Source organism: Leptonotus elevatus, chromosome 1, assembly GCF_054856555.1.
Source record: "Leptonotus elevatus isolate MCC_2025b chromosome 1, RoL_Lele_1.0, whole genome shotgun sequence".
Taxonomy (NCBI): domain Eukaryota; kingdom Metazoa; phylum Chordata; class Actinopteri; order Syngnathiformes; family Syngnathidae; genus Leptonotus; species Leptonotus elevatus.
Window position 1 is genome coordinate 19428713 of NC_141239.1, and position 60948 is coordinate 19489660.

A 60948-nucleotide genomic window follows, 5' to 3' on the forward strand; every position below is an offset into this window, starting at 1 on the left:
GGTTTGCTGGCTGGGACGCGGTGTGTCACTCAGTGGGGGGAAAAAAAGCACAACAGAAGAATTTAGAAGGGTGAAGAGGAAGGAAAAACAAAAAACAAACGTTCATCATCTCTCAAGCGCATTTTGGTGAAAAAGCAACGTCACCTGTCTTGGTTTTGTATTCTGACACCACTTTTCTCAAATAGTGACATTGTGTGTGCATTTTTGCCTAGATTGTTTGAAATCTGCACTTGTCTGCAAGCTACCAGGGAGCCTGGAAAACAATATGAATGGATTTTTTAAAATTGCCCATGCCTGGCAAAAGTCACACTTGAAATGATAGAAGGGCTCAGATTCAGCAACACCCCCCATTTTATTTATTTATTTATTTTACATCTTGACAGTTTGTTTTTATTTTTTATTTTTTTTTATGTGCTACCTTTTCCTCTAGTAGTAAGTATGAGGCTTCCATTCCCAGCTATGATTTACATGTTGACAGTCACAACAAAGCTAACTATAGTAACATTAGTCGGAACGTTAATTAAAGTAACAATGGTTAATTATTTGCAATTTTTCTAGAGCTGTCAAACGATTAAAATTTTTAATCAGATTAATCACATGTTAAAATTTTGATTAATCACAATTAATTAATTAATTTTTTATCAACATTTTTTGCCCGCCAAATTTAAAGAGCACCTGTTATGTGTTGATTTTTTCGACTATTAATGTTATGACGACGTCTTCATCATGTTTTGATCCACTGCGCACGCTCATCCTCCTCTTTTTCTAATCAGTTAATTACTTGCATAATTTTAAATGGGAAAAAAAATGACCCCAATATTTTGAGATGGAACAAATATTCTGAATGTCATATTCAAGCATTTATTAAATGCTTAATTAAAAAATTAATAATGTGATTAATCTGCGTTAATACAAGATTAATGCGATCCTTTTTTGTGAATTAATCAGTTAACGCTTTAACTTTGACAGCCCTAATTTTTTCACAATTCACATCAGGGCACAGTCCTTTTCCAATAGCATAAATCACAGGCTAGGTTGCTCAAGATATGCTTTCAGCACCATTCAATATTTAAAAGAACATTTCTCATATTTGGCCTGATAATAGTCATGATAAGGCAGAATTAACATTTCAAGTGAATGAAATAATGGTGTCTATTTCAAATGACACAAGCCATAAGAAAACAAATATGAAATCTTAGAAGGTCTTTTTTTTTCCCTGGCCAGAATTTATTGCAAGCTTAATTTTTAGGGACAGAATCCTATCCTTGTGTTGTGCTTACGTTAAATATATTTTCTTTCACTTGAGTGTCCTGCAAGCACAAAACTGATAGAAACTTGCTAATTTATGTAACAGAAGGAAATATTTACAGCGAACACATTTCATTCACCACCATCAAAATGATTGATTAAAAAAAAAAGAAGATTGATTGATTTTGGAAGGATCGTATGTCTACGCTACACAAATGCCGCTGTGAGTCTTAGGTTTCCTATTGATTATTCAATACACCCACTCAGTTGAATCAGATTTCTACTGGCATCTATCACTCGACTGCCAATATTGTGGGAAAACAATCCAAGTGTGCTCGCTGGGGACTTGGCTTGGCGCAAGCGCACGTTTTTCAGTGCCAGCTGCATGACATACAGAGGGTCAAAGCCTCTGTTTTCCACAGCACATATTGTCATTTGCAGTCTATTTGTGTACTGACGGCTGCATTGTGAAGTGCTCAACCTCCTGATAGGGGAGCGCTGAGCCAAGACTGGCGGAAAATCAATACATTTTATATCCCCGAGAGACCCGAACCTCGGTCTTAGAACCTTGAAAGGAATCCGGATTTGAACCTTTGCATCTAAACAACAATGTGGTCACAGGTCCATGTCAGGAATTGGTAGCCATGCGATATTTTAGATGCCATAATTCATATACCAGAACATTTTGGGGAATTGTGGATGTCGTGTCCTCGTGCTGTGGTACTGCCAATGGCTCAGGATAGGCAAGGTAGGCACTGCCTACCCCAGGATGAAATGAAAGTTGAAACCGTTTGGCATTTTTCTATTTATTTTAATTATTTATTTCATTTCAGAAAGCGGCGGCACGGTGGCTGACTGGTTAGCACGTCCGCCTCCCAGTGCAGAGGACATGAGATTGAGTCCGGGCTTCAGCCTTCCTGGGTGGAGTTTGCATGTTCTCCCCGTGCCTGTGTGGGTTTTCTCCGGGTACTCTGGTTTCCTCCCACATTCCAAAGACTTGTATGGCAGGTTAATTGAACACTCTAAAATTGTCCCTAGGTGTGATTGTGAGTATGATTGGTTGTTCGTCTCTGTGTGCCCTGTGATTGGCTGGCAACCAGTTCAGGGTGTGCCCCGCCTACTGCCCGAAGCCAGCTGGGATAGGCTCCAGCACCCCCGCGACCCTAGTGAGGAATAAGCGGTTAAGAAAATGGATGGATTTCAGAAAGCCTACACTACCTATAGGTTTAAAAGTAACAACATTTGGTTATTTTCTTACCTCAATGATCATTACTTCGTCTGGCCTGCAGGCAAAAATGCTGCAAAAATTATCCTCCTGAAGGCACACCGCTACTGTGCTTTTCCCAGCCCTGTCCGCGTAGTGACGTGGGTTTGCGCATGCGTAGTCAGTTTCCCAGTAGAAAAGTCCTTTACGCAAATAGGCAGATGGCTACGCAGCCTTTTTACGTCGCTGTATTATTCCTATGCGAACAAACATTCGTGAATTCAAAACACACTTAGTGGCAAAGCGGTAAGATGACGCCACTCTGGAGAATATAAAACAATTTTCACGCCTTTCTTTTGAGGGAAAAACGTCATCTTTTGAAGGATGGGAGACCGACGCCTTAGCTAGCGGATCTTCAGCAAAGTAAGGGACAAAGAATTATTTGTACTTTTTACAAAAAAATGGCGCAAAAGGAAAGATTGGCTTTGTGGATGTGCTTCGATTAACTGGCTGTTTCACTTTTCATGGTGTTTGGCGTTGCTATTGCTATTGCTAGCTTGATTTTGTGAGGAATTAGGCTGTTTTACAGGGAGATATTCACTTTATTACATTCTTTCCGAGCGTCCGGGCGGGTTTGAAATTGTCCTTTTTTCATTGTGCACTGCAACGTTTACCGTGGCTGGCAGACCGCGCACTGGCTGACGGTGGCCCATAACTTTAGCTTAGTGGCAAGTGTTGAGCTGCCGCACCAGAGGCAATGGGTACGAACCCCGCTCAAAGTAAAATTTAAAATTTAAAAAAAGATTGCGGAGCAAAAAATTTAAGACTTCAATAGAGAGTAATGTTTTTGGGGGGGGGGGGGTTCTACCCATACAGAGGAGGCATGTGTTAAAATAGTTTGAATGTATGGCATCTTGTATCTGAGTATCAGGTATCTCGAGGTCGGCTGAGTGTCCTCTTTTTTTGGAAATGAAAATATGGTCACCCTAGGATACGTTGTACACTCGCCTGCCGACACACAAATTTGGAATTGGTGTGTGCGTCTCAATTTGCGACTGCCTGCCTACCCAAACCTAGAGCTCACTGCACGTCAGTGATGGGTAACTTACACATCTATTAAAACACCATTAATGCTGAAAGGTACATACCGGTTTTGGAGAAAAATATGCTGCCATCCAAACAACGTCTTTTTAATGGATTCTGCATATTTGGCTTTGTAGTAAAAGAGTGCGGGTTCTAGAGTGGCCTGCCTGCAGTCCAGACCTGTCTCTCATTGAAAATGTGTGGCGCATTATGAAGTGTAAAATACAACAATGGAGGAGATTGAGGCAGAATCAATCAGAAACAATCAAGGCTTTGGCCACCAGGGGGGGTTGTGTGCACATGAAGCTTCACGAGCTGAACCTTGTGAACCAGTTGAATGGAAAGCGTCAAGGGTTCAACAGGATTCATCTACCCATCACTAGATACTATATTTTATGTTACGAAACTAACTAAAACTGCAAACTACTATTTATAATTATACCAAGAATATCCTTCACTTTCGTCTTTGGTAATTGCCGGTAAATTAATACATGAACCTTCGAGGTTGGTTTTAAATGTTTTTATGACAACATTAACCGGAAAAAGGACGTTCAAAAGTGTCATTCAAAAGTGATGTCATCGAGAAGCAGTCAATAAAAAAGCACCTCCAGATGATGTTGTTCCTAGGCGACGGTTTTGTGTGTTTGACTTTTGGCCCTGCCGTTGTCATTTAAGAAGCGTGTTCCGTTTTTGGTTCATATATTAATTTTTTTTTATACATTACAGCATATTAAAAGAAGAAAATTGTATACTGTAGGTTTAGTACTTCTCAACAGGAATTCAAGTCACAAATCCCCTTTAGAAGTTGGCAACTCATCATTTTTTAATTGTTTTAAATTAAAAATAAAATAAAATTAAAAAATTAATAAAAAAATAAATATAAAATATAAAATATAAAATAAAAACAATAATAATAATAATAATAATAATAATAATAATAATAATAATAATAATAATAATAATAATATACTAAGCTGCCCTGAAAACAAATTCAAGCTATCTAAATGTTCAAATCAAAACTAAATTTGTAGTGTTTAAAAAAATAAAATAAAATGTATCATTATTATTATTATTATTCAAAACAAAATACAAACAAACTTTGGTCTGAACTGTAGTCTTTTCACTCTTCTCTCCGGCTGCATTGTCATTTACTTGTTAGTCTGGTTACGGATGGGATTGTTCGCCCAATCACCTTCCGAGTTATTTTCAGCACCTACCCTATTTTTTTTCTTGTTTTTATCAGCTCTTTCCCAGATGGATTTGTAAAACAAACCCCCAATCTGTGAAACCAACCATCTGGTGCGTCGTGTTACTGAATCGTGGCCTTTTTGTATCTTTTGTGCTGGCAGTCAGGGCCAGGATCTAGACCTCTGCTTCCACCTTCAGCATCATCCATTATTTTAGCCTCGACTAAGTGGGGAAAAACCTTGAATTTTAAATGTGCAACCGGCCAATTAAACCCCACACATAGTCCGTGTGGTTATTCGGCCGCGACCGCCGTGTGAGACGACAGGTTGTCGTTTCTCAGCCTCAAAGTGCTGCCAGAGAAGGCAAAGCAGCAAGTCGCACAGAAGGTGGTCTATAGATCCTCTCGGCAGGGGGAACACGCTGAGGCCGCAAGACTCGAAAGCTGACATCAAGCTCCGGATTCACTTCACAAGCCCACAAACACCTTTTTTTTTTTGCCCGTTCTTGTTCAGCAGGTTGAAGAAACCTTTCATTGAGAGCAAAATATTGGATCTGTTCTTCTGATTCTGACAAGGCAAACTGTGAGGCGTTTAGTCTTCGCGCTGCCCTTCCGACATGTCTGTTATTGCCTCTAATCTTTTTGTCAGCTGCGCTTTTTGGTTTGAAGTTTGTTTTATAATCCTTCCGGTGCTCTTTTTGAAGTAATTTGAAGTCTTAAGTGCAGTGGAACAGTTTACACCAGGGATGGGCAACTGAAACGATGCAGGGAGACCAACATTTTCATCAGCACTACTGGGGGTGCCACAGAACGTCAATATGGAAAAAATACATGTCTACCTGAGAATAGAAAATTCCATGTGCAATTGACGGTCATTGGAATAAGAAGAATGAGGGGAAAAAAATGATATGCAAACCCAAAAAGTTTTTTTTAAAAAGGCTGAAAAAAAACTCAATATGCATTTAATAGGCACCCCAGAACCCCCCCCCCCCCCCCTTCCCAAACACACTTTTTTTAAATACTTTATTTACAGTTTTGTTCCTTCATAGTTTGGTACGCCACTCTTGGAGAAGAAATTCCAGGAAAACACTGAACAAAAAGGGAGAGTGCAATCTAGGGTTTCTAGTGTGTAGCCCACCTAAGTGGTCGGTGCCTCACCTTTCATTTTTCTTATGTTAAAACAGCACTGGGTCCAATCATGCTGCGCTGGACTTTAATCGTATCCCCCATAACATTGCTCCGAGCTGTGGGATCTAAAGTGTACGCCAGCTACAGGGTGGACAGTAATGAACAGGAAGTGCACCCTGTTGCGCTTTTATAGGAACAAACGGCTAAAAAGGCAGGTTTTGGTGTGAACATAGAGATGAATAGCCACAGGACCACAGACCTTTACACCTAATCGTAATGAATGTGCGACATTTACTGTGGTGTGCACTCCATAGTGAAACGTGTTTGATGGATCGTGCAGTTTGATCCATGTTAGATCCTCATTAGGAGAAACAACATGAAAGTTGGGCTTTCATCCCACTCTTTTTTGTCATTTGCTGCGTGGAGAGAAAACCGGTCAATAAAAGACATCTCTTTTGGTTGGTTCAGTCTCTTGTTTTGCAGTCTATTACTCTTTATTTGTGATTTATTCATATAGCAACCGCCCACTCTGTACCTGCCTGGCAGTGTTTGTAACTTTGGTATAATTCCAATTGCAGCGATAGAGAAAATGAAAATGAGATCCCTCTTACAAATATATATATATTTTTTTTAATTTATTTATTTATTTATTTATTTATTTATTTATTTATTTATTTATTTTTTGCACATTATTGAAATTAATAGTTTTTATAAATGAGCAATGAAAAATCCCAAATTTCTACACACTGTTTAAAATTGCATGAAGCTACCAGAAATGTTCTATTCTTCTCATATCTCATTTCTAGTTCCTGACTCCTGATCATAACACGGCCACAAGATACCAGTTGCGACCGCCATCGCAAACACGATACCTTGAAAAAATGCCTGATGATACCTGGTATCAGTACTCGCCCATTCTTAATCTGGATTTTCAGTCATATCAAGACGATTGACAGCTCTCGGTCAAACCACTGGTTTGTATTAGGTATGGCCATAAAATGTAATGTGTTCCAATACGTCGCTGCCTACATCTGGCCAAAACCTTGTACCGCCAAAAAGTTTCTTGTCAATTGTTAATTGTCAACAAAATGGCCATCATTGACGGATTGATGGACTTTCCATCAATATTGACGGAATGCCCGCCCCCGCCATTACATCATCAAAGAAAGCAAGCCATTTTCAACACTTCAGATTGAACAATAATGTGTAATAATAATAATAATAAGAAGAAGAAGATTTTTTTTGATTTTGAAAAAATACATTTATTTGCCGCTCTTATTTACATTATTTTCCTAACATACAGCTCGGCAAGAGCAATTAAATAAATAGATAAAAAAATAAAAAAGCTTTTACATCAAAACATCACTAAAACATAGCGCCTCCTCATTCACGTCGCACAGTGCCCCGTTAACAGTCCACATGTCACAAAACCTATCCAAATCTCCTGCTCTCTTGTAAAAACTAAAATCAATAAAGAGTCTGGACTTTATCAACTTTTTACACAGAACCGTGGGATCGACTTTTGCCCCATCTTCAACTTTCCTTTTTCGGGACAACCACACACCCATCTTAGCCTGGCTCAAAACAAAGTTTAAAACCCGGCTTTCCTTCTTGATCTGACCCTTATGGTTAAAACCATAAATAAAAGAGTGCTTGTGAAAAGCTACTTTACATTGATTAAAAACCCTATCAACTAAATCAAAAACAGATTGCAAACGCTCGCACTGATAGAAACAGTGAAATACTGTTTCCCTGTGTCCACAGAAGGGGCAGGTATCCGCAACGGCTGAATTTATCGCGGATATATAGGAGTTCACGGCCACGATGCCGTGGAGGATCCGCCACTGAACATCGCCGTGTTTCTTGACCACTGGGGCCTTGTATAAGCTGCCCCAAGATGGCTTCAGTTTATCGTCTATAACTCTCCTCCATGGAGTGTCCAAGCGTCCGTTAAGTTTGTTTTTGTGTAAGGTCTTGACCATTGTTCGGTAAAAGTGTTTTCCGGACGCGGTTCCCAACGGAACTGCTGGAATGTTCTCCAGCAGGGGACCGCCACAGTCACCCAATTCTGGGAGCAGGCCGATGTGGGGGAAGCCGTCCTCCGGGTTTGGAGTTAGGGAACCACTGCCATACAGACTGAGGAGGGAGCGCTCATGTCCAGCCAGTCTTCTTTTCCAGTGGTTCAGCAGCTGGTTGACGACCCTCAAGGAATGTAGCCCCAGAATGGAGGCCAGCGGAGCGGGGTCTTCGAGACTGGGACCGGTCAGCTCCACCACTCTGCCAAGCGTTGCGACCCCTGCAGCTTGAAGGGTTTTGGACAGAGTCGCTCCCCCCCAGCTAGGGTAGTCCAGCAGGGTTCCCTGCTGGACAGGTTCTTGCATGAGCCAGTACAGTGAGTCAGCCTGCTCCGCCTGATGTTTTTTCAGGAAGTTCCAGACTTTGAAAGCACTCCGATAAAAACAAGGCAGAGAAGCTGTGCTCATGCGAGACAAGTCCATTAAAAACAAACTAAAATCCAGCCCATATAAACCTAAAACCTGCAGGATGCATCGGGCTAATGGTCTCCACAGAACATCCTTGGGGCCAGTCAGGAGCCTTTGTATAAGCTGGAGTCTAAAAGCAGCGCCCCTGCTGGCCAAATGCACCAAGCCCTGCCCCCCCCCCCTCTTCTTTAGGGAGGAAAAGGACGCTCTGTGGAACCCAGTGCCTCCTGCCCCCCCAAAAGAAATCAATTAAAATGCGCTGCAACTCTTCCAGGAGAGAGGCTGGAGGGTCCAAGACCATTAGTTTGTGCCACAAGGAAGACGAAACTGAGTTGTTGACGATGAGGGTTCTGCCCCTATAAGAGATTTTTGGCAGCAACCATTTCCCCCGTTTTAACCTCCCCCTCACCGTTTCCAACACATTATCCCAGTTTTTCTTTTTGTAGGTCTCATCCCCCAAAAAGATACCCAGATATTTAAAACCCCCAATTTTCCATTCTCGTTCGCCCGGCAATTTGAGCTTGTCCTTCAGCCCCTCTCCCACCATGAGAGCCTCGCTCTTCCCCCAGTTCACTCGCGAAGATGAAATAAAACCAAACTCTGTCACAATTTTTCTTAACGTATCAATGTCCTCTTGCGACTTAGTTAAAACCACTACATCGTCGGCATAGGCAGACAGTTTGAAAGACATACAACACTGGGGGATGTACACACCGTTTAAAGTTTCCCTTAACTTGTGGAGCAGAGGCTCTATGGACAGAGAATTAAGCATCCCAGAGAGAGAGCAGCCCTTCCTCACCCCTCTCCGGACGTCGAAGGGGGCACTCAGACCACCATTTATTTTAAGAACACTCTCAATATCACAATAAAACATCCGGATCATGGCTATGAAGTCAGGGCCGAAACCAAAGGCACCCATGGTTTGCCACAGGTACTGGTGTTCAACCCTGTCAAAAGCCTTTTCCTGGTCTATGGAAATGAGACCAGTCCCAATAGCCAAGGAATTGCAGAGTTCCAAATAATCCCGAATTAGATTGACATTATCGCTAATGAGCCTGCCCGGCACGCAATAGGTCTGATCAGGGTGGATGATGGACGACATCACCCCTCGCAGCCTAAGGGCCAGCGCTTTGGACAAGATCTTGTAATCAGAGCACAGCAAGGACACAGGCCTCCAGTTCTTAATGTCCTGCAGGTCTCCCTTCTTTGGTAGCAGGGTGATGATGGCCCTCCTGCAGCTCAACGGGAGTTTCCCATTTTTGATGCCGTCGTTCATCACGGCAAGCAAGTCTGGTCCGACAATCGGCCAGAAGGACTTGTAAAAATCCACCGAAAGGCCGTCAATGACAGGAGCCTTGCCACACTGCAGGCTCCCCAGGGCAGCTTCCAGCTCCTCGAGCCTCACCGGTGCCCCCAACTGGGGGGTTTGCTCCTGGCTCACCTGAGGGAGACCGCTTAAAAATGTACTGTGTGTCTCTGAATTACTTGACCACTCATTCCTATAAAGGTCTCTGTAGAAACCGGCAGCATATTTCCTAATCCCAGAAGAATCTGAGACTTCAGAACGGCTACCCGTGCGTAAGCAATGAATGATCTTCCTTTGTCCATTTTTCTTCTCAAGCCCAAAGAAAAACTGAGAAGGGGCATCCATCTGCGAGATGTTCATAAAACGCGACCTGACCAGCGCCCCTTGTGCAGACAACCCGAGCAGGCTGGCCAGCGCCGACTGTTTGGACTTGAGGGAGTCTAAAAGCCCTCTATTTCCAGTAGAAGCAGCTAAAGACTGTAACTCCTCTACCTGTCTCTCCAGACCCCTTACAGTCCGGGTTAACTCACCCGTGGCAAAGCGAGTGAAATTCTGGCACAGTTGTCTGGTCTGAGTTTTTCCGTAATCCCACCATTGCTGGATGGTGGGAAAATTGGGTCTGCTCTCTCTGTGGGATAACCAAAAAAACTTAAAAGCTGTTTTAAAAGCCTGATTATTCAAAACAGCTGTGTTAAAATGCCAATAGGCGCTACGTAAGCGAATGTTCTGAATAAAAACGGAACAAGACACAAGAAAATGATCGCTAAAACCAACAGGCCGAATCGAGCACCTTTTAAAAATATTTAAAAGGTGACTAAAACAGTAAAAGCGATCAAGTCTGGCGAGGGATAAATAATTCTCATAGCTATGGCTCCATGTGTACTGTCGTGTGTCATGATGAAAAACTCTCCATAGGTCAGACAGCTCGTGGTCTTTAATGAGCTGTCTGAGTCTGTGAGACGACCCAGGGTGTGGCTCAGGGCGATTCCTGTCCAGAGCGGGATTTTCAGTGCAATAAAAATCACCGCCTAAAAACACGAAATCACCACGACACGCTTTAAGAGCATCACCTAACTTATCCAAAAATGTGATCCTCTCCACCCCTCTGGTTGGAGCATAGGCGTTTAAAAATACTAACTTAACATTTTCATAGAAAGCTATAACTTTTAGTAAAAAACCTGGAATAATTTCTTCTACACTAAAAGAAGCCGGCAAAAAATTCTGAGCTAATAAAATACCAACTCCACCACTGGCACTGGAACCATGGCTCAGAATTACCTCCCCCTTAAAATCTATTTTCCATTCACAGACATTGTTGTCAGTGCTGTGCGTTTCTTGAAGAAACAACACATTCAGTCCATTCAATTCCATCATCTTAAAAAGAGCAGCTCTTTTGAAATCAGCCCGGGCACCATTCACGTTCAGAGTTCCCATATTAAAATCACACATTAATGGGAAAATAAATAGCGACCCATTAGGACAACACAGCAATGACAAAAAAAAACAATAAAAGGAGATTAATTGCCCATTTCATCATTGTGTAATTCATCTTTGGCTTTCGCTATGCTCTTTCTGAGCCGATAAATTTCTTGGTCGGTGAGCACTTCCCCAAACCTTCGTGAAAGAGGCTTTGCGGACTTAATAAAAAGCCTGAGATCGGGAAAATGCTCGGATACGGCTGTTTGTCGTACCCCTTTTGTATCTTCAAGAAACCTCTTAATCATTTCGACAGAGTAGGGTACATCGTTGTCATCCTGTGTAAAATCACATTCACTTTCAGTCGTTTTTCTATTTTTAACAATACCTTTCACAAGAACATTAAGTTTTCTCTTTTGCGACACTTTCAGTGTGTCATCATCAGACATTGCCTCATCGCCCACATCTGCCATGTTTTCATTCACAAAGACATTTTCACACGGTCGTAGAATGACGGCGTTTGCTCCCCTTTTTTCTTTTATCGATTCCTGTATTATGTCATCGGTTTGTGGCAGTGGCGGGCCACCGCCGGCTCCTGTCGACCCCTCCGCGGCCCCACCCACCACTAGCAACGTATCAACCAAATCCGCCAACCCCACCGTCACCGGGGCGACCGGAGCCGACGGACCGGCCAACACCGGAGCCTCCGGCGCCGCCGAATCCACCAGCTCCGTGGGCTGCGGCTCCCCTTCGGCCACCGCCGCATCCCCAGGTGGGGGGGGGCGCTCCCGCCCGAGGCAGGAGCGGACGCCCTCCGCTCCGGACAGGAGCGAACTAGGTGCCCCTCCGCACCGCACCCAAAACACTTCATGTGTTCAGTAGAAACAAACACCATATACGGAAAATTATCAACTTTAAAAGTGCATGTCAGGTTCAGCTCGCCCGTCGTGTCTTTAAGCACCATGTGCACCTGTCTCCGGTGACACACAACATGCTTAAGCTGCGGTGACTTGCAGCCCAAAGACACCATTTTTATCGGTGAAACGAGTTGACCAAATCTCGACAGTTCTTTAGCGAGCACCTCGTTTTTAATAAACGGCGGAGCATTCGAGATCGTTACCTTTCTTGCAGGGCTCACGAGGGGGAGAACGGGAGTGAAGGTGTCGCCAATCACAACACCGCTCTCAACCACCTGTCCCACCTTGTTAGTGTCATCAAGGAAGATAACGATCGCTCCATTCATTCGGGACGCAGATTTAATACTACTGTATCCCACCACCTTCCCCACGGCCATTCCTGCCTCCTCCACCGAGCAGCCCACTGCCGGCAACAGCTTAACTGCGTGCCGGCGAGTGAGACGCTCAAACTCGGCAGCGGGCGTTTCCGCCACCGGCATGTTGCCTACCGGCGACGCCGGTCCACCACCGAAAAAAACCCACCAACACTAACCACTAAGTTTTACAAAAAATAACTACAAGATAAAGAAAAAAACTATTACACATAATATCAAAAAAAGATGAAAAAAGTACTAGAAAAAGCACCAAAAATCGCTCAAACTTACGCACTTCTCCCTCTCTCTATCCCTCCCACTCCTCACAGAAGAAGAAGAAGAAGAAGAATATTATTAACTCTTTGACCGCCATAAACGTTATAAAACGTTTAGCATAAACCTACGGAAGGGCGCCGAGGACGTTAAAAGACGTTCACTATGTTTTTTTTTGGGTTTTTTTGGAAACGGGTGGAGGAAAGCCTTGGGCAGCTGTGCTGAAAGTATCAAGCAGATCTGGTTAGTATAATGACTCGTTTTGGCCCCTAGATGGCAGCGATGACTCTCTTTGCACAAGGTTGGATGGGCCGCCCACCGTGGGCGTCAGTAGAAGACGTGAGGCGGAGCTAGAGTGTTGAGGAGACAATGGCTGATGAAGCCACAATGGCTGACCAAGCAACCGGTTGCAAGCAGCTCACGCTTGAGCATTTTTTTCAAAGACGGAAAGCATCGATCAATACTAAAAAGCGCATTGATGTCGACGATGATGATGACTCCGAGCTTGACGCCAAAGTTGGAAGCCTTGACGCGACCGTTATGATCACGTAGTAAGCCTCACCGGCTAAGCGCGGCTAGCGCGGCTAGCGCTGCTAACGCCGGAAAACGCGCACAATAACCGACCGGGTACTTCTACACAATCGGACATTCGATCGGGCGATGAAGAGTTGTCGAAAAGCATCGACCAATGCATTGATGATGATGATGATGATGATGATGATGGTGAATCCCGAAGTTGACGCCACAGTTGGACGCCACAGTTGGACGCCACAGTTGGACGCCACAGTTGGACGCGGCCTTTATTCTCACGTCATAAAGCATCACCGGCTAGCTCTGCTAACGCCGGAGCTGCACATGCGGACATTTTGTCGTACAATGAAGAGTACCCCGAGTCCAATGCATATTCATCGGAGGAGCGGGTACAGTCTGATCACGGAGAAGACACTGTTTCTGGACTACGATGCCACCATGAATGGAGTGGATAAGATGGATCAGAACATCTCTTACAACCCGGTTTAGCAACTGAAGGACATGAGGAAGCGAGACGTAACACCACCGTAACGTAACCGTAGCATGATCCTGATATTAGACTTGATGGCAACACACACTGCAGTATATACTTGCTATTCCCCGGAAAAAACGGCCTGCAAGAAAGTGGAGCACGCGAAGAAGCAATCTGTTGTGCAAATGCTGTTGCGTCTCCTTGCACGCAAGGGAGAAAAAAGAAAAAGAAAAACTGTTGTTGAAACAGCCACATATTTGTAAATAGCACCACAGTTGCACACATTTGTAAATAGTTTGCCAAATTGTTGTCAAATTGTTACACTGTTGAATGTAAATAAACGTATTTTGCTATCAAAAAACACTTTTTCATTCTTGGTGGTAGTGTTTTATAGAAGTAAAGCACTATTTAGGTGTTTGTGGCATCATTCATGGACAAAAAGAAGTGTAAAATTCACTAGAATGCATGAAATAATATCGTTTCACTAAAAGCTTGATTTCTCCGTATTTTGGTCCAAAACAAGTGAAATCGGATGAAACTAACCATTTTCTATTGTTGATTACTAAAGAACGGAATAAGGTAGAAACAAACTTTTTTTTTCTGATGAAAGTCCAATCTTTCATTTGGTAGTATGTGTGTTTCCATAGTCCAAACAGAACATTTTCTGTGGACCTTGAAAGATCAGTCAAAATGCTTAAATCGGCTGGCACTGACGGCATCCCTTTTCTGAAAACGTCTGGCAGTCAAAGAGTTAATAATAATAATAGCAATAATAATAATAATAGTAAATAACATCCACACATGGAGTAACCAATCGTATCGATTTTTGGAAGAAAAAATAAATACATTTACCAAATTGACACTTATGTGCCCGACGCCAGCGACATGAGCCGGTCATATTTCTCTTCAGTTGAGAGTCCTACCAATGGGACAAAAACAAAGTGAGAAAAAAAAATCTACTAAACAAATAGAGTAGTACACTACGCTTACATTTAAGTCTTAAATAGGTTCATTTAGGGCTTTAGTCCAGTCTCCACTTTTCTTCACACATTTAAATTAGTCGCAGAGTCTTTACTCTTTGTTAGTGTCTCAGTTGTGTGCTTTTGTAATATTGATGGTTTCTATAATTACGACATGCTCGATTAAGAAGTGGATTTAAGGCTCCTAAATCTCCACTGAAGACCCAGGTACCAAACGCACGGCCCGCCACGGCATTCAATGCGGTGTGGTTTTCACAGTGCAATTGATATGCCATCATCACATACTGTTGCGTAGCGTACGTGTGTAGTCTTGAACATCAATTTCATGTATTCTAGTCTAACTCTTGTGTTTTTCTTTTGAAATATTATTGGTTACTGTACTGCAGAAAGGCCTTCTACATGCTCCCCTTCTTCAGTTGCATGCTGTAGATGTCAGTCGGCTTCAACCAAGTAACTTCAAAACATGCATGTGGAACATCGTCATAGTGCAGTCTCTTGTGACTTTTAATGAGCCAGCAGGTGCTTGCGCTGCGGGGGGGGGGGGGGGGGCTGAGATGTGCTGAGTGACAGTTAATGCCTAATTGAAGTGTTGTCAGGTGGTTGCTTGCCTCAGAAGTTCTCCTTTCAAAACCTACAAACAACGTGCCTTGTACTCATATGAAAGGTAAATGCTGCCATCTAGTGTACATAAGGACAGCACAGCTTGGATTCATAACAGCCTGTTTGTGACGAAAGTGCAAACCAGTGAAGAATTAAGCATATGCCTCTTTGTTTGTGTCCTGTGTCCCGACTTAAATTCCATATTTATGACTTAGTTACAAGAAATGGGAGCTTACATAATTAATATCAGCATCTTACTTCATTGATCTATAGACTTCACTCTTTTTGAAGACCAGATAAAAGGTGACTTGACTTAACAAACATGTGACTCAGGCATGGGGGTTTAGGCATTTGGTACCTGGTTGCTTCAGTAGGGTCTTAAAGCACCCTCCAAATTTGAGAGATCGTAGGAATTCATTGTATGTCCTTTAACAAGCTAGAAGTGTCAAAAACATACAGTACTGGGTACAAATGTAATGTCTTATCAACAAAAACACAATACTCCCCTTTGCTTAAAAAAAAAAATGGTTTGATCCACCTGCTCCCTCCTGAAGCAAGCCAAGCACGAACTTGAGCAATCTTTTATATCAAGTCGTTTGAGTAAGTAGCCCTATCTTCTTGAGCTAAATAAGGTTATAGGGCATATTTCTTAACTTCTACCCTTCAATATCAACACATTATCATCATTACCAGGCCTATTTCTTCTTTATTTAACTGTGCATTCCCTTTTGTGTTTTAATTGGATTGAAAACTGATTTATTGTTGATATTTTTTCTAGTTAGACAGTAAACGTTACATGTAGTCAAACAGTATCACTGTCCTTTTTTTTAATTGATCTGAGAGAAGCAAACTTTTGGCATGCTAATGTTTAAAATAATACCAAAGATGGTGTGCTACTGACTAGCACTGGCTAATTGACTGGAGATCCAAGTGTGTGCATGCGTGCGTGCCCTATTGGATTTGCTCTGGCACTGAAACTGTAAAGACACCTAAACTTCTGATCCTAGAACCGCCGCTAATGCTATAAACTCATTCATTGCCATAATTTTATTATTTAAGATTATTAAAAAAAATTAGGGGCAAGAGGCGATTACAATTTAATTTGTAATTTATCGCATGACTTCACTAGTTAACTCACGATTAATCACAAATTTTATATGTTCTAAATGTACAATAAAAAAATTCTAGGTTTTCATACTTTTGTTAACAAAAGTGGGAAAAAATGTTAAACTAATAAAAATTGTTCAAATGATTTTTCTTAATTTTTTGGGGGGGGTTCAAATGATTTTTGGACGTTTATAGCCGTCAATGGCAGTGATTGAATTGAAAAATATATATTATTAAAAATTCGGGGCATCAGGCGATTCGTTTTTAATCGTAATTAATTGCCTGACTTCACTAGTTAACTCACGACTAATCACAAATTTTATATGTTCTAAATGTACAATTAAAAAATTCTAGGTTTTCATACTCTTGTTAACAAACGTGGGGGGAAATTTTAAACTATTAAAAATAGTTAAAATAAATTGTTGACGTTTATAGCCGTCAATGGCAGTGAATGAGTAAAAAATAATAATAATAATAAAGCAATGTAACAGTACGCAACTGTGCTACATACATCAACCGTAGCGGTTCACAACCAGTTGGCTATTTATCTAATAACATGGTGAAAACAATTCAATAAAACCACTACTGATGTGTTTTGGTAGTCGAAGTTGGCTGTAACAATCAGCAGGTGCAAAATGCTGATGTCATTGAGGGTCTGTGACCAATGCTGTGACTTGACAAAATGTTTTGAGATTTACTAGGAACTCGCACGAGTGACGTTGACGTGTCACGTGAGTCACAATATTGTACATCACATGTCATCTCAAAAAGAAGTCAGCTTTGGGCAGCTGGGTGGCGTCAATCCAAGTCATGTCCTTTGAGGTGAAGGAGGGAAAGAATCCTATCTGAAGATTGTTTTCACACCGGGCTGCAATCTCATTAACAAGCAATAAATTAATTTCACGCTACTGCTTTGGAATTAATTGCATCTTAGCAGAAGTAGCTCTGATAAGGATGGACTCGTACGACGCTGTCGATTTAAATGACGCGCTTTTATCAGACAGGCCTGGACTTGATGCACTTGATGATCTTTGAGGCAAATATCTGTTAGCTTTTAGTTTTGAAGTATTTGAGTCACATACTATTTATTATTATTAATATTATCATCAGGTAGTACGGTGAAGGTGCATACACTTGCTGGCAAGATGACAGGAGGCAGACCACATCTTGGCTCGCGCTCAGGCTCCACCCCTTGGTCGTCATGGTAACGAAAGCAGATCTCCCCATTGGCCCTGCAATGCACAGGGCACAATGAGGACTGCCTTAATTGAATGACTTCAGCAAGATACAAATTGGATGTGAAATGTGCGATGGAATTCATGATCCTTTTGTCAAGGACTGCATTCAAATAAAAGTACAAGTTTAGTTTATTTGCCAAATGAGGCAAACAGCAGCATTTTAATGCTCGGAGAGATGTCATTAATTATTCAGGTTAACTGCTTATTTTGATTATTTAGACTTTTCAAGATTCTCTTAATTGGCCTCAGAGGGGATTTGGGTTTGATGTTTACATCTCGACCACATACTGACAGTGTTTTTGTAATCCCTGATGATTATATTGTTGTATTTTCAAACAAAACCCCACTTTTTTAATATATCACAGTGACGCATCTGCACACTTTCCAAACAATAGTCTATGGACTCGTTGTTTACTGCATGTGCACACAAAATCATCTATGAATTAATAATCGCTGTGTCTTCATTTAAGGCGAATTTCAATTTGGTTTTTAATTCATTTTTCATAATGTATCACTTATTTATGGTGGTCGGTGCATAATGTAGATAGATACGCTTGTTATCTACAGAATCTTTCTCATTTTAAATTTGCTGTGAATTATTCATTCAAAGGGGATGTTGATTGCATGCTACCGTGCTTTTTCTTATACTTTTTTTTTTTTAGATAATATCTATTGAGTACTGCTTACCTTTTTTTGTAGCCTACCAAGGAACAGTCATATGCACAACGATAGAGGGGAAGCCTTTCCTTACTATTGTGCAATATTAATGTACTTCTAAAATTAATATTCAACAATATTACAATTTATGAAAACTCCACACTTTAATTCATCTGAAAAACTGTTTTACCTGCTTCAGTGCTGATGTTTAATTTAGCAATAAATGGGCTAGCAGTCAAACTGCTGGCTGTAGAATTAAGTTGTAATACCAGCATTAACCACTTGACGGCAGACATGGCTTTGTTGCACTTATTCTGGGTCTTAATAGACATACATGTCAACACTAAAAAAGACAACTAAGATCATTACTGACCTCTTAGCTCAGTAAGATAAACGTTTGTCTTCCAATCGGATGGCCCGGGTTTGAGTCTAGCTTTTGGATTTTTGCGCTATTCAACATGGCCGGTAGAGGTTGCTAAACTACAATATGTGACACTTGGTCGTATTTTGGTGCATGGTAAAACGACCAATATGGTTTGGTCCAAAGGGAACTTACATAATTATAGTGTTTCAAATAATTTTATTTGTCTTAATATTTTCATATGTTTAAACATTTTATTGTTTTGAACAAAAAAAATACATAATCGTTTTGAATAATCGTGATTTCAATTATTACCAAAATAATTGTGATTATCCTTTTTTCCATAATCGAGCAGCCTTACAATAAAGTGTCTGCCAGTGACTCGTGATAATTATAAGTCATGCTAAACGGGTTTTTATGAAAAAAAGATGCAAAACACAGCTGAAATATTTGAATTTCAGGCAACGTTTGTCTAACGATGTTTACTTGTGCGCGCCCCCTTTTCAAAATAGCCGGCAGGTTGTTACGCGAGATGACGTCATCGTGACATCACGCCAACTGCGAGAATGTGGACCTTAATCTGGATATCACACTTCAGATAGATGCTCTAATGACTTTTCCTACAAGAAGCACGCAATGTCAACTATTTCAGTTTTTCCTCACTAATAACGTTGTCAGACTTGTATCCTAGTTTTCCCACGAGTGTGTATAAACATCGTTATTAGTGGGGAAAGGTGGGGTCAGTTGACTACCAGTGATGAGCGAACTAATCCTCCATGAACCTTAACTCATTCACGGCTATAGGCGTCAAAAATTCATTTGAACTATTTCTATTAGTTTAAAAATGTTTTCCACTTTTTTTAACAAGAGTATGAAACCTAGATTTTTTTTGTACATTTAGAACAGATATACAATTTTTGATTAATTGTGAGTTAACTAGAAAAGTTAAAAAGTTAGTTAAATTTTTTTATCACCTGACGCATCTAATTTTAAAGAATGTTTTCCTTTAAAAAAAAAAATAATAATAATAATTGTAATTATTGTTTTTAAATTTTTTATATTTTCTTAAAAAAAAGATAAAAATTTTAAAAACAATAATTACAATTATTTATTTCTTTTTTAAAGGAAAACATTCTTTAAAATAAGGAGCGTCAGGTGATTACTTTTTTTAATCGTAATTAATCACGACTTCACTAGTTAACTCACGATTAATCACACATTTTATATCTGTTCTAATACAATAAAAAAATCTAGGTTTTCGGGAAAAGTTTTTAAACTAATAGAAATAGTTCAAATGAATATTTGACATCTATAGTCGTCAATGGCAGTGAATGAGTTAATTCTAATTTCACGGCTATGAATAATTGCTCAAACGGCTTTCTATTGTTGTACAGGGTTGTACTATGCACTGTAACTCGATCCATCAAAACAAGGTTGGGCGCTTTGTAGCAGCAGGTGTCCCACTGCATGCTTGAAATTAACGCACGCCCAGCCTGCCACACCCAGTAAATCATTCACATGGGCCGCGCCGGCACAAATGAGCATAAAACAATCACACTCGTACAAGAGATCCTTTTATTATCTTACAGTCGCACACAATGCAGATGTTACAGTGAAAAGACATTCAGCCCGTTGAAGTGTTCAATAAGTTAAGACAGATCTACCTTTGCGCATTCTTCATGAAAGATGATTAGAATGTTCATAGATGGCAGCAAGCAAATGCAAAACGCGGAAACGCCAGATTTCCCGTCATCAACTTGACTTCTGTTTCGCCGTTGTCAGTCTTGTGTCAGTCAATCGTCGGTCGGCGAGTTGACGCCCATGTGCAGACTTTCACATGCTTGGCAGAATGTTGCAATAACCGCTGACGGCTGTTGCAGCCACACCCGCTTCCCGTTCGACAAACGCGACCGCCGCTGGAATGCGCGTGCTGAGATCTCATGCAGTTTCGAACAGCCAGAGTAGTCCAAAAATAATTTAAAGTAGGGATGGGCAAAACATATATTTCCTTAATCAATGAATTCATTCTTAAATTCCTTGAACATCATTTGATTGCCGTGAGAAAAACAGCTGAAAGTTTTGAACTGATGTTGAAGAGAATAAAGTTATCAATTAGCTGACATCATGTTGAAGTTGGTTAGACAGCAACTCTGTACCCAAAAAGTGCCCCTCACTGCAACCCATCAACAATCTAATTCTTAGCACGCCCAACCCTACTTTAAAATCTGCACTTCGATGTCTCTTAGGCAACTGTATAATTATATTCGTTCATATTAGTTCATCATAGAAAAATATCAAAACTCTTAAAAAAGCAACTGGGGAACCATTTAAACAAATAACCACCACGTATTTCATTTACTATCAACACATGGAATTAGTAAACACCCCAAATACCTTATGTTGTTACTAAATTATTACAAACAAATACCCAAAGCCAGTTACTGCACATCAGCTACTCGCAACCTGCAAAACCAAGAATGCAAACAAAAAAAACCGCAACGCAACAGGTATGTACAAATGACAGTGTCGGCGAGGTTATCAGTGCTTGAGACTAAGGACAAGGCAGCAGAGATTAAAAAAAATAATAATCCAGCAAAAGTGACAAACACGTGACTCCCATTCTGTCTTCCCTTTCATTCATCGTGTTCAAGCGGCACGGTGGGGGGCGCCCCTGCATTCTTTGCACCGAAAAGGCAAAACTGTTATCCGCCGGCTTTGATGTTCATGTCTTTTTGCAGACGCCTGCCAGATTTTTGAATTTGGGTCCCAGTGTGTTGAGGAAGTCGAGGTTGTCGTTGCCGGCGTCATCGCTGCAGCACCCGACCGAGCCGGCCGCCGAGCCCACCCCTTCGAAACCGTACTGGTGGATGATGTCGTCAGCGTAATGCCGGTCCTCCTCACCTCCGAAATAGGAAAGCTTCTGTGGAAGGCAAGTTGCCAACATCCTTTACAAGACATTAAAAGCACATGAGTTACCTTGTGTAGGAAATGGCGTGATATAAATAAAGCTGCCTTGCCAAAATACAGCCATATTTCGTATGACACTTGAAATGCCGACGGCATGAAGGTATAAAATGTTTTTATTTGCCGAAAGGACCAGTACTTCGGTTTTACACCAACAAAGTGTGCAATCACCGAGTTAAATGGACCCAGTTGGCCACTAGTGATGGGAAAACGAAGCTTCATGAAGCACTTGTGATATTTTTTGATTCCCCGAGATGGTGCTCTTGGTTTAAATATGAAGGCTAGTGCAAAGGAAATTGATTACATTTCCACTGCATCTTTCAACTAAGAGTGCCATCTAGAGGAGTCAAAAAATATCACAAGTGCTTCATGAAGCTTCATTTTCCCATCACTATTGGCCACAATGGGTTTGCAAACGCGGATACTGGTGGACCTTAGAAACGAACTCACTTCGCAATACCATTAGCTAGATTAGTGTTAGCTCGTAGCATTATCAAGTACGAATCTACAATAGTGAGTACGTTTATAGATTTAAAATGGAATGGAATCAAAGAAAAGCATAAAATAAGTTATTTGAAAAACCTATCCGTGCGGTTGGAATGCTGTGTGATTCAAGTTTACTCAGGGCTAATGCTAACCGGGATTGTTAACCGTTTAGCGTAGGCTAATTTTGTTGGTGTTTATGTAATATGTGCATATGTGCACAGATGATAAGGAACAATGCGTATTTATATCCACTAAATTCAACTCCCGTTCAACCTTAGTGGACTTAAAAATATATATATTTAGTTAAAGGGATTAACTCACTTTTTAAAAAAGTGGATTCGTGACAGCACTACTCACAGCTAACAGATATTATGCCCCGACATTTTTTTGTCTTTGCTCCTAACTAACCAAAAAACAAAACAACTGACGTAAGGCAGTAAAACATTACCTGGTGCAAATAGCGTCCGTTTGTTTGCCAGGTGCTGAGAAAGTTTGCGTCGTAGTTCGTCTGTTGAGCTCCATATTGGTTGTCATAATGTCCGGTGAAGTATTCTGTGTCCGTGGTGCCAAAGCCACTCTTATAGAGGCCGACGTCTTGGTGTCCGATGGTGGAGCCTTTCGTTTGCCATTCCTGATGCGCCAGCGAGCTCTTGATTTCAGAACCGGGGATGGGGACCTTGATGAGACTAGCGTCCTGTTGATCAAAAGCATGTGTTAGAAAACGAGACTGAAAAGTGCTTCTTGCATTCAAGTCATCTTGAAGCAAACACTTTTTTTCTCTCGATCTTACCACTTCTTCCCCCGGGGCTTCTGTGTTTGACTTGATCAGGATTCCTCCGCTGTCAGTTGTATCCTCCAAGATCTGCAAGTCTGGCTTTGTCGTGCAGAAACAGGCAAGCAACAAGACTGCGAGGACAAAATGGCTTCATGTTAGATGAAATTGTCATGCTTCACAGACAGACGTACAGTAATGTAAGCATCTGCACAAACACGGGCACACTGGTCCCCATTCGCCCAGTCATTCTAAAAAGGTACAAATTCATTCAAGTATATTCCTTAATTATGATGATCATCATTATCATAGGAACTGCCTCTGACCTACAAATGTGGCAGACCACCATACGTGCAAACCTTTGACTGCTAGTGCCCTTGAGGCAAAATAATTGCTTTGAGCTGTATTACGACTCATTAAATTAGCATCAAATCTTGCTCATTATGATGATAATGTTTCATGATCCAGAGCAGGGGTGGGCATACCTACAAGTATGTGCTCAGGGGCCACAATTGATTTTCACCATTGGACAGATGGGCCAGGTAATTAATAGATGAGGCAAAACAACAACAACAACTCAATTGAAAGATACTAAATATTGCAATTTCATTAATTTAATTATAATCAAGCAATTATAAAGAAGTTAAATGTATATAAATTGTTATTTCTAATATTCCAATCACGTAATTAGGTGAACAAATAGATACAAATACATTTTAACCAACCAAATTGAGCGGGAAAACAGCTACATTAGTACAACAACTAATAATGTAAATGCTTTGTAGACTAAATTAAAGAGCACAGCAGGTCGTGCGTGTGAATTTATGTGCTAATCGTAATATGCAACGAACCCATGACTAGTTTGGGCATTGAGTAAATTGATAATGACAAAAACTAACCTTTTTTTTTGTTGCATTAATTGCTATAAGATTTACGATTAATCTGCATTGAAGTACACACAATCTACAGAATTCCAACAATCACTTAATTAATTTCTATTCCAAACCCTAAACTTTTCTTCAAAGGGGAAGTCAAGTCAAAAATGTTCTTTACAATAATGTGTTCTATATTGCCCTACTAGTCTAAACACAGCATTCTGATTAGTATTAAGTTTGTGGAATTTGAATTAAGCAGCACGATCTATCTGTTTTTATCACTGATCTGAATAGATGACTGGATAGCCGATAGGCCAAGACTTTTGAAGTCGCAAGGCCGCCATATTGCTCCTCCCAAGAAACGTTTCTCTGCATACGATCCTATACATTTACAGTATCGAAATTGAAAAACATTTAAGACAGTATTTAGTAGAAATACTTAGTTAAATTAGTTAAACATAACCAGAGGACTTAAGACATTTTACAACTTACATGTATAAATGATATGCTTAATGATGTTTGCAGGAGGAAACTTCTGTGTATTTTATATTAAATAATTATGACTAATTTAACAAAAGATGCCTCTGCCAAATCTACATTGTAATGTTGGGGTCTAAGGAACTGAGCGATGAAAGAAAAAGGGGGTCTTCAAAGCAGCACATACTGTTGTTGTACTTGTTAATTAAAAAAAAATTTTTTTTACTTGTTAAAAAATAGTGACCAAACCACCACAAACCCCCAACCCCGCCCCCGCCCCTATACAAATTGCCTACGAGCTGTATATGTCTAATCTGTACGCATACCGTATAGTTTATACAGTAGTCTGCTCGTGAGATGGGAGGAGCAAGATGGCCGCCCTGTGACTTCAGCAGCTTGCACGAGTGTGTATGTACTATTGTTTATCAGTGGTTTTATCTATCTCCGAGGGCAGCCATTTTGCCACTTGCCGTCCACTGAAAATGACATCAGGGCTCAGGCAACGACCAATCGCGGCTCAGCATGCGAACATCACATGACCAAACTTAGAACACAAGGTGAGCCGTGATTGAATGTCACTTGAGCCCTGAGCGACTGTGATGTCATTTTCACATTACGAAGTGGCAAATTTGCCACAATTATACAATAACAATATTTTCACTCCACCCACTGCACTGTTTATGTGGGCTAAGTAAGTAACAAGTAAGAGAGGAACTGACGTAGTAGCAGGAGGAGGAGCAGAGGCAGAAGCAACGCCAGCCAACCCAACGGGCCGAGCGAGGCCGACCAAGGCTTGGTCATGCAGGCGCCGTTCCTGCACTGGCAGATCTTGACGTTCACTGTCTGGATTTTTCCGTTGCCCTGCAGATCCTTGACCTCTACGGGAACGTTGTGCACCTTCAACGGAAGGTCTTTGACCTGGCGCAATGTCGTTGCGGTGTCTACAAGGGAAGTACACAATCTGTTTAGGGCATGATGAAAGTATAAATGAAGCATCAGGAAGCAAAGCCAGCACCTACCATTGAATCTGATCACAGACCATTTGCCGTCTTCGTTATTTGGCAAACTAAAGGAGAAGGGGCCTTTAAATGGTGGATTGTCCGCATCTTCAGCCACAAGCAGCACGGACCCGAGCTCTCCTTCCTTCTCGCACACCACCCTCTCACCAGGTGGGAGGATAATTGGCATGTTGTCATTCACGTCTTCCACCTGAATTATGACCGTTCCCATGCCAGTCTTGGCAGCTGAAACATATCCCAGGGAAATTTAAGTGATACTAAAGATCAGGCTGAGCATCCTCGCTGATCTGGAATTTTTAATTTCTAACAAAACGTCGGAGCCCAGAGCCAGCTTTTCTGTGAGTCACTGTAAATCAGGTCAGACGAAGCCACGACGGGTGTAGCTCAGACAGATACTGCCGAGGAGGGGGAGGAGTCGTTGCTCATTATAAACTCGACCAGCGACAACACAGACAAAATGAGCAAACGTCTGCCGTGACTTAACATGGAGATGCCTTCCCATAATGCACTCGCCTGACTGGCTGGTTATTTGCCAAACTTAATTACAAGCATTTTAAGGAGGCAAACGATAGATAATTATGGTGTTAAAATAAATTAATGAACTGTGAATTTCAACAATTTGTTAAAAAATGGCAAGTCGTGCAAATAGTAATAATTGTTGGACATGTGCAGTTGAAGTTCACCAATAATGTGTTTTAGATTTATTTTGAAATTTCACCAAAAGCTGAATATATCACTAACTTTTTTTATGAGTACAGTAAATTCTTTAAAGAAAATTCTATTTGGTCTCACTCCAAATAGAGTAAAATTTACACTTGGAAGAGAGTAAAATAAGTACATTTTACTCAAAGTATTTTTAGTGTGTATGAGAGAATGAGAGAATCACATGAAGAAAAAAAAAACTACTAACGAAATTCTAAGGCTACGTTCACACTGCAGGTCTTAATGCTCAATTACGATTTTTTGGGTGAAATCCAATTTTTTTTGAGTAAGCGTTCACATTACCTCAGTCTGTCTGCTGTGTGGACGTAATGCATCCCCAAAGTGACCCGCATGCGCAGAAGAAGACACAACGTCACTCATAACGCTGTGTTTGCGGAAGTAAGTATTTTTCCCATCTCATATCTACGTAGAAGTGATGCGGGAGGAGGTAGAAATAATATTTTGTAAAAATTAGGCGAGCCTGTTTGAGCTCCTCATCACACATCCCCTAACGATGACGTCACGTCTTTGCCGCGCGTAATAAATGACTTTGCCGATTCACTTTCTGCCGAGCCGTGCGAACCTCGCGGATGCGTCAAGCATAAATCAAGCTCAACTCTCCCGCCCGCGCGGAGCGCATATTGGCTTTTGATGACGTTGAGGTCGGATATAGGCGACCTGGCTGTTCAGACTGCGGTCGCATTGCAAAAATTTGGATACATATCCGATCTAGGACCACATATGAAAGTGACCCAGGTCACATATAAAAAAAAATCGGAATTGAGCCGTTCAGACAGACATAAAACAAGTCAGACACAGGTCGCATTTGGGAAAAATAATCTGATCTGGGTCACATTTGCCTGCAGTGTAAACGTAACCTAAGTAAATTCTGCAAGAGATATTTTGACTACATTTTACTAGTTTATTTTATTTTTAATTTTTTTGGCTCAGGTTGTAGATTGGCTGCCCCCCAACCTGAAGTCGTGGGTTTGTTCCTCAACCCTTGAGTGACGTATTGACTCTGCAGAATTGACTGTGCCGAGTGACATACTTGCGTCGACGGCTCTCATGGTGATGTTGTAAACGCCATCCTTGACAAAGTGAGACTCTCTGTCGATGGTGTTTGCCACCCTCAGCTCTCCCGTGTTCCTATCCACATTAATCCAGGCGGCAGGGTCCGTGACCTTGTAATATCTGGAAAAACGGATAAAAGACTCCTCATCAGTCTCAACTTTTTTTTTTTGCAAGTGCCATCAAGCGAGTGGAAAAGGCTGCTCACTTGATGCCATCGCTGCTCTTGGTTTCCGGATCGATGGCTTTGTAAGTTCCAATCAATGTGCCGTTTGGCGTGTTCTCTTTGACAGTGATGCGAATGGTAGGCGCGGTGAATTCGGGGCCTTCGTCAAGGTCGCCGACTGTCAGGTCCACGGGGACGATCTCCCACTGGGCCGTGGTGCCGGTCAGTTCGGCTTCGTTGCGGGCCATGACTTCCAGCCTCATTTTCTGGGCCTTCTCAAAATTTAATGGCTGGAAAGACGAAAATGCTCTTTTACTTAAGATCACTTCAACTTCTCGTGGCGTTACTTCGTGGTGAAAATCAACTCACCTTTGAGACGTACATAAGCCCCTCATTTGTTTTGGGGTCCGTCTCCATCCGGAAATTTCCATTTTCATTTCCCTTAGTGATAATGAATTTAGATTTCCAGTTGGCTGTGTCTTTTAAATCCTTATCTTCAACAGGAAGCCTGAGAATAAGTTTGTTGATTTCATTCTCATTTGCGGTGGCTTGATACTGCAGGATGTAAAAAATGGGTTCATTAATAATACAACAATTGTTTATCATAGTCGGAAATCCTAGGAAATCATTTTAATACTCAAGTACTAGGGCACACCTTGTAATAAGTAAATTATAGAACCGATTTGTGAGCCAATCTATCTGGTCACAAACCTCTGACCATATAAATGTTCTTTAGGATGATAACAAAAAAAACATTTTGTAGAAAGTTGAATTCCTGAATCAATTACCAATGTCTTTGTGAAGGTCGGCGGGTTGTCGTTGATGTCACCCAGGGTGATGGTCGCCGTGCCCGTGGTGAACAAACCGTTGGCTGCGCCGTCCATATCTTTGATTTGCAAAATCACGTTGTACTTCTCTTTAGTCTGATGAGGGAAGATTCCATATTCATCATACATGCTCGAAGTAAATGGAGTCAAAATTGAGCCGCGCACTCCACCGGTCCTCACCTCTCTGTCTAACGTGCTAGTAGCCGTGGTGAAGACACCTGTCGTTGGGTTGATTGCAAATTTGTCCAATTCGCTCAGAAGGGAATAGCGGATCTTCACGTGATCGGTGCCCTGCTGGTCCCTGTCGGTGGCGTTCACCTTCCCCATTATTGTCCCTGTGATGTAAAGTGGTGATCATGTTACACATTGTTGTCAACACAAAGCAATGAACAACTCGTAGTGGCGTGTGTGTCATGTTCCTCACCCGCTTTGCTTTTTTCCAGCACAGAAAACTGCATTTGGCCAGAAAACTGCGGCGCATTGTCATTCTGATCGTCTACATGCACAAAGACGCCCAAAGGATCGTCGGTTTCCTGCCGCGTTGCTCTGTCGAAAACCCGGGCTATTAACTGTAAACAAGAAGGTCCAACTGAAACGATTGTTTGGTTGAGCTATCCAAACGTATTCAAATATAATAATACATGCTGTTCCACAACAAATATATGGGAAGTCAAACCAAAAAAATTATTTACAATATGTTGTATGCGCCCCCACTAGTCTAAACACGGCATTATCATTAATATTGCATTTATGGAACATAAATTAAACAGCAAAATCAACCCGTTTATATCCATCCCAGGGGGGCGGCCATTTTGCCACTTGCTGTCGACTGAAGATGACATCACAGTTGCTCAGGGCTCAGGTAACACAGGATCACCTGTTTCCTGAGTTTGGTCATGTGACGTTCTCAAGCTGAGCCATGATTGGTCAATACCTGAGCCCTGGGAAAATGTGATGTCATTTTCAGTTGACAAGGGGCAAAATGGCCGCCCCCTGAGATGCATAAAAACTGCTGAATTCATATTCCACAAACGCAATATTAATCAGAATAGCGTGTTTAGACTAGTTGGGCTACTTAGAACATATCATTGAAAGGAAACCTTTTAGGTTGACGTCCTCTTTAAACACAATGTTTAATGTTCAACTCAAGTTTAATATTTGACTATTTCTTTTTGGATTTGCAATGAAAAGGCATTTTGTGTGTAGAAGATGCTTAAAGCACAATCAAGCATGTGATTTTGTTTGTGGAAATTCAATAAAAATTCACTCAGCATGGCATGAAATATTTATACAGGAAGGCAAAAAGTACTTTGTTGGATTTAAAAAATAAATAAATAAATACAAGTTCAACATGGAGCCATTTTCATTCATTTCAAATAATGCCACATTTTGTGTATAAAATTAATTACATTTTAGTTGGAAAAGAATGTGAACAAGGGAAACTGCCAACTCACGGCAAACTGCGGGAACTCCTCACGATCGACTGCCTTGAGCACAGTCAACATTCCAGTGTCGCTGTTGAACCTGAACACTCCCTCTGGGTACTTGTCGAAACCGGGCCCCGTGAGAGTGTAGTACACCCGGTGCGCTGCTTCAGTGTCCGACACAAGCTGCGGCACAAACCAAACAATAACAGCACAATAATAAAACTTCCACCAAGGCAAACTGTCTGGCCATTCATCTCCATTGCTCCATATACTTAGAAACATTTTCAAATCAAGTCACACTTCTTGATAACATTATAAGACATTAGAAACAAACTATAGGTTAAGAATTTGATTCACAGATATTTCAGGCAAATGTAAATATTATATTTTGTAGCCCTGTGTTGTAAATGAACCCTATGCCAGCTCATTCCAAACTTGAATACCAGTTTTAATAACATATGGAGTATAACATAATTGCATCATATTACTCTGTTATGTTATGTAATTGTGTGTGTGTAAAGCTTATAAATGAAAACTCTTCTCTTTTTATCTCATGGCTGTGGGGACAATCTTTTTCATTTTACAGTTGTTGGCGCACACACACACACACACCCAGAGATACGCACACGTGCATGTGTACCTTGTGTGTGAGTCATTTGCTGTTAAAATAATTGTCCCAAGTGGCCATGAAGAATGGGGAACGGTTTTATGGCACTAATATATTACATAAGAAATTAAATCATGCGTGTTGTTTATCGCTTATGTTCTACATATAAACAATATCAGAATTTACAAAGACAACAATGCTGACTGTGGGGACTGGGGGTGGGGGTGTTTCAGTTTACCAATACTGTTTATTTAGAGTAGTGTGGCTGATTACGGTGTAATGTACACACACAAACCACAAAGAACACATCAAATAGGATTACTACAACAAGTCAACATTATGTGCCTGGTTATGATCAATAAACAATATTTTACTTTACTATTATTTTATTATTATCATTATGTTTTTTTAATTTTTATTCTGTATGTTGGATGACATAATGGCTAAAAATGCCCGGTGTTTCGTATGTGTTTAAATACATTACCCTTTCAATGTCTCTTGGGTAGGGGCCGGGGTCATTCTCCAGGATATTGAAGGGTGGGGGGCTCCAGCGTCTCTTGTACCGTTTCAGCACATCATTGGGCTTCACACATTTCCAATACAGTCAGTTAATAGTTCAATCAAATACAGTGGTAGGAAGTAATTCAGAACAAATATTTTGTTACTGTGCGTAAATAGATTTCTGCACATTGCTAGTCAAGAGTATTTACTTTTCTGGCAATTTGTTGCGCTTACGCCTAACATTTGAGAACTGAGATCTGTACTTTTTACTCTCTACTTATTTTATTTTTTTTAAACCTTAAACAAATGTGCTTTACATTTTGATTGATTAATTTATTATAAACTAGGGAACTAAAGTCCGAAAGAAGGACAGCAGCAGCATGGTGGAACACAATAACAACAGAAACAGATTTAGCTATTCCCGATAAATCCAATGCTTTTCAATGAGAGGAGAGCTTCCTATCATCGAGTTGACCGCCATTTTGACTTGTGACGTAAAATGGGAATTGTCAATCCACTGCCTTAGGATAATTGTTTGTTTGGGGCCAAAAGAATGATGGCTAAATGTACTTCCTGACTTTTAACAGTTTTCAGTTTAATTTGAAAAACACACACAGGTAATATAATTGTTGTGGTAGTAGTAGTGTATCATGACGAGCTAATTTAGCATTTTTGTCAGTCATTTAACAATAGTGCAATGAGAACTTGTTTTGACAGCATAGAGTCTAGCCTATATGCTAGCAAGTGCTCAAACATGTTCCGTTTTTTTCTCTTCTTGACAGTATGAACACCATGTAATTTAACACGAGAGGGAATTTTGTGTTCTGTACAGTTAAGTTTTCTTTAATGGTTATTGACAGTAAAAAAAAAAAGTATATATATATATATATATATATATACTTTTTTCTTTTTTTTTACGTTTTAAGTACGACAGTGTCTGTCTATTTTTACTACAAGTACTTTTACTCAAGCATTTGTGTACTTTTGCAAGTGTGAAAGGTGTCTTGCTTTTTGTACCTGTCTGCTCATTTGGGCGCTGGCGATGAGGCTGACGTCCATCTGCATCTGCGGCCCGTCGCTGTGTTGAACCCACACGGAGAAAGTTCTGCCTTTCGACGACACCTCGACGCTCTTTGTGGCCGTTACCGAACCGTTGGGCCAAACGGCGAAAGCACGGTCGTTGGAAGTGACGCTCTCACAGCTCGCCACATTGACTAAAACACAAGGAAGAACGGTGGTTTGTATTTTTCCCGAATAAATACAGGGCAGGTTAGTTTATGAATACAAATAAATACCTCTCGTTATCTCGTATCCGGCCGGGATACTTTGCGGTACCGGGACGTAGAGGAAGCTAGGGACGAAGCACGACTCGACTCCGGCCAGGATCTAAAGTTACAGAGCCTTAGTGTCAAATATCACACCCGACTTGAATGTTCCTCTTTGTTCATAAAAAAACACATATGTTGGACTCACCAGCGCCAGGCACACGTTGAAAATGACAGCATTCGCCATCTTCTTTTTCTTTTTCTTTTTTACACGAATTTGCACTTTGCCCTGAGCAAAAAGCAAGCACAGCACGCAAAATTGAGGAAAAAAGTTTTAAACGTTCAGGTGTTGATTTGGGAGAAGTATTCAGAAGAAAGGAATCCTGCTGCTTCTCCTACGCCTCCATGGCACCTTTTGCGCTCGTTCTCTCCCTACTTGCTGGCGATATGTCAATAATCCGGACACACCTTGAACGCCCCACCCAAAGGCTGAGCCTCCCCAGCAGGCTCTGCCGCAGGGAGGACTTGAGCGCACCAAGCACTCCGAAAACACATACAAACTTTACCAAATTTTAAAATCCTCCGGCAGGGGGAGCCGTTTCCCCCAAAACGTTCTCATTTATTTATTTTCGACTAATTTAGGATTTTTATAGGGTGTTTTCATAATCCATCTATATAAATATAATGTCTTGTAAAGGTTTATGTCTTCAACACAAAGCAGCACCTTATATCAATATTAAATTCATGATGCTGTACAGATTTTGCATGCCTCCAAGGGAGACTGTGCATGCGCTGTGTGCATCTCGTCTTGACACGATTGTCTTGTCTTCTTGTTTTTCTAGTGTATCCGGTCTGTGGAAGCTCTCCCAAGTCTGCAAAGATGAATGACCTCTGCGTGCCCCTCCTCTTTCCTTAACACAGCTAGGCTCCTTGCTTAGCGCTGCAGGAATGTGCACTAAATGAAGCCTGGCAAGGAGGGGGAGGCTGTCCTCCCATTCGCTATCTCCAAAAAGTGTTTGCAAAGAAGAGAGGGGGAAAAAACGGTCAAAAGCCAATGTCCTCGAGCGTGAACTGTGCAGAGAGAGAAAGTAAGAAATAACGTAGAAATGAAATCAGACTTTATGCGCAGACAGAAAGGTGAGAAAAATGTCAGGAAGATTGCAGTGAGTGAGTCATGGGCGTGGACGCAAGTAAACCGCCCAGGGCTGGGAGCCATAACAGTAAACGCAAAACAGACTCAGCAAATAGTGCTGTCACTCCCAGAAAGAAAGTGACTTATTATGAGCCACGGTCCGGTTGGGACGTGTGCATGGACACACACAGTTTTCAACTCCCTCCCACAACACCAGTCATTGAACTCTTCACTTTTCGGTGCTAAACAAAAAAAGAAAAACAATTTGCTGTGAATTTCAGTGTTTCAATAATGTGGAACTTGTGAGAAATTGTAAGAAAGATGTACGAAAGAGAGTTCCTTTATAAATACTTGCATGTTGGACTCCCAAGAGCACAAACTTCATAAAATAAAATTAAAACATGAATAGTAGTATATTTACGGATTGCATTCACTTGAAAAAAAGAAGTCCTGTTTTCTTGACTCATTTTTGGGGGGAGCTTTGTTTTTTTGAGTATTTTTTTTCTGTTTTATTGAGGGTTTTTTTCTGTTTTATTGAATATTTTTTCCCTATTTTTTGAGTATTTTTTTTGTTTAAAAAATATATATTTTCCTCTGTTTTTTTGAATATTTTCCTCAGAGATTAGAGAACAAACCACAATACAGTATACACATTCATTCCTTTATTGAGAGCCAGTAAGTAAACATGACCATCTTATTGCATATGGAGGTATGCGGGAAAGTGTCCGCTTCCGCTATTAGACAGAACACCAGCTCTGTTTTTTGGAATACATTTTTTCCATTTTTTTTTAAATAATTTTTTTCCCTGTTTTTTAAAATATTTTTTCCCCTTTTTTATTGAGTAATTGTTCCTCCTGTTTTTCGGAATATTTTTTTTCAGCCTGTTTTTCGGAATATTTTTTTGACAGAATTTATTTTTCAGTAAAACAGATAAAAATATTCAGAAAAACAGAAAATGAAAAAAATACTCAAAAAAACAAAACTCCCCCAAAAAATGAGTCAGTTGTTTTTTTTCCCAAGTGAATGCAATACGCTTCCGTATATATATATAAAAAATAAAATAAAATAAAAGCTCAAGTGTCTTAAGTGGTGAGAAAATTTGTGTCACAATTTTAAGATTAAGGGTTTGAATTGTGGCAATGAAAATAGCGGTTTGTGTTTTTACTTATATTCCTTTGAAAAATTGCCTAGAAACTGCAACAAGTCGTCTCACTCCAGCGTGTCATTACAGAGCTTTGGGTTTCAGTTTAATAGAAACATCAGCACGTGTCCAAACTTAGCGCACCTTCAGTGCCATTGTATGTTTAATCTCAATGCAAAAGTCACATCAATGTCACAAGATTGCGCGTGTGTGCTTGAATGGACTGTCAACCTATGAGGTGCACCTTATGTAACCTCTCTCTGGGCGTGTGCGTGGCAAAGTGGCGACTCCAGTGGGTGTTTCACATGCGTTTTGGTAGTCCTTCCGGCGAGACGCCTGACAAACACACACCTTCATATTTAGCTTTGTGCTAATGAGATATAAGTTTGGGGTGAAACTCATGGAAACACTCGTGGCAGCCTTCTTATTGACTGTACTGTAAAGTCAAAGGCGCTATGACCTTCATGCTAGCAATTATTATTCATAGTTGTGTGCAATGATTATAGCTACAAACAGACACACACTGAAATGATTAGACCATGTTGTGGCACGTTGGTGTGTTTATACTTGAGAGCAACAATATGTAAAAAAATAAAAATAAAAATCTTAAAGTAGACCCTTCAAAGTCATGTTGATGGTACATTAGCCTGTTGTAAGGGAGAATAGCATCTCTCATTGTTTGTATGTGTTCTATAATATTGATGCACCAGCACCTCTTATGTTGTGTTAGTGCTAGCATGGATGCTAACACCAGACATGATATAGCTTAACTTTCCGTTGTAGACTGTCAATAAACAAATATAAATAAGTGATCTTCATGCTGCTTCAGTTCTTTCATAACTTCTTGCCTTCTATAATATTGGTTCACCAGCCACAACACCGCTCCTGTTGTGTTAGTGCTAGCATGGATGCTAACACCAGACATGATATAGCACAGACACTGCATGTTAGCTTTTAGCATATTAGCTTGACTTATTTAGCTACTCATTACATCTCGGTCACTTGATTGGTTTTGTCTTGCGTGTTTGGCTTCCTCAATGGGTTTTAGATGATCGATGATAATTCACCACTGTCACTCAAGTGTAAGTTTGACTTCCTTACTGCAGAGGGAGCCAGGGAGTTAAACGAAATCCCGTCGGACGTGTTTGGTCAGGTGTTTGCTTAACTTTCCGTTGTAGATCAATCTTATCAATAAGAGATCTTCAGGCTGCTTCAGTTCTTTCATAACATCTTGCCTTATGCTTGGTGGAGGTATATACAGTTTATTCATCGAGCTAGAATTTACATGTATTCATTCAGGTCATTTATCGTCAAAGCTTTGAATCAATCGTAACCGGAGCAGGCTACATCACTTCATGCACAAGGTATAGGACAGCACTTTCGTGAGTGTTGCTATGGAATCCCAATTATGTATTCTCCGTGTTGGAGGCACACCCCAAACCCTGAATGGTATCACTTTTTAGGATGTAGCGTGTGAATGATTGTTTGTCTAATTCTGCCTCCCAGGGTGTAACCTGCCTCTTGCCCAAAGTTTAGACTTTAGTTGACCCTAATTAGGACTAGTGGAAGGTGGATGAATAGGCAATTTTGATCAATAGTCAACTAATAAAAACCACTCCGATTAAAACATATGCAGATATGCATGATATATTGGCCTGCCTTGAGACTGATGTGTTCTCACATGCGTGTAAAAGTTACCCCATGGCTGTGACATTCCCTGGGATCACACCTTTGGCACCGTGTAGCATTCCCTCTGACTTTTTAGAGCGCGTGTTTGTTTAATGCAGTCAGTGGGCGAGGCGGGCAGGAACAGATAAAGAAAGAAGCGCACATTGGCTGACAGTGTTGTCTCGATGCAAAGTACAGCCCGGGGAGTGGCGGAGAGGAAATGATCTGGCATAATTACACTTTTTACACTGAAATCTTGTCTTTGTGTGTTTCTGGGATTGACACGCACACAAGAATTGCATCATTTACAGTTGGAGTGATACAAAAGGGAGAACAGATGGTTTTAGTGATAAAAAAGGCGATGACGAGTATATGATAAAAATCCTCCCATTGTGCAAAAGGTCCGTATTCATGTTATTGCGAGACTCTGCTAACGTTAAAAATGAGTCACTTTGTCTGATGTTTACACGGTGCGGATGTGTCAGCACGCGTGGCCGGTCCACTTTTGTGAGTGCATGTACAGGACACAAGCGGCAGACGCACAATATTGCAACAGTGAGTGCAGAAATGAATGGAAGGGTTCTGTTGATTGTGAGGTATTGGGATTTGAGCCAGGGTCCGCCCTGGACTGGCCACCAGAAATCACAGGGCACATAAACAGAAGATACACGAACATTCACACCGAATATTGAGCCTCTGAGAACTACAGTGGGCTAATGGCATTTTTGTCATTTTGCAGGAAAGTAACATTTACCTCATTCACTGCCATTGACGGCTATAGACGTCAAAAATTCATTTCAACTATTTCTATTAGTTTAACATTTTTTTCCACTTCTGTTAACAACAGGAACACCGAGAAAAAAAATGTGTACATTTATTTGTGATTAATCGTGAGTTAACTTTTGAAGTCATGCGATTAATTACAATAAAAAAAATTTGCACCTGATGCCCCCCCCCCCAAAAAAGATTAGTAAAAAATTTTTAGGTTTTCATACTCTTGTTAACAAAAGTGGAAAAAAAATGTTAAACTAATAGAAATAGTTAAAATTAATTTTTGACGTTTATAGGCGTCAATGGGAGTGAATGAGTTAATAGCTACCACTGAAAGTTGCGTCCAAAGTTGATACTTAACCTTGATTTAGACTATCTTTTTATTTATTTATCAATTCCCGCACTCAAGACAAGTTGGCATTAGGCAACTCTAGTTCTCCGTGGTCCAATTTAGAGTCTTCAATGTGAATATTTTTGGGGAATATGGAAAGAAGCGGGAGTGGGGAAAACCCACATATGCATGAAGGGAACATGCAAACTCCACACAGGAGAGCCAGAGTTGATATTGAAACCAAGAATCTTGGAACTTTGAGGCAGGCATGCTAATCACTATGATGAAGGCATTAATAATAATAATTTTAAAAAGTGTTTGTTTTATGATTTCCCTTTCGCCCTCACATACACTCAGAAAAGTAAAAATAAGACCCATTTAAAGCTAACACGTTTTTAAAAATCTGTATTTCCCTTACCCTTACTTATGTCCTTAAATTGTGTTCCATTGAGCTCATTAAATAATTGATTTAAACAAAGGAATATTTTAAGGAAATTAAATATTTTGCATAGGCAGAAAAACCTTGTGCCTCCAAAATAGGGCGACATGGATCAGTGGTTGAGTGGTCGTGCCCATCCGTGAGGTTGTGGGTTTGATCGTGTAGTTAAGCGCTATATAAAAAGCAGTCCAAAATAGTGACTTTTCAGAAGAACCCCCCCCCCCCCAAAAAAAAACCAGCATGTTACATCATCAACGAGAGCAAGCCATTTTCAACACTTTAGATTAAGCAATAATTTGTAAAAAAAATAAATAAATGAATAAAATTAAAATATCACCCACACATGTTGACTGACCAACAGAATAGATTTTTGAAAAAATAATATAGTTACGAAACTGAGACTTGAGGTTTTCGGCCCAATATGCCAGCAATATGCATTTGCATATATATATATATATATATATATGTATATAGTGTATATTTTAGTTAATAAAAGTGTTCCCTCGCTATAATGCGGTTCACTTTTCGCAGTCTCGCGGATTATTTTGGTGCAATATTGCAGTTTTTTTTTTTACCAGTAATGTACGTATTTTATACATTTTATGAAGGTTTGAACATTGAGAACGTTTAAGCAAGAGAAAAATGTGAGAAAATGTAAATGCCTCGATGAGAAATGTGTATAAACTGCGTGGTGATGGGGTTTTAGAGCCTTAAAACATTTATAATAAATGTAAAACATAAAGCTAACGACTTTGCGGATTTCATTTATTGTGGGTATTTTTTGGAACCTAATCCCAGTGGAAAACGAGGGAACACTGTACAGTAATTGGTATATTATTCATCTCATCTTTTAAAATAACAATAAAAAACATACATGTACTGTATGAATATAGATGAATATTTAAACTATGCTCAATTTAGAACTACTTGACTCATTCACCTATTTTCAGCAGTAAAATGTTGATATTTTGTCTACCGTATAATTAATTTGACAACTTCATTATTTTTCACGTATAACAAATTGCTTTAAAACCACATTTTGTCACTTGCATTCGACTGAAAATGACATCCCAGGTGCTCAGAGCTCAGGTCACGACCAATCACGGCTCCGTTTGCTAACGTCACGTGACCAAACCTAGAAACCAGGAGATCTGAAGCCAGGGCAAAGATCACAATGGATTAGATGTGAGCAGCAGGCCTGTCTAGTGTTAATTAATTTAGCTTGAGCAGTTTCCCTTGTAAGTTTCACGAGTTTATTTCTCTAGCATCCACCCCAAATTGCTGCGCTGCATCTGTGGTCGGCACTGTATGCTGGAAATATGTCAGCTATGCACAAAGTGGATGACCACCACCAATGCACCTCCTTTCTCCGCCCGTTATCAGCAGTAGCTCGCCACGGGAGGGAGGGACCAGCTCGTCCACCCGCCCGCTGCACTACATGTTCTTCCTCCTCGTCCCGCGAAGGGTCAAAGTTTGCCTTGCAACAATAGACGGAAATTAACGTCCACAAAGCGGAGGATTAACAAGTGGACTTTTTTTCTCCCATCGACCAAAATGGCTCCGCTGTTGAGATGCATCGTTTTGGGTCTACTTGGCTGCTTGACGGTGAGTGTGGAGCGCTTGAAAAGTAGTTCGGGTGGCGAGTAACGGACCTAACTCAGGTGGGGCTTCGGGGCTTTGCGTGTCACGACATGGCAGCGCGTCAATGCCTGAAGTGCGAGTGGAATTCGTCGCGTTTGGGCCGCAAGCAAAGGCAACGCGTGTAGCTCTCGTGTCCATGTCAGAAAGGCGATTTTTTTGATGGCATGTTGTGATTTTTGCTGCTGGTACCAGATGGTCTCCAATCTGAAAGAGGAAAAGTTGAACCATAATGACGAATTTAATCTAAAATGACATGATATAAAAATAATAATAATAATAATGATGATAATAATAATAATAATTATTATTATTATAGAGATGATTAACAGCATCATCATTGCACTGTACTGACAGATTTTTGCAGTATATAATTGGCTAGGGTAGATAAATTAAACATGACAGTATTTATTAACGTATTAAAGTGAAATGTCAGTTATTTTAATTATAGTAAGACTACATTATAAAATGAAAATAGTAATTAAGTTTTTATTAAAGTGAATTTATTACTTGAAATAATTGTACTGTATATTTTTCAATACGGACAATTATGGATTGTAATAGCTTAGCTATCAGAAAATTTCTTTATATGTTAACTTTAAATCAATTTGGAATTATTACATTAAAAAGTCAAATGTATTGTGTAAAAACCTTGTCTTAGATATTGATAACTATGACAATATAGATGTATACAGAATATGAATTTATTTTTTATTTAAATATTTAAGATTGAGTCTATGTTGTAGACATAAATACTTTTTTAAATATTATTTCTTCATTTACACAACTTCAATGAATTATACAATTTACACACATGCATTTGTTGCTCATTTTATGGTATTATTTAAGACTGAGACTCATGAAAAATATTGACGTGAAAAAAAGAAGACCATCGTGTATTCACATTTCATTTCCTCGTAAAAATATCCGTGCATTTTGTCAAATTACATTTAGTTATGTATTTAATGGTTTATTTTATCAAGTTTGGAATATTTATGAAGAACATGCAACATAAATACATTTGAATATACTGAACTTGAAAGTCAAACACTTAAGAAACATGTTGGCTCTGAATAAATTATGCAAGTGTGCAAAAAAAAAAGATTTTGAGAAACGGCCAATTTGTGTATGGTTGGGACACACTTCTCACAGCCTGTATTTTAATCCCACCCCCATCCCGTATCCCTTCCTTGTGCATACCTGCAGCTTGTTCCTGTACGGGCAGAAGGAAATGGGCTGCACAGGCAGAAAAGAGATTGGATTCGTCATCCCAGGCAGCTGAAGGAGAATCACGACTACTCCGGAATAAACATTGGCAGAGTGTGTGCTTTTTCCCACATGTGTCATTTACAACAATGAGAAAAGGCAAAAACATATTGTGTGATGGTGATATCATGAAGTTGAACCAGGCTGCTTACATTCTGAATTGTTTGAAAGGAGGGCGACTAAACATGAGTTCAACAGACTCTTTCCATTTTCGCACCTCTCATACACTGTTACCTTTTAATAAGCATTCTCTCAGTGGCTGTTCACATATATTTGGATTTGGATTTAAACATATAACCCTTTTAATTCACGTATTCATGTCATTAAAGGACCTTTAATTAAAATATGTTAATTAACTATTTAAAAAGCATTTGATATCACATTTGCTCATATAAAAGAGAATAGACTAGTATATCATTGCCACAAAAAACAAATTTACCTACATGAGTGATGGATACATATTTTTGTGGTGGTGGCAGTAGCCTTGATGCTAATGTTACTAAACGCCGTACAACTTATATAATGGATTTGAAACTTAGAGGTAGTTTACATTTAATGATATAATCTTAAAGTAACTGTATGTAATATCTGTGCCTTAAAATTATTTGATGAATTTTGATGGACCAGCCTGCTAATAGTGATGGGAAAATGAAGCTTCATGAAGCACTTGTGATATTTTTTGACTCCCCGTGATGGTGCTCTTGGTTTAAATATAAAGGCTAGTGCAAAGGAAATTGATTACATTTCCACTGCATCTTTCAACCAAGAGTGCCATCTAGAGGAGTCAAAAAATATCACAAGTGCTTCATGAAGCTTCATTTTCCCATCACTAGTTGCTAACGTTACTATCAGACAGAAAAAAAGAAGAAAAAAAAGAAAAGTACTTGTATCTGACATTTGGGGCTTATCCACTTTATCTGTAGCCTAAATGTACCACTCATGTTGGTGTCATATTTGCTCACTTGATGGAACTGGTGAGCCTATCGTTATCACGGCAGTGTAGTATCTACTTTAGTCGTGAGCTATTTTGCTGGACCAGCCATGACACAGTACTTAATGTGTTTTGGTAGCCATACTGTTGGTGCTAATGTTACCGCTAAGAGTTGCGTAAAAAAGGATTGTAAGACCAGCCTGGGCACATGTCACACAGTTTGTGTTAGCGCTAGATGCTAATGTTACTTTTCAGAGCCGTGCACCAAAAAAGGAGCCATCATATGCAACAACTGACTCACATTTGTTCACATCATTGAGAATAATATTCTAAAATGTTCTATTATTGTTGTGTGTTTGACAAATCCTTTTGTTTTTGTGTTACAGATTCGCTCTGATAAAGAGAACTTCACGACGATACTGTATTCGCTCAGGGGGCCTGGTGCTGACGAGCCTCCCTTTGGCATATTTGGGGTGGACCGAATAACTGGCTTTTTGAAAGCGTATAAAGTTTTGGACCGAGAGGAGATTGCATTTTATGATGTAAGATCATTTACGCCTATGTACAACTTAAAGCCAAACATGACACGTTGTAAACCCCGAGGTTTCTTTGTTTTTTGTTTTTAGTTAAAAGGAGTGGCGAAATATGTAGATGGGACTCAAGCCGAAAAGGACGTTGACATCAGAATTACTGTGGTTGATGAGAATGACAATGCACCCGTAATTAAAGTAGGCCAAGTGGGGTCTGTAAAGGAATCATGTGCCGCAGGTATTGGACGACGTCTGCTTGGTTACAGTTATCACAAGTTTTATTTGTTTATTTTTTTAACCATTGATCATTGGTTCACAGGCACGATTGTCATGAGTGTGATCGCCACTGACGCAGATCAAGAGGGAACCATCAACTCCCAGATCTACTACAGTATCGTGGAGACGAGCAGCAGTGCCGGCTTGTTTTCCATCCACTCTCAGACCGGAGATGTCTCGGTTTTGCGGAACACACTGGACAGGGAGGTGAGACGCGTCACTGGAAACTCGCCAATGGTTTTTGGCTGCGTTTGTTTCTTGTGTTACCAGCATAACGGATGACCTCAACTCATCCAAGCCAGTGTTCACAAACGGACATTAAAGACTTAGCTGCTGAGCCCATTTCAAGTGCCTCGGTAACCACAACTGCAGCACCAAAGGAGTGAAACAATCTCAGTGTGGGTTGGGAGGGGGTAGGGCCTGGGTTCTGTTTGAGGTTTCTTCATAAGACAAGAGTTTTTCCTTGTCTCCATTGCCAAGTTCTCGCTGATGTGGGGTCGACACTACCTCAACAAGAGGGATGAATACTACGGAATGAAAAAGCCATAGTAGAAGCCCGGTTAGCTCAGTCGGTAGAGCATTAGACTCTTAATCTCAGGGTCGTGGGTTCGAGCCTCACATTGGGCGGTAGTTTGTTTGGGCGGCACGTGAATGACTGGTTAGCACGTTCGCCCCCCATTGCAGAGGACGTGAGATCGAGTCCGGACTTCGGCCTTCCCTGGGTGGAGTTCGCATGTTCTCACCCTTGCATGTGTGGGTTTTTTCCGGGTACTCCGGTTTCCTCCCACATTCCAAAGACATGCATGGCAGGTTAATTGAACACTCCAAATTGTCCATAGGTGTGATTGTGAGTATGGATGGCTGTTTGTCTCTGTGTGCCCTGCGATTGGCTGGCAACCAGTTCAGGGTGTATCCCTCCTACTGCCTGTAGCCAGCTGGGATAGGCTCCAGCACCCCCGCGACCCTAGTGAGGACAAGCGGTTAAGAAAATGGATGGATGGAAAAGCCATAGTCATGGGAGTGCAGACCTACACCAAGGAAGGAATTTTCACACATTAATATATTTTTAATGGTATATGAACCGTCGTCACTCTGGCCACCGTGACTGTGTGCTTCTGTCATTTATTTCTGTGAATATTTTGGATGTCTCTAAGAAACAAAACAACGGAAGGGTAAAGACTTCCTAATGGGGACAACTGAGTTTGCAAGAGGTTTATTCACGAATGTACTGTATTCTTTCAGACAAAAGATGCATACAAGGTGGTGGTCAAAGTTTCGGATTTGAATGGACAGGTCGAAGGAAACGAAGGAACGGGCGAAATTGAGATCAAAATCCTGGACATAAATGACAACGTCCCCACTCTGGAAAAAGAATGGGTACGACAAGACAACATTACTATCATCTTTTAAACAATCCCTTCGGTGTACTTCAGCTCCTGTTGTGTGCAGTATGAGGGCAGTGTGGAGGAGAACACCATCAACGTGGAAGTGCTGAGGATCCAGGCGATCGACTTGGACCTGAAATACTCGGACAACTGGTTGGCGGTCTTTCAAATTATCTCAGGGAACGAAGGAGGCTATTTTAGCATCACGACCGATGCTAAGACCAACCAGGGGATCATAATGATTCAAAAGGTAAACGTTTTGAAAGATGTATATGTCTGTGGGCCCTGTGATTGACTGGCCACCAGTCTTGATTTTCTCACTCGCGACCTTAACCGGTTGAGCGGTTAAGAAAATGGATGAAAGCTCTTAAAACCGACCCTGTACTTGTGCTTGTGCTACACAGGAGCTGGACTACGAGGAGATAAAGTCACTCAATTTGGCGGTGGTTGTTTCGAACAAGGCCAAGTATGATTTCGGAAGTTCCTCGACTTCCACTTCCATAATCTCCAAGTCATACTCGGTGAAGATCAACGTGGTCAATCAGAAGGAAGGTCCTCGGTTCCAGCCGTCTGTCAAAGTGGTGACCCTGTCTGAGGATCACTCGTCTATCTCCATCAACACAGTCATCACCACCTACACCGCAATTGACAGCGACACGCACCAGACGGCCACCAACGTGAGGTCTGATATTTTGCTGTACAAATACACTTCACAGCGTTTCGCGTTTGACTAACACTCAAGACAAAACCTCTTCTGATTCTTCCAGGTATGTTAAATACCGCGACGATGACAACTGGTTGATCGTTGACGGGAAAACTGCAGAAATTAGGCTGAATAAACTGCCGGATCGAGAGTCCAAATTTTTGATCAATGGAACGTACTACGCCCAAATCATATGCATCAGTGAGGGTGAGTTCTGTACAAATACGTTTCTTTTTTCATTCACGTTTTGTTTGGCAGCACGATGAGCTAGTGCAGCGGTCAGCAACCTTTACAGTTAAAAGAGCCATTTTATGCCAAATAAATAAAAATCTGGCGGGAGCCGCAAAACATTTGAACATCGTGATGAAGGAAACAGTGTTAGTCTAATGTACTGAGGGCCCAAGCACTAATTAGAGCTGCAGCTGTGCACCATAACAGAAAGATCTGCAGCATCCAATAAGTAGAGATTCATTTTCTTCTACCTTTCATCTTCTATTTTTAGATTTTCTTTTTGGTTGTAATTTTTCATACTGTCAAATTTCTGACATTTTTGGCAATTTTATGGACATATGGTCATTTTCTTCCTCTTTTGGACATTTTATGGACATGTATGGCATAGACATTTTATGCCTTTTTTTGTGCTATAAATGTTATGACATTTTTGGCAATTTTGTGGGCATTTTATGTTAATTTTTAATCGTAATTTTCTTTTCCTTTTTGGACATTTTATGGTCACTTTTTTTTTGACATTTTTAGGTAATTAAAAAGTTTTCATCTAGCTTTCATCTCTTTTTCTGACAGATTAAAAATTTGGACTGACAATTTTTGAATATTTAATTATTCATTTGTATCTAATTAATTAATGTAAAGAAACTTAAGTCTAAAAAAAAATGTAAATATTTATTTCTACAAATATTTTTTCGAGATGCACAGGGAGCCACAGGAGAGGGATTGTGGCTCGAGAGCCGAAGTTTGCAGACCGCTGAGCTAGTGTTTAGCACGTGTGCCTCCCAGTTCCGACCTTCCTACTTGGAGTTCCCCCATGCTTACTTTGTTTTCCTTAACTGAAATCCCTAAATTGTCCCTCGGTGTGCATGTGATTGGTGATTTGTCCACGTTAGCCCGAATCCCGATTGTGATAGCTCAGCTGCAACATGACAGCTATAGAAATTGAATGGATAGATGTTTCGTGATTTACGTTCAGCGTATGCTTCTTGGCTTTTTAGAAGTGTCTTCAAAGACCGCCACGGGGACCATCGCCATTCAGGTGAAAGACTTCAACGATCACTGTCCCAAAGTAACCGTCACAAGTCAGACCATGTGCTACGGCGAAAACGTCATCTACGTCACGGCCGTAGATGAAGACGAGTTCCCCAATTCGTTCCCATTTGAGTTCGCTGTGATTTCAACGAAGAGCCAAGGGAAGTGGTCGGTAGAGCATCTTAATGGTAAGACTGAAGACACGTTTTGGCACTACAATGTCCTAGTCTGTAGTGCTCAGCTTATTGATACAACACATTGGTCATGATCGCCGAAGACACATGCTAACGTTAGCTGATACTTTATTGTTTTTACTTTGCCGCAGTAGTCTAATCTCTTGCTGCTCAGGCTTACTGTTGTCGTTTGTGAAGAGCAATTTTATCTTTAGTGTTCCTTCGCTGACAAACGTCTTGTCTTTGGTCAACCACTACATTTTTCCCGCTTTAAAATGCGTTAATCGTCTTTGATTTCAGCGACGACTGCAATCCTGCGGGATCAAGAGCATTTGTGGCCGGGCATGTACAAAGTGGCTGTCGAGATCAAGGACCAGCAAGGAGTGTCGTGCGCTGACGTTCAGATGCTGGACGTGGTTGTATGCACGTGTGAGGAAAACACGAGAACGTGTGTGGCCCACATCGAAAGGCATTCAGAATTTGGTGTTTCCGGAATTTTACTCTTGTTGTTGGGACTACTGCTGCTGCTCTGTGAGTGTGTTTAACATTTTTTGTTTACGTGGATGTGGCGTGGATGGTCTTGAATTCATCTTTGTGATCTGTTATTTTGTTGTCTTAGTGGTGCCTCTTCTGCTGTTGTTCTGCCTGTGTGGGGGAACTGCAGGAGATTTCAAAGCCATTCCGTTTGATACCAAACAGCAGCTGATCTCCTACCACACCGAGTGCCAAGGAGAAGATAGGGTACTTGGATTTTTCTGGTTGGTCAACACCCACAACAAAAAATCTTAATGTATGATAAGATTTGGCCTTTTATCCCATAGGACGTCCCTCCCCTCCACACAACAGATGTCGGACAAGTGACTGTTTTCAAGGACATCAACACCTTCGGAGGAAAGGGCTACCTTGGGGGACTGGTTGAAGGTCATGGAGGAGTCGTCTCTGGCAATGAACACTCCATCTTAACTACAGACAACGTGCACTTATACAACCAGTACAACCGATTTTCTGGCCGAAGAGGGATGAGCGGCTTTGATGGCGGGATGATGACAGGACAGGGTCACGTCTCCCAGTACAGAGGCGGGGCCTTTGACGACTTGGCGGTGTCTGATCACTTCCTGGAGGAATACTATTCCAGTGTGAGTACCAGACAACGCCAGGAACGGCAACAGGGATGGAGAACCTTTGTCCTCTGAGGGCCATACCGAAGATTTGACAAACCGCTTAGTTGAACTCAGCTCAATAAATGATTGTTTTATTTTCTTGCAGAAGTCCAACCATGCTGCCCAGCAGTTCCAGGAGAAGGATGGCATACTAGTCTATGACTACGAGGGCGGGGAGTCTCTGTCAGGTTCTGTGGGCTGCTGCAGCCTCCACGAGAACGACAATGACCTCTCATTCCTCGATGACCTGGACCCTAAATTCAAAACCTTGGCTGAGATTTGCAATGGGTCATCTCAAGTGGATGCGGGCATATGTATCCAACCAACAGCCAGACCGGTGACTCCTGTCAGGCCCTCCACTCAGAAACATGTCCAGACTCACACTGAAACCGTTAGAGAAAGAGATCGCGTCCATATCGACACTCTCCAAACTTCCAAGGTAACATCTGGTGCATCCACAATTGTCAAAGAGGGATCATGCACACTCTCCAAAGTGCACGTCCAAGACAACGTCGTGATTCCCAGTCAAACGCTGCTCGTGCAACAGCCTGCCTTGTACTACGCCGCCGCGCCCATGTATGTCGTTGAGCCCCAGCCCCAGATGGTGCTTGTTGCAGGAGGCGCCCAGCAGACAGTGGGGCAGGCGGGTCAGGTTGGGATGACACAAGGCCTGGTCCAAGTCAGTCAACAGGGCGTGGGTCAAATTGGGATGACACAAGGCCTGGTTCAAGTCAGCGGCCTCCAAGGATCTCAGGGCATGGTGCTTGTGGATGGCCAAGTAGGGCAAGTGGCGCAAGGAACCTTACCAAGACAAGTACTGGTGGTAGAGAATGGGTCTACAGGTGGGGGACACGGTGCACAGGTGGCCCTTGTCCAGACCGGTCAGGGATCTAGCGAGCAAGCAACCTTATCTAGACAAGTTGTGGTAGTGGAGAAGGGATCTTTAGGCGGGGGTGCACAGGTATCCGTAGTCCAGACAGGTTGGGGATCGAGTGAGCAAGGATTGGACGTCAGGGGTCAAAGTGTTCGGGCTAAGAGTTTCTCACTGGCTTCTCAAGATTCCACAGGGTCAAAGGAGGACTTTGTCCTGAAACCCACACCCAAGTCGCAAGTCGGCCAGAGGGTTGTGGTGCAGCAGCGCAAGAAGGTGTCGGTTACAGAGAGGAACATAGACTCTTCGTCTAGAGCTTAAAGTAGATGTTTGCTGTCGGCCTGTCCACTGGAAAAATTGCATTCACTGTACTCATTACTGTACACCCTGCTGGACATGTCAGTTTATGTCCTCCATTCTTGATGATTAGAATTCACAACAACATGAACATGCACACGGGCTGATATCTTTTATGCCGTCTCAATATTCATAACGTTGGTAGTGGGTCTTGAACCAATTTCTTACAAACTGTCGCTATTGAATCAGTTTAGGATAATTTGGTTTAATGTTTAACATATTTTATTTACTTGAGAAAAACGCAAAACAAAAGCCAACGTGGGGATATGAATCGCTCAACACAATCTTATCAAGATCAGTAGTTTCACACTACAGTGATTAAAAACAATAGATATATTGGAAGAAGCCAGCACACCAGAATAACTGTTAAACCACTAGCAGGCATGTTTTCGTCATACTGGAACTAGAACTACTTCCTGCTTCCGTCTCTAATCATGGGAAATGTAGTCCTACTAACCTAATGCTGCGGTTGCCGGTCAGACCCAAGCAACGCAAGCCGAGCTTTTCTGGCGACATATTTATATTGTTACAATGTGGGAACGCCGTAAGATAAACGGCACAGCACAGCCAGCTTCCAATAGGTGCCGGGGCCGAGCATAAAAGATTGGATAATGGTGAGTGCTTTGACTTAGTGCTGTTCAACTGTCAACCTAGATTTAGCATTTGCTAACGTAATAACACAACCAGATTGACCAGCGATCAAATTTGTTATGATAATTACATAATGTGTCCTGGTGAGAATTTATTATATATTTGATTTAAAGCAAAAATTTTGTCCCGGTTTTTAAGTTTGAAAATCTGGTCACCCTAGCATATTTTAAAGCAAAACTAGCTAGCTAGCTATCTAACTGGCAAGCTAACACGCCAAATCAACACCTCCTTTTTCCTATTGGGAAAAAAATGGTAAAAGTAATTACAGTAATTATGATCATCTCAGTTCGTCATAGACAATTTTTCCACACGCAGCATTCAACAGTTGATTTTAAACTCCAGTTTCACTCAACGTACATTCTAACATACTGTTGTTTAATATTATTCCAAAAATGCCTGTATATATACGTCTACACTACAGAGTGAATATACGGTGCTGGTGGTGTATCAATTCTTTATCTTAAAAAAAGACAATGGTCATATCAATAATTTGTTCAGCCATTCAGAACAGAGCAGTAAGAAGAAAATCGAAGGCTTCAGCTTCTTTTCATGCACTCACAGTGCACAATGTGTTTGGTGTTATTCTGAAAAGTGACCAGTTAGTAATAGTTTAACTTTAGGCATGCCTGGAGCCGACCTTGCAAGTATTGAGCTTTAGTTATAGTGCAACTAATCGGGGGCTGTTTATTTGGATTCTTGCTGTAAAATAGATCGATTAAAATACCACATTGAAAGCACTTTTGCAAAAAAAAAAAAAAAAAGACAACCTTTTTCTTAAACCTGAGTAATGAATGTAGTACATTTCATTTTCTTTTGCACTCCATTCTAGTTTTACAAAAATGCTGTTCAAAGTTGTGTATGTGTGTGTGTATGTGTTGTTATTAATTGTTTTTCCAGCAGATGTATTCAAAACTATTTCTCCCCTTGCTTTTGATATGCAAATATTTCGTGCAAGTTCTAACATTCTGAATGTAAATATCATTTATTGCATTAAAGACTGCAATGTCTGTCATTGAATAAAACAAACTAAACAGCAGGTTGTTGTCTTGCTCTCTATATTTCGGACACATTCATCACTTATAATGAGGGCATATGTAGCAATGGCTAACGCTGAAAAGCGGGAAATACGTACTGAAAAACCGCTTCCCTGTCAAGTGTACACACTGTCACGCATCCTTGCCACGAACAAAAGACAGCTTAAAAATGCTGAAATCATGTTTTCTTGTGGTTTAGTTGATAGAGCAGCACTTGTTAGTTGACATCTGGGAGATGAATAACAACAAAAATCCATTCCGCTGAATTAATTTTCTGTATTATTTATCATAGAAAATGATGGATTTTTTTTAGCCAAGCTGTCATTATAAAAAAAACAACATTCATGCATGATGGTGTTATTATTTATTTGGTTGTTACTAAAATAACAGCTTCATTTTTCAAAAATCATTTCCAGTTTAATACATTTAGTAGAAACTTTATTTGGACGTACGCCGCCATTGTTATTTATGTCGCATTCCATGCGTAGTGACGGAAAATGGCGGCCGTAACAACTATATACTGAGGGTACCAAGTTTATGTAGGAAAATAGCGTCAAAAAATAATAGTCTATCACCAATCTATGCTTACACAATTTCCACACAATGTCTTTCCAACTTGTGCGACGTCATCTGTGTTCCATTGTACTTCAAATCACTATAGGCCCCGCCCAACACACACTCCTACTTACTCGTCTAGTCAATGGTGAGAAAGCAGAAGTGACTCATAGTCACTTAATCGGCTCTCAACATTCCAGTGAAATTCACACAAGCATTTTTGTATAATTGATCATAATGTGTCTGGTAGAGTAGTATTTGTTTTTTTATTGTTTTTTATCTCACTTCCTTTTGACAAGATTTGCTTATTATAAGACCTCAGGCTTCTCTACAGTGTGAGAGGTCATCAGTCATGTCAATGCAGATGTTTTCATAATGAGGCATTCCTGAAAGACAGACAGACAGACGAGATTGGGTGTGGTCGCATTTAAAGAAACAGCGTCCGCGTTCGTCAAGTCTCCCAATACTGCTGATGGAGCAGTTGCGTGCTTGTCAGTGATTCATAACACTTCACTTCATAACGCCTTCTTCGCAGTTTAATGTCAATATTATGACAAATATATATATATAAATATAAACAATATTATAAACAAAAATAAGGTTATTATTTGGGTATTTGCGGTTACTTCACATTAAACTCAAATTGGCTTCATCAAAAAAAAAAAAATTATATATATATATATTTTTTAATGGCATTTTATTTTGTACACTCTGCGCCATGGTTTTATCACCTGTTTCATGTTTTTTTTTATGTTTGATTGTTTTAATTTTTAAACTTTCGCTTTTAAATCTTAGTTACAATAATTAATTTTATGCACAACACTTTGGATTTTAATTTAATTGCTTTTATTTAATACATTTTACTTGTAATATATGGTCTTGCGGTGTCAGTATCTTGTTTTATTTTTTATTTTTTTTGCTGATTTATTTATTCATTGTACTACATATCACACACACATGCACAAAATTAATATTTTTATTTTACTATGTTTTATTTAATTACACACATTTTTTTACCAATATTTAAAGGTGCATTGTGCCATTTAAAAAGGTAATGTTAACGCTTTTTCTACATCATGTATGCTCCACTCAATGCCAAGATGAGTACAAAGAGCCCTGATTGTTTTACTCTGACTGCACATAACAGCTTTTATCTTCCTTTTATAGTAGAGTGTGCGGACTTTGCACACCACAGTTTCTTTGGAGAGGGGCGGAGTTTCGCTTTGGGCCAGAGGTGGCAGTTGTGAGTAAAAAGTGACAAACTGCACAAAGATTCTTTAACTCTTTGACTGCCATAAACGTTATAAAACGTTTAGCATAAACCTAGGGAAGGGCGCCGAGGACGTTAAAAGACGTCCCCTATGGTTTTTTTTTTTTTTTTCAAAAACGGGTGCAGGAAAGCCTTGGGCAGCTGTGCTGAAAGAATCAGGCTGATCTGATTAGTCAAAGACTCGTTTTGGCCCCTAGAGGGCAGCGATGACTCTCTTTGCACAAGGTTGGATGGGCCGCCCACCGTGGGCGTCAGTAGAAGACGTGAGGCGGAGCTAGAGTGTTGAGGAGACATGGCTGAATAAGCCCACAATGGCTGCCCAAGCAACCGGTTGCAAGCAGCTCACGCTTGAGCATTTTTTTCAAAGACGGAAAGCATCAATCAATACTAAAAAGCGCATTGATGTCAACGATGATGATGACAACGAGCTCTACGCCAAAGTTGGAAGCTTTGGCCTGTTACTATCACGTAGTAAGCCTCACCGGCTACGCGCGGCTAGCGCGGCTAGCGCTGCTAAGGCCGGAAAACGCGCACAATAGCCGGCCGGGTACTTCTGCACAAGCGGACATTCGATCGGGCGATGGAGAGTTGGCATCGACCAATGCAGATTGATGATGATGATGATGATGACTGCGAGTTTGACGCCAAAGTTGGAAGCCTGGACGTGTTTACGATCACGTAGTAAGCCTCACCGGCTACGCGCGGCTAGCGCGGCTAGCGCTGCTAAGGCCGGAAAACGCGCACAATAGCCGGCCGGGTACTTCTGCACAAGCGGACATTCGATCGGGCGATGGAGAGTAGTCGAAAAGCATCGACCAATGCACATTGATGATGATGATGATGGTCAACCTCGCCGGAGTTGGAAGCTATACGCGGCCGTTATTCTCTCGTCATAAAGCCTCACCGGCTAGCGCTGCTAACGCCGGAAAACGCGGAGCTGCACAAGCGGACATTCGATCGGACAATGAAGAGTACCCCGAGTCCAATGCATATTCATCGGAGGAGCGGGTACAGTCTGATCACGGAGAAGACACTGTTTCTGGACTACGATGCCACCATGAATGGAGTGGATAAAATGGATCAGAACATCTCCTACCAACCCGGTATAGCAACTGAAGGACACGGGGAAGCGAGACGTAACACCACCGTAACGTAACCGTAGCATGATCCTGATATTAGACGTGATGACACACTGCAGTATATACTTGCTATTCCCCGGAAAAAAACGGCCTGCAAGAAAGTGGCACACGCGAAGAGGCAATCTGTTGTGCAAATGCTGTTACGTCTCTTTGCACGCAGGAGAGTGTTACAAAAAGAAAAACTGTCGTTGAAACATCCACATATTTGTAAATAGCACCACAGTTGCACACATTTGTAAATAGTTTGCCAAATTGTTGTCAAATTGTTACACTGTTGAATGTAAATAAACGTATTTTGCTATCAAAAAACACTTTTTCATTCTTGGTGGTAGTGTTTTATAGAAGTAAAGCACTATTTAGGTGTTTGTGGCATCATTCATGGACAAAAAGAAGTGTCAAATTCACTAGAATGCATGAAATAATATCGTTTCACTAAAAGCTTGATTTCTCCGTATTTTGGTCCAACACAGGCGAAATTGGGTCAAACTAACCATTTTCTATTGTTGATTACTAAAGAACGGAATAAGGTAGAAACAAACTCTTTTTTTCTGATGAAAGATGAAAGTCCAATCTTTCATTTGGTAGTACGTGTGTTTCCATAGTCCAAACAGAACATTTTCTGTGGACCTTGAAAATCAGTCAAAATGCTTAAATCGGCTGGCACTGGCGGCATCCCTTTTCTGAAAACGTCTGGCAGTCAAAGAGTTAATGAGATAAATTTATATGAAAAATAATAAATACATTTTGATTAAACAATTTTACAATAAATGCTTGATTTCTTTAAATAGCCTATTTTAATAAAGAAATAATTCCTGCACATTTTATTACATTATAATTCAATTATTAACGGCAAATCTAAGTAACTAATTTTAGGGAGAAAAATTAGCAAAATTTTGCACCAAATATTATGCATTCTTGATAGTAAAAAGAATGAAGCAGGCCGTAGGTGGGCCATACTTAATTTGCCGACCCCTGATATCACAGCTATCAAACTCAAGTCCCTGGGGCCAGATCCGGCCCGCCACATCTTTTTATGTGACGCTCAAAAGCAAAATCATACATGTCAATTTCCATGATCCTGACCAAATTTTCAAATTGCAACGTGTAATAAAATTGAGATTTTGCAAGAATTTTTTTGTTTGCCTTTTTATCGTGACTGGAACAGTAATTGAACAAACTATTATCCTTGACTTTTGATTTCAAAACTAGACACAATTTTTCATGTAAATTTACTGATACAATGAGAAGAATGATTAATTAATTAATTAATTAGTATGAAAATTTCGTTTGACGCCCCTGCACTATTACAGTTTATTGTTTCCTACAACTAGATGAGTTATGGGCAGCTTAAATGCATATATAATACATTTCTCAATGCATGTTATAAAATATCCACTGTTGAAAAACAAAGATTTGAAGCACACAAAAAATAACATACTGTACTATCGTTTTTTTTTTCTTTTCTTTTTCCCCTCGTACATAAAAATAACCATCCAAGGACAGCACAAAACAAAAATTTGGTGCAAGAATTCATTTTGTGCATTCTTTCACCCCCCCCCCCAAAAAAAACCTCACTCAAAATCTCATTATTATTGGGATACTAGTTGGTTCAATAAATATTGGTCAGATCCTTTACTTGGGTCATTTTGTATCAAACAACCCAAAAAGTTGGGTCAAATTGACCCATGAAGTGGATCAGTTACTCTCATCTGTTTTGAGAGTAAATGCAACTAAGGCATGTCTGCCATCTAGTGGTGAATCGTGATATTACAACCTTAAACTGTATTTCTTGCACCCAGTTTTTCTATATATAAGTGTATAATTTATGTTTTTCAGCATTTTTAAAGAATTCCCCACCAAACACACGCCCACCCACCCTTAGTTGCTGAACTAGATATAATTTGTGGGCATTTTAATTTTGTGTAAAAAGAAAAGAAAAAAAGACTCAGCAATTATTTCTTAATGCTAAACTTTATTGTTTTGACCAGACATACAGCAATGGTGGCTTTCACCAACGTTGATAATAAGCCACGTGTCCTAGCGAGAGGATCTGCGTCGACATCTCTTCTGCAGAAGTCGGCTTACAGTTCGCAGGGCAGCGCCTTCTCAATGGCGACCGTCGTCGTCCTCCAATTCGTCTTCCTCGTACTCCCCCAACTCGTCGGCGGTGGCGTCCTGGTACTGCTGGTACTCGGACACCAGGTCGTTCATGTTGCTCTCGGCCTCGGTGAACTCCATCTCGTCCATGCCCTCGCCCGTGTACCAGTGCAGGAAGGCCTTCCTGCGGAACATGGCGGTGAACTGCTCCGAGATCCTGCGGAAGAGCTCCTGGATGGCCGTGCTGTTGCCGATGAAGGTGGCCGACATCGTGAGACCGCGCGGCGGGATGTCGCACACGGCCGTCTTCACGTTGCTGGGGATCCACTCCACGAAGTAGCTGCTGTTCTTGTTCTGCATGTTCAGCATCTGCTCGTCCACCTCCTTCATGGACATGCGGCCGCGGAAAATGGCCGCCACGGTTAAGTAGCGGCCGTGGCGCGGGTCGCACGCCGCCATCATGTTCTTGGCGTCGAACATCTGCTGCGTGAGCTCGGGGACCGAGACGGCGCGGTACTGCTGGCTCCCCCTGCTGGTGAGCGGGGCGAACCCCGGCATGAAGAAGTGCAGGCGGGGGAAGGGCACCATGTTGACGGCTAGCTTGCGCAGGTCGGCGTTGAGCTGGCCGGGGAAGCGCAGGCAGGTGGTGACCCCGCTCATGGTGGCCGACACCAAGTGGTTGAGGTCGCCGTAGGTGGGCGTGGTGAGCTTCAGGGTGCGGAAGCAGATGTCGTAGAGGGCCTCGTTGTCGATGCAGAAGGTCTCGTCCGTGTTCTCCACCAGCTGGTGAACGGACAGCGTGGCGTTGTACGGCTCCACCACCGTGTCGGACACTTTGGGCGACGGCATGACGCTGAACGTGTTCATGATGCGGTCGGGGTACTCCTCGCGGATCTTGCTGATCAGCAAGGTGCCCATCCCGGAGCCGGTGCCGCCGCCCAGCGAGTGGGTCATCTGGAAGCCCTGCAGGCAGTCGCAGTTCTCAGACTCCTTCCTCACCACGTCCAGAACCGAGTCCACCAGCTCGGCTCCCTCCGTGTAGTGACCCTTGGCCCAGTTGTTTCCCGCTCCGCTTTGACCTGCGGGATGTTTGCTCCGTCATAAATTTGCATCCGTTAATCCAGTATGATTTGGTTTGTGTGGTTGATTTAGGACAGGGGTCAGCAACCTTTACTTTGTCAAAAGAGCCATTTTAGGCCAAATGAATCACAAAACATCAGTCTGGAGCCGCAAAACTGTTTGTTCGTGTTAGTCTATGTACTGACTGAGGGCTCAAGAGCTAATTAGAGCTGCACCATAACAGAAAAATATGCAGCATCCAATACATACGAGATTTATTTTCCAATAACTTTTCATCTTTCGATTTTTGTGTGTGTAATTTTTCATACTTTGTTTTCATACATTTTTAGATTTTTCTGCCTTTCTGTCAAATTTCTGGCATTTTGGGCCATTTTATTGACATAATGTAATTTTCTGCCCCTCTTCGTCCTTTTTGGGACATTAAATGGCAATTTTTTTGGTGGGGGGGACATTTTTTTGTTATCAATTTTCAGATTTTTTCTTTTTTTTTTGCAATTTTGTGTAAATTGTATGGTAATTTTCGGGATTTTTTCTTTTAATTTGGGAAATTTTATAATTATTTTATAAACGTTTTCTTTTCTGCCTTTTTTTAAAACCTGACTTTTGCCATTCTTGTGAACATTTTATGGTCATTTTTTGGATTTTTTTTGTTTTTGGACATTGTATAGTTACGTTTCTAACATTTTCTTTTCTGACTTTTAAAAATTAAATTTATTGTTTTTTTTTGCAATTTCAAAGACATTTTATGGTAATTTTCTGCCTTCTATTGTTGAATGTTTTCTTTTCTGCCTTTTTTAAAATTCTCATATGACATTTTTGGCAATTTCATGGACATTTTATGGTAAATTTGTGCTTTTACTCTTCCTTTCTGGACATTTTATATTAAATTTTTTGACATTTTTAGGTCAGTTTTAAAACTTCTTCATCTACTTTTTATCTCTTTTTCTGACAATTACAAATTTTGGACTGCAATATTTAATTATTCTTTTTATCTCAATCATGAATTCATTTGAAAAATATTTTATCTAAAAAATATGTAAAAACCTATGAATTTCTACAATTTTTTTTTAGAGATCCACATGGAGCCACAGGGGAAGTAGGAACGAGCCACGGGTTGCAGGCCCCTGATATAGTAAGACTGCGAAAAGTAAATGACTGTCTGTATATTTGATACTGAACTACTGTTTTCCTCATTCAGGGTTGCTAAAAACCCATCCCGGCTGAATTAGAACATTCAACCGTGAAGTGGTCAGCGCTACCTCTACAAAAGTTAGCTACGTGAACCACTACACTTCCAGTGTTAGGACTACCTGTGTCGCTGTTTCTTTCAGCCAGGGTGAGAATGAATAAGACGTGTCAGTGGCTTTGAGCCTGCACTTGTTGACGGCTTTATTGGCAGCCCTTCCCTTGCGACCACCAGGAGAGCTGACAGCGTGTCACGTAGCGCCTCGCTAACAATGCATCACTCCACTCGCACAATACCGTGAAGGCTTGTGCGCTGTGGAATGTGGCGAGTGCTCTCGGGATACTCACACAGTTATTGTGTGTGTTTGTGTGTGCCTTTGGCTCAGCGGGACATCATAATTCCACTCACCAAAGACAAAGTTGTCGGGCCTGAACAGCTGCCCAAAAGGGCCCGAGCGAACCGAATCCATGGTCCCGGGCTCCAGGTCCACCAGAATGGCCCGGGGGACGAATTTGCTGCCTTGGGGATGACAAAGAGGAGAGAAGAACTGGTTGATGTCATTCCACACTTAGGGACTGAATGTCTCTCCATCTGTCCTTGACATATGAAATTGTTGTTGTTGCTCCAGCAAAGTGCTGCAACATACTGCAAGACTTCTTCCAGACCACTGGGCCACTTAAAGTGCTGAGGTCGGCACAGTGGGTTCAAGCAAGGCCCTTCCCAAAAATGTGTCTTCCTTTCAAGCCTTGTCTTTGCTTGAACAATGAGGCCCTGTGCTCAGCACTAACCAGTAACCACTTTTTTCTTCTCCTAGCAACTTTATGACTTTTTCCACAGAAAAATGACTGTATTCTCAGAGCATCGCGACTTATTTAGTTGAAAAACTGCAGCTCATTCTTAAGGAAAAATAAGATTAAAAAAAAAACATTTTTACTTTTTTCTATTTTTATTTTTTGCACATATTGTAATTTTCTTCCCCAAAAAAGTGTCTTCTGCTAATATTTCAATTGATAATTTTATATATATTAATATTCTTTTTATCTTTTTTTTTTAATTATATTACGTACATGTAAAATCACAACTTAAAACAAAAAATTTTTGAAAAAATAATATATATGACTTTTTCTAAAAATACATATAGAATCACATTTTTCAAAAAAAGGGCTGAATACAAATTCCAATTTTCTGTTGAAATCATATTTTCTTGTACACTACTGTACTTAAACTAAAGAAATGAAATTTTTTTGGTCTCATAAATCATTATTTTCATGATTTCTTACATTAATAGTATTTTTTCTTGAAATAAATATTAGCAACTTAATTCATCACTGATGCTTATTTGTTACAAAAACACTGCTTTATTTATGTAATATTTTGTCTTTAAAAATGGAAACATTTGGGGGAAAAAATCCCAAAAGTTCAGTCACCCTTGTAACCGAATATATATTTTTATAAAAAAAAGAAGAAAAAAAAGTAACATAAGATTTGTCAAATATTTGACAATCGTGACAGAATACCTTTCTTTCTAGATGATAGGCTATACGACTATGCAAATCTGACAATTTTACAGATTGATAGCTACCTAGACAGACAGACAGAGAGCGAGAGAGAGGTAGGTAGGTAGGTAGATAGATAAAGGTGGAGTTGCAAATGAATGTGACAGACTCCGAAGGCTCAGTGAATTGTGACCTGAAGTAACCCCACTGCAGCAAAAGCAGGAGGCAGCGAGATGAGATGAGAGTGCAGATAGATACCTGTGCTCCCTACGGGCACACGGGTGGAGGTGGACATGGAGATGGAGACAAAAAAAAAAGACAGAAAGATATTTTAGCTGCTGTTCACTGTTCTCAATTGTGTTCGGACCTACTTTCTCGTGCCGAAGATCACTTCTAGTTTTGATTTGTTGTTTACCTGAAGCCTCATTGTAGTACACGTTGACCCTCTCCAGTTGCAGGTCGCTGTCGCCTTGGTAACTGCCCGACGGGTCGATGCCGTGCTCGTCGCTGATCACCTCCCAGAACTACAAAACAACGGTGTTGTTCAAACTTCACCTTTTTACTTCCTGTTTTACTACTTTTGTCCAAACTCAGACACCCTCGTTGGGTGCCCGCCCCAAAATCTTTGACCAAATTACATTTTCACAATGTCACTTCCAGTGGGCGTTCCAATACTTTAGCGCACATTTTCACAGACAAACATTCACACCTGCATGCAGTTTGCCGTCTTTAATTATCTTATTTTTGTCTTCAATTGATCTGAAATGCATGTTTTGGGGTTAACACACTTGCTTTTGTTTGAACTTAATATACTGTACATTGTTTATCTTGCTTATATGTGACACAGCATTTTGTCTTCATTTTGGCTAGCATGTTAGCATTAGTTTAACCTACATGTTTTTATGAACTAACTGTTTTGGTCAACAATTCTCTTTTTAGAGTGTGCTCTTTCATTGATTAGTCTTCCATACATGTCTTTTTGTTGTTAATCAATGTAACATACGTGTTTCCGTCTTCAATTTCTCTCTTATGTTTATAAGCTAACATATGTTTTAACTTGTTTTGTTTTGAATTCATGAAACTTACATTCGTGTTAGCATACGTTTCATATTCAATTGGTCTAATAACAATAAATGTTGACTTTAGTTCATGTTGCATACTTGCTTTTGGTTTTATTTCGCCTAAAATACACATTTTTAGAACCTAGGTTTTGTCATTATTACCAAAAATCGATGTAACTTTCATGTTTTTTAATGTAGCATATATGTTTATTGGCATTATGCTATGTGCTCTAAATGTAATCTAATCTTTCTTAGAAAAAAAATAAATAATAAATAAAAAAAAATAAATAAAAAAAATGTAATCTAATCTAAACCTAACATACATGTTTTGGTCTGTAATTAATCTAACATACATTTCTTTGTTTTCAATTTGTTTGACAAATGTACATGTTTCTATTGTAACACGACATCCCCTCCCCCTGCCCCTCCCCCACCCTGTAGTCAACTAACATGGATGTTGTTGGATTATGCGGGTAAGCCAGGGAGAACATACATAACACCACAAACCCCTCCTGCCTGTATGTTTCATTGTTTAAAAAATAATATTGACTTAAACAACCAAACGTGCTTTTGGACAGAACGAGCAAGACACACAAAGCCCAGGATGCTGCGCCTGAACAGAAAATTCAAGGACAAAAGCCACGCCCTTCACGAGGTCTCCATTCAGCAAGTGCGCATGTGCTGGGTATCAAAATAACATGAAACTTAAGCCCACCCAACCAACCCTAATCCTCTCTCTATAATTAAATGTGCCAAACCTCCCGGTTGAGAGGTATTAACAGCATTTAATGAATTAAGTACCTTGGCCCCGATCTGATTGCCGCATTGTCCGGCCTGGATGTGCACGATCTCCCTCATGGTGTGCTGCGCCGATGGATGATGGCTGACTGGGGTGGGTCGTCTGCTGGGTGCGTTCGTTCCTGTCGCGCCCTGGCCGGCGTGTGCTTGTCAATGTTGCGGTTATGCGGCGCGGCTCCGAGTCAGCGCCCCTGTCAGACGCGTTCCTCGCGTCGCAGCATCCTCCGGCAGCCAATGGCAGAGCTCGGCTGTGATGCAGCAGACACGAGCGTCGAATGTGCTGCATCATCATCATCAGCAGCATCAGCATCATCATCATCATCATCATCATCATCGGTCTGCCTCACCAGCATGATGATGCTGTTCTATGTCAAGCAGGTGGCGCATGAAAGATGTGAATTTGTATGTGGAAAGATTAGATGACTTTTATCCGGTACATAACATTACATCGCGTTTGTTTTTGCTGATGTCATCTCACCACACCTTTTTGGTGAATCAACACTTAAAAAAATAAAACAAAAATAAACATTTGACCATTCTATCTATGGTGGGCTGATCAATACATCATACTTTGGAGTCTAAATAAACAACACTAAGGTGTGAAGATGCATTTTTGGGGTAGCTAGGCATAGCAAGCTAGCTAGCTAGCCACAGGCTAGTAGTGGCTGCAGTGGTAGAAATAGGTAAAGTCAGTCAATTGCAGGGTTGGGAGGGTTACTTTTAAAATGTAATCCATTACAGTTACAAGTTACCTGCTAAAAAATGTTGTTAGTAACGTAATCCAAGTACCATAATATTAAAGCAATGTAACTGGATTACTTCAATATTGAGTATGCTCATGAAGACA

The 60948-nt window shown here is 40.8% G+C and overlaps 3 protein-coding genes, 1 long non-coding RNA gene and 1 other non-coding gene across 7 annotated transcripts; 3 read left to right on the forward strand and 2 right to left on the reverse strand.

Annotated features, from left to right (window-relative positions):
• Window positions 1-15341: 15341 nt before the first annotated feature.
• On the forward strand, window positions 15342-29252 carry LOC147181169 (uncharacterized). 2 transcript variants are annotated; one of them, XR_015095632.1, is made up of 4 exons: window positions 15342-15483; window positions 21282-21472; window positions 22823-22965; window positions 28346-29252. It is a non-coding gene; the product is annotated as an uncharacterized LOC147181169 (long non-coding RNA). The 2 variants fall into 2 exon arrangements; XR_015095633.1 differs by lacking the exon at window positions 15342-15483 and adding an exon at window positions 17398-17491.
• dsc2l (desmocollin 2 like) lies at window positions 20105-32253 on the reverse strand. 2 transcript variants are annotated; one of them, XM_086081341.1, is made up of 16 exons: window positions 31911-32249; window positions 31733-31823; window positions 31455-31651; window positions 30421-30519; window positions 29357-29512; window positions 28327-28471; window positions 28083-28237; window positions 27864-27998; window positions 27445-27630; window positions 27118-27365; window positions 26890-27032; window positions 25137-25361; window positions 24837-25058; window positions 22784-22899; window positions 22442-22687; window positions 20105-21463 (listed from the first exon to the last, which is right to left on the reverse strand). In XM_086081341.1, the coding sequence occupies exons 1-16, from the start codon at window positions 31947-31949 to the stop codon at window positions 21266-21268; spliced, it is 2601 nt and encodes an 866-aa protein (XP_085937467.1). In that variant the 5' UTR covers window positions 31950-32249; the 3' UTR covers window positions 20105-21265. The 2 variants fall into 2 exon arrangements, with proteins under 2 accessions (XP_085937467.1, XP_085937477.1); XM_086081351.1 differs by having other exon boundaries at window positions 21292-21488; window positions 31911-32253.
• A 6138-nt stretch (window positions 32254-38391) lies between these two features.
• LOC147181171 (desmoglein-2-like protein) lies at window positions 38392-49421 on the forward strand. The gene is made up of 14 exons (XM_086090327.1): window positions 38392-38789; window positions 40029-40142; window positions 41406-41561; window positions 41646-41787; window positions 41869-42032; window positions 43068-43202; window positions 43275-43460; window positions 43615-43892; window positions 43978-44120; window positions 45140-45361; window positions 45647-45877; window positions 45966-46087; window positions 46168-46482; window positions 46613-49421. The coding sequence occupies exons 1-14, from the start codon at window positions 38739-38741 to the stop codon at window positions 47696-47698; spliced, it is 3345 nt and encodes a 1114-aa protein (XP_085946453.1). The 5' UTR covers window positions 38392-38738; the 3' UTR covers window positions 47699-49421.
• Window positions 42380-42452, forward strand: trnak-cuu (transfer RNA lysine (anticodon CUU)). The gene has a single exon. It is a non-coding gene; the product is annotated as a tRNA-Lys (tRNA).
• A 4914-nt stretch (window positions 49422-54335) lies between the features above and the next one.
• LOC147181173 (tubulin beta-2 chain) lies at window positions 54336-60408 on the reverse strand. The gene is made up of 4 exons (XM_086081389.1): window positions 60105-60408; window positions 58658-58766; window positions 57155-57265; window positions 54336-55559 (listed from the first exon to the last, which is right to left on the reverse strand). The coding sequence occupies exons 1-4, from the start codon at window positions 60159-60161 to the stop codon at window positions 54490-54492; spliced, it is 1347 nt and encodes a 448-aa protein (XP_085937515.1). The 5' UTR covers window positions 60162-60408; the 3' UTR covers window positions 54336-54489.
• Between the last annotated feature and the right edge of the window lie 540 nt (window positions 60409-60948).

Coding starts and splice junctions, on each gene's coding strand:
- LOC147181173 (XM_086081389.1), bottom strand. CDS start 60,161: ATGAGGGAGATCGTGCACATCCAGGCCGGACAATGCGGCAATCAGATC. Junction 58,767..60,104: donor GCAATCAGATCGGGGCCAAG/GTACTTAATTCA, acceptor GTTGTTTTGTAG/TTCTGGGAGGTGATCAGCGA. Junction 57,266..58,657: donor GTACTACAATGAGGCTTCAG/GTAAACAACAAA, acceptor GTCATCCCCAAG/GCAGCAAATTCGTCCCCCGG.
- dsc2l (XM_086081341.1), bottom strand. CDS start 31,949: ATGGCGAATGCTGTCATTTTCAACGTGTGCCTGGCGCTG. Junction 22,688..22,783: donor AAGCCCCGGGGGAAGAAGTG/GTAAGATCGAGA, acceptor TTTGATCAACAG/GACGCTAGTCTCATCAAGGT. Junction 21,464..22,441: donor ACGGACGCTATTTGCACCAG/GTAATGTTTTAC, acceptor TGCCTTCCACAG/AAGCTTTCCTATTTCGGAGG.
- LOC147181171 (XM_086090327.1), top strand. CDS start 38,739: ATGGCTCCGCTGTTGAGATGCATCGTTTTGGGTCTACTTGGCTGCTTG. Junction 38,790..40,028: donor GTCTACTTGGCTGCTTGACG/GTGAGTGTGGAG, acceptor GCATACCTGCAG/CTTGTTCCTGTACGGGCAGA. Junction 43,893..43,977: donor CAGACGGCCACCAACGTGAG/GTCTGATATTTT, acceptor TGATTCTTCCAG/GTATGTTAAATACCGCGACG.